The sequence below is a fragment of the Rissa tridactyla genome, chromosome 18 (genome assembly GCF_028500815.1).
Source record: "Rissa tridactyla isolate bRisTri1 chromosome 18, bRisTri1.patW.cur.20221130, whole genome shotgun sequence".
Lineage (NCBI taxonomy): Eukaryota > Metazoa > Chordata > Aves > Charadriiformes > Laridae > Rissa > Rissa tridactyla.
The window spans coordinates 2,928,295-2,997,389 of NC_071483.1; the positions used below are offsets into that span (position 1 = coordinate 2,928,295).

Below are 69,095 nucleotides of genomic sequence, written 5' to 3' on the forward strand. Positions count from 1 at the left end.
TCTCCACGGCGGGGCCCCGGGGCAGGGCTGCTGGCGAGCAGGAGCCCCCAGGGAGCCACGTGCTCCCGTTGGTGTGGCAACTCTCCGGCAGCGCGGAGGAAGGGTGGTTACAGTGACACTTGGACCACGGCAGCAGTTTGCTGATGCTGTTGCAAATGAAGATGTGACTCCCCCGGCAGCAGCACCCGCCGCGGGAGGAGCCAAGGCCATCACTCAGCCCACCAGCCCTCAAAGCAGCGAGAGAGACCCGCCGTAGCCGTTCTTGCTGTGGACGGATAAAGTCCAGTGTGAAAAATTTCCAGACAAACCAATGCAACAGGCCCTCAGGACCCGGCAAAGAGCAAAACAGCCCCGTCAGTTCTGGCACACAAAACTCACGTGGAACGTAACAGCAACACTGACGGCTTTCCCTAGCGAGAGGTGGAAGTGCTCTGGATCGTAAAGAGCCCTTGCGCTGCCAACGCTCAAGGATTTCTGGTTAACTCACAATTAACAGTCACATCCTTCCCACCTGTCCACCTCTGCGTCTTCCCCCCCCAGCCCCCACCGCAGCCCCTGGCCCAGGAGGGTGGCACACACATCCCTCCCGCGCAGGATCTCCCCCTGCCCGGCCACCATGGCCCTGGGCTCGAGCGGCTGCCCCGGCCGAGCCAGACCAGGCAGCACGTCCAGGAGTGCAGTACAGAGGGGGCAGGAGGCAGGTCTGCCGTGACACGAGCCGGCTCCCCAGGGTGGGCACCGGAGCCACCCCTGCTCCACAGCCGGGAGAACAGGGTTCTGCCAAGTGTCCAGGCTTCACGACGGAGCAGGCTCAATAGACAGAAATTTTCTGATGCAGATCTCTCGATTACGTCCTTGCGTGTGGCTCCACGCTGCTGTCGAGTCCCGACTACAGAGAGGTGTCTGCACAGCTTCTCCCCGCCGGGTCCCTTGCCCAGCCGCTCGCCCCCATGGTTTGGGAAATTCTACCTGCTTTGGTGCTTCCCATGACACCCGGCTCTTCACTGCTGGAGTCTCTCTGCATTCATTTAAAATCTTTACCTGTTTAGCTAAGGAAACACTGGAGACGTGACGCCAAACAGGCTCCACAGCCAAGTTCTCCAAGGAGAACCATAACACTCCCCTCCTGTCTTATGATCCAGGCCCAGTTAGCATTCCCCGAGGGCCAGGAATGGCTGAAGCTTGTGTAGAGACCACTGAGCCTGTTCCTTCAGAGTGAAAGAGAAGACAATGCAGGCTGGCGTCTCTGACCTTCCAAACCAGGGCAGCCACCACCTAGGCCAGGTTGGGAGACCCTTAATGAGCAGGGTGCGCCTCCAGCACGGCCCAGCCCAGCCCCGGGGCAGGCTAACGGACGCCCACCAGACATGGCTTCATCCCAGAGAACAGCAAAGAGCCCCCGGCATCGACTCACCTGTCCCTCTGCTCCCCGAGGCCCCAGCGAACGCCTGCAGCCGCTGCTGGTGGTGGAGCGAGCGCCTGCAAGCACCGTGCGAGCACCGACGGCAGCTGTGGTGCCGCCGCGCAGGCTGCGCCCCGGTGCCAGCAACCAGCCCCACCCCAGCAACCACCAGCTGCGCAAACCATCACCCGAGGGAAGCGCTCGCTACCTGCTGCTCCACGGCACCTGGAAATACCAACAGCCCTACGCGGCAACAAGAGAAAGGGGGTTTTGAGGCTGGAGATGCCACACAAGCCAACTCGCTACCAAAGGAAACCCCACCTGAGCGGCTGGAGGGGGGAGGGCTCCCACAGCGCCGGAGAAATTACCACAAACTGCCCACACAGCCCAACCTCAAATCAAGCTCTATTATTAACGCCCTGAAAAAATCCCGGCGGCCAAACCTCCACAGGGAGACAGAGCTGAGGTAAAAGCAGCAACGCAAGCCAAATAAATTTGTTTTGCAAAGGAGCCCAAAGACAACCATATTCTTAGAGCAAGATACAGCACAGGAGCGTTACTCGTTGTCAGCATGCAATGTTCACGCGTGCTTTACAGTCAATCCTCATCACAAAAATTTCCATCAGAATGGGAATAAGAGAGAAGCAATTGTTTCTGACAATTCAAACTACATAAAAAGCATTTTAAAAATATCGTAATTAAAACTCTTCCTTCCAGCATACAAAAGGAGACAAGTTTCTCAGCACTTCCTAAATTAAACCCAGTTTATTTTTCAAGGTTTTTTTTTTTTTTAATATAAAATAACATCACAAGTCTGCTTTTCACAAGGGGCTTACTAGAAAGTGATTCTATAAAGTATTCTTGAAATCTATATTCATGCACATAGAAAATCCAGAAACTGAAGAAGAGTCAGAGCTGCTGACACATCTCCACTTGCTTTTCAGACGTGAAATCCTTCACTTGGGAAAAGCTACAGCAGCCCTTGACGTTTCAAGTCTTCATAGGTTTTTTTATTCACCACGTTCCCACTGGAATCCTCATATTCCTCCTAGAATGGAATGAACAGTTTAGAGGCACCTGGACACAGCCTGACTCAGGCTGTACTACCGCATTTGAATTTGAGCTCCAGCAGCACCTACTGAAGAGGACCAGCCTGCCCAGAACCTCTCCACGTGAAGGTGTGCAGAGGGTCCGCCAGCAGGCTCCACGAGAAGAGCTCAGGCAGAGCCACAGTAATTACAAGCTGTACTACAGGCTCTATTTCCACAGTCGCTCTGCATACTGCTGAAAAACGGTTTGAGATAGAAGTTTAAGAAAGGGTACTAGTATAAGTGAACACATTGCTCACAGCAGTTCCTTTTTCTTCTCACAAGGATGACATTGATACTGTAATTAAAAGATTCTTAGACGAAGGGCTGAGTCTGTCCTACCAGAATTACCCTCCCATACAGCACAAGAAGTGCTTGTCATACATCACCACTAACAGGAGCTGTGCAACCAGCAGCGGAGGTTCCTGCTCATCCCTCCAGCGTGCAGGGCACTCTCTTAGAAATTCTTTTGACAGGACCAGGCAGTTCGTGCACCGTAAACGGGGGTTCCCTGTACACAGGACTAGAGACATCCAAATGTCTCTGCAACATCTCACCTCTGTATCGGGCTGCCATCTCTCTGAAGCCTTCTGCTGTTTCAGCTTTGCCCACACTGTAAATACAAAGTCACACAGGATCTGATGCCATTTCCCTTGAGACACTAGTTTTTAATCTAGCAAAATATAGACATGAGCTTTTTTTTCTCTTCTTTCTTTCTTTTAAAACGCTGTCACTTCAGCAGTCCAGGAATGTATCTAATATCCATTACAAACGCATCATTCCCCCGTATGATTTACTGAAAGGCATGAGAACTAAAGCAAACAAGGCTTTAAAGTGATCATTCAGGATAAAACACAAGAGACAAAGGTCCAGAAACGCTACTGCAGAGATACAGCTCCAAAGGCAATAATAGCTTGTTTGGGAAATCAAGGCTTTACCTATTTGTTTTCTTCTAGGCAAGAATTAATTTGCCTCCAGGAACCATAACCTGTATCTGTTTACTGAAGTGGTGCAGATTCAAGAAACAACCTCTGTGTGAGGCAGCGTCCTCAAAACATCAGCACAGATAAGCCACATTCAATTATCACCGCCGTTAAGTCCTAAGGACTGTAGGCTTTCAAAATTGGCCCGTAGGCCCTACCATTTCGGAAGGTTTTTCTGGCTTCCCCACGAAGATGCTGACAAACATCAATTAAGAGCTACATAGGATGATACGGCCACACTCTGCCTAACGAAATGGTGACCCATTGCACTTTGCTGAGATTTCACACACAAACCACCACTGACAAAACAGCTGGCAACAAATGAACACTTCCCTGGCATCCCAGCAAGCACCTACTCCTGCGGCTATCCAACAAAGGAAAAAAGCCACTCTCCTTTTCAGAGCTGGGAGGGATGGTCCAAGGAAGGATCATCCCACAGGCACCATGTTTTTTACCCTCTTTCCTACAACTAGTCTCTGGTCATTGGGTAAGGCAAATTTTCGGCAAGAGCTAAAATGAGCATTCTTATGGCATGCGTTCCCTGTTCTGCCATCAGGACTTACATGAGACTGCATCCTCAATCTGTGTGACGTTGGCAAAATGCGCCGTGTTGGGAATGCCCAGGCATCTCATCCCGTGAGCGTGTCGCCACTCCTGGGGAGAAGAGGCAAGAGGTCAGTGTCTGAGAGGGAATGCCACTTCATCCGCAATGCCAAAGACTAAAAAAGATACGTTAACATCTGGACAGGGCGAAACAAATGCTATCAACATACAAATCTACCGGTCCTAAAAACCTCTAGAAAAAGATTTTTTTTCTGTATTTTAGACAGTAACGATACACTGGCAGTCAACAGGCACTCTGCACCACTCAGATGTGGATACTGGAATTAGTGTTCAAACAAGAAGGGACTGTACAAAAATCTGCAGAAGAGATCTTAGGATGCCCTACGTAATTTACAGTTCCAATCGCATGGCCCTGCAGCACCAGCCCAGGCCCACGTTTTAGAAGTGGAAGAAGCACCACTCAGGCACTCCAGTGATTTACTAGTCACTTATTATAAAGACTATCGGAACATAGCACTGATGCTTTTGTAGCAAAAAAATACTTACTGCAAAGTGACGCTGAAAAGCTTTGGGCCCTCGGTAGGTGTAGTTCCCACAAATCTCACAATTGTAGTTGATGTTTAAACCATGTAATTTATACAACCAGTATGGGATCGGCTGGCAAGTGAAGAAAACAACGATTAGGCCAAATGGCAAGGCAGGTTCAAACAGAAGAGTAGCGTGGAGTCAGTGACACCTCCCTCTTTTCCAGACCTGACAATCTCATTACCTTGCCATCCCAACCAAGAGGCAGATTTTTAGGATTATAAATGATTTCATTTTCTTCATCTTCACTCTCACTCTCACTGATCTGCTCTTCCTCCTCCTCCTCCCTCTCTTCCCCTGTCCGTGCTTGCTTACGCTGCACATTCTCGTGAGTGAGGTGTCTCTGTTCCTAGAGCGTGAGGAAAGAGAAGGAATTGTCCACACAATGCGACAGCAACAAAATAAGGACAAACTCTGGCAGCGTGAAACACTTCCTCAGTGTACAGAAGGACAGGAATGGAAGACCAGTATGAAACAGAGAACTCATTTTATGTAGCCCAACTTAAGCTTTTAGTATAATATTTTCCTACCCCCAAAGAATGAAAAACTTGTAGTACAAGTAGCACTTCCAAGATGACGAGTTAACAGCAACAGCCACCCTGCTAAAAGCAATAACCTCAAACTAAAGCAAGGACTTAAGGCAAGCATCGAGGCAGACCAAGTAAAGGTCGGCAATCCCCTGTGACTTCGGCGTAACTAATGGAAATATAAATGTAATCCATCCTATTCTACTTATTGACAGAAAAAGCTAACTGCCAACATGCACTTTAAAACGTTACAACTCTGGACACGAAAGTTAACTCTTCTGAGCATGCCGTCTATGAAAGCACTGGGTAAAGATGTGGATAACCTTCCAGTCACTATTTGACAGCTCTGAAATAAAAAGCTCAAAGACAAAATAAAATCCTTACCCCAAGAACTTCTACATACTCATAAATCTGAGCTTCCAGGAATGCAAGATCTTTATTTCTTTCAGTGTCTCTGGAAATAGATAAAGGAACTTTATGAAGTCCATTCCAGAACTGCAAACGTCACACGTACACTGAACTTCTAAAGACACATTTGACTTGAATACAGCAAGAAAACAGAAACAAGTACCAAGCTGCTCGCGTAAACTAAACTGCACACAAACCATTCAGCTCTGGTATCTTCCATTTGGTTAAGGATTATTTGGTCCAACGTGACCAGCTTCTAAGACTCCAAGAATCTCTCTGTCACCACTATACGGGAGTGATGTCTATAGAATATTTCTCGTCCAAGTGAAGAGAACACCACCAACCTGAGAAGGCCCTTTAGGAACTCACCTTTTGCTTCCTTTTGTCTTTGGATTCTTAGCAAACAAGGAAGGATCAAGCGCTTCTAGGGATTTGCCTTTAGTGCTAAAAAGTCTCTGAGCACGCTCTTCCAGAGTCCTGTGGAGATGCAGGGCGTAGACAAGGCCAAACTATAGTTTTACATTTCCCGAAAACTATTTGAATTCACGCAACAAAATTCTAAATTTAGCTTTTAAGAGATTATGAGATTTCCTATTATCTTTGTCTTCGTTCCTTAAGCCAAATTCTTCTATACAAGAGACTTCAGCACAGGACACTTCTCAAAACAGCAGATTGCAGTATCCCCTGGTTGGTTCTAAATGTTTTGTATTTCAAACATCATTCAAGTAATGCTTGTACCACAGAGAGGACAAAACCAGTATCCCATAAGGGAATGAAAGAAGGAAGACCTTAACAACTGAAAAGGAACTATAAAAAGACTGCACCTTACCCGCCACATTTTAGTCCCAAGGCCAGTAAAGCCGATTTTAATCTGTCCAGTCCCAGGGAGGCCAATTCCTGTTCAATTAAAGTAAGTCACAGTGAGAGAGAGGCTATTAAACAAATACAATATGGATGTATGTCCATTAAAAAAAGAAAAAAAAACCCAAACAACGAACAGCATTCAATAAAGGACTGTCGAGGGTGCACCACTCCTCGCTGAAAAATGAGGAACATGACAAATCTAACCAGATCCTTCAAGTTACATCCCCCTAATGGGTGAAATTAAGTCATCAGCATAATCAAAGTTTTATTCAGACAGTACAGAGCCAGAGGTGAAAGCACAGCAAGTAAAATTATGAGAAGAATCAAAATAAGTACGCTTCCACCTGCCCAAAATTTAGCACTAAGTGCAGAGCACTGGAAACATACCTCCCAAGAGGAAAACGCTGAGAGATCCAGGTGGGCTCCAGCATGAGTGAGTGCGCTGCTGGTCTCTTTCTGCCAAGAAAAACCACAAGATCTGCGTGACATCCTACAACACTTCATGCAATATAATAGTCTGACCTCAAGAAAAGCGGTTCCTTTCACGGAGAAAAATTCTCTCACTAAACTGAGCAACAGAAAAGAGACAAAATTCACTTCAAACCTGTTACATTGGTTTTCAAATTCAAATTAATATTAAATTGCACCTTTGTGATACACAGTTACACACCTTGCTATTGGACTTAACCTCAGAGATGGCTTTACACAAATGATTCAGAGAAAACCTATCGCAACTACAGAAACATTCACAGGGGCTTAACGACTGCTCACCGGCCAGCCAGGGAACGTTCCATTTTCCCACTTCTTCTCAAACTCAGTCTGAATTTTCCCAAAAAGTTCATTCTGGTCCAGTAACGGTTTCACTCGATCTGTGTAATCCTGTAGGTACTCCAGAAGCATTTCCAGGTACCTGGCAGAGTAATCAGGAGAACAGGTAATTCAGTATCAACCTTTAACATATTTATCTAACCACATCTTTGGAAAGCAATTACCCTCTAGTACTCCAAAGGGAAGTCATCACGATTATGAGTTTTCAACACACAATTTCTAGATGCGGCAGTCATAAGGATAAAGTAAGGTCCTTCCACAAGAGCACATTTTTGCTGCACTGCATGTTATCCCAGGGCTCAGACACACGGCTGACTTACTATAGCTCCGTGACCCAATTTACATGAGTTGAGTTTGACTGTTAATTATATTCTTAGCAGCTGTACACTTAAGAAGCAAGTCCTTCTCCTCAAGTGTCATAAAAGCAGCAGGTAGGCAAAAAGGCTCACCTCTTATATTCAGCATTTTTCCTCTCCTTGGGAATATCGAAGAGTTGGTCAAATGTTGATAAGTAAGTGATATAATCCAATTTCTAAGAACGAAAAAGTTCGAGTCAGTCTTTAGACACACGCAGCCAACTTAACATCCAGTTTCCAGTTACAAGACCAGAAGAAAAGCACTAGCTCATGCCATTATTCTGGACTGCAGAGGCCTCTGTGAGCTTCCACATTGCCTTAGACACCTGGCAGTACTTGGCAGGAGAAAACAGAGGCTTTTTACAAAGCCAACCTTACACTAACAATAGAGAGATATCAACTGAAGAGAACAGAAGAGTCACAAAACAGCATTCAGAATCCAGATGCTGTCAAGCTGTACGTGCAACAAAGTGACTTAGAAATAGCTATTTGGAAATAAACTTATCTATGTAAGAAAAAAACCAAACAACAAATAACCATGAACGAACCAAAGAAAAAAAACCCTCAGCTTTAAGCACTGAAGTTGCCCAAACACATGCAGCCACTTACCTCTGATGATTTTAGATTAATGTACTTGAGATAACAATCATGCAGATCTAAGTATCGTCCATACCCTTCCTCATCCGTGAACTCCACCAGATCTATAGGAAAGATCATGAAGAGCTTTAGTATGAGCTTAATCTTCCCTACTTACTGTGCATATGCTTTAGAACTTGAAAAGGAGTAACCGTGGACTAATTTATGCTTAAGATGTTTATAATGCAAGTGGTAAACATTCTCCATCCCAGAGGAGGCCACAAAGATGCTGGGAGGGCTGGAGCCCCTCTGCTGGGAGGACAGGCTGAGAGAGCTGGGGGGGTTCAGCCTGGAGAAGAGAAGGCTCCGGGGAGACCTTCCAGCCCCTTCCAGTCCCTAAAGGGGCTCCAGGAAAGCTGGAAACTCTGGATCAGGGAGGGGAGCCATGGGACGAGGGGGAACGGCTTTAAAATGGAAGAGGGGAGATTTAGATTAGGAAGAAATTCTTGACCATAAGGGTGGTGAGCCCCTGGCCCAGGCTGCCCAGAGAAGCTGTGACTGCCCCATCCCTGGAGGGGTTCAAGGCCAGGTTGGACAGGGCCTGGAGCAACCTGGGCTGGTGGGAGGTGTCCCTGCCCAGGGCAGGGGGGGTTGGAACTGGATAATCTTTTAAGGTCCCTTCCAACCCAAACCATTCTGTGATTCTATGAAGTGGGATACCGGTTGATCAGACACCTGGCCGCTGCTCTGTGTAAGCACACAAGAACACTCCTCAAGAGGGGCACCACTACTGTGGAATATTCCAGGGGGCTGCAGTTCAGAAAAATTTAAATGGTAAAAGAAATTTTCAAGTCATTTAGTAAAAGGGAGGTGGAACTCTGAAATGTGCAAAACAGATCAAACATCTCATTAAATAATGACTCTCATGCAAGCACCATATTGTCACTTAAACTGGCCTCAGAAAAACCACAAACTTACTTTGAGCTTCTTCACTCGGGTTGTCTCTGGCCTTCAACAGTTCCTCAAACTCCACTGACATCGGAACACAGATCTTCAAGAACAGGCAGAGAAGTTAGAGGAAAATTTATTACTTCAGCTGATGTTCCAGATCTATAGTTTGCAATCTATTGTGATTTTATATTAATTAAACTGCTAACTGAAAAGGCATCCAAAGCATTTCTTCACCATTATTTTTGCACAAAGGAAAAAGTCTGACTTTAGCCAGCACAAGATGGGCAAGACCAAACACCAGCTCAGCAGCAGAATGTTCCTGAGCTACCACACAGCACGCAGAGAATACAGTTAGAGAACGCATCCTGCATCTTCTGATGTCCACACTGCTCTCACAGGAGCGTACACACTGCCTCTGAAGCACTGCCTAACCTTGAACATTTTCTTTCTTCAAGTGACTTTTTAATGTACTTAATACTTGTATATTAAGGCAATTAAACTGGAAAAAAGAAAGTCTGTTTATTGTAGGGATTAGGTCCAACAGACCAGAAATCACCTATTCTTACGAAGCAGATAACTACTTACCTCATTCGGGTGCTTCCGGTGAAATTCCTTGATTTGTTTCAGTCTGTTGTAGAATTCTGCAAATTCATTTGGCCCTGAAATGGCACTGAGTTCTTCTTTCCGTAAGCTATGAGTTCATGAAAAAGGACAGATTACAAGTGGAAAGGAAAACACATTGACACCGCTACAACCTTTCTCCAAGTCTCGTGCTGCATTTTGATGTCACGAAGCTCCAGCAAGGCTGACTGCAGACCGCGGAACATTACATCAGACCCCACAGTCCGCCGGGCTTACGCTTTGAGGGTCCGGATCACCTCTCCTACTGAATGTGCTGCAGCGTCACCTTATAAACCTTCAAGGCAACTCAGAGCCTCCCCCCATGACTTAAACCAAGAAAATAACAAAATGGGTATATCCAGCACATACACACCCAACGTGCAACCTGGGTCCTGCTCTGGCAGGTTGAGTCTCCAACGCCTGACCCCTGGTCTTACATACCAGCATCTCTCCTCATGGGTTTACAAATGACTTACGGGAGCCCCCGGTTCTTCCCATGCCCACAGGAGCAGCGGGCACTCCGGGGCACACACGGATGGGGTGTCTGCGTTCCGAGGCATATACCAGACGGGTCTCTGTCCACTTACCCGTCCTTGTCGTCGTACAAGTCTCTCAGGTTGCCGCTCACTTCCATGTACCTCTGCAAAACAAGAGCAGGCCCCGGCGCCGTAGCGCCCGTCACCGCGGGGAGGACGGGGCTCGCTCCCTCCCGGGCGCCCCGGCAGCGGCCTAGCCCGTCCCGCGCGGCCCCGGGGCCGCCGTCGGGGCCCACCTCGGGCCCACCGCCCGCCCCCGCGCACTCACGTCCTGCATGGCCCGCGTCCGGTGGTCCGAGTTGATCTGGTCGCGGAGCTGCGGGGAGAGGAGCGGGGAGAGGAGCGGGGAGAGGAGCGGGGAGAGGAGCGGGGAGAGGAGCGGGGTGGAGGTGAGCGCGGGCCCGGCCGCGGCCGCCTTCCCCCTTCCCCCCCCCCCCCCCCGCGGCCCCGCACGCACCGTGGACTTCTTGGTGAGCATCTCCTTCACCATCACGTCCATAAGCCGCTCCCGCTCCTCATGGTACCGCCGCTGCTGCTCCAGGATGGTCTCCATCCCCCCCGCGCCACCCGACGCCGCCGCGCCGTTCTTCCGGCCCCGCCTGCGCCCCGCAGGAAGGCTCCGACCCGGCCCCGCGCCCGGCGCGGAGGTTCCGGCCCCGCGCGGAGGTTCCGGCCCGGGGGCGGAGCGCGGCGGGGCGGGGCCGGGCCCGGAGCCGGGGGCAGAGCGGTCTCCGTCGCCTCGGGGCCGCCGGTGGGAGGCGGGCCCGGCCCGGCCCGGCCGTGCCCCTGCGGCCCGGAGCCGTTCAGGCCGGCGGCTCCCCTCCGGCGAGGCCCGGGGGCGGTTGGGCAGCAGCAGCCCTCCCCGTCGCTGCCTTGGGGTTGGGCTCAGCCCCGACCCCAGCCCTGGGGGCACAGAGACCTTTCTCCAGCAGCGGAGAGGTCAGAGTTAAGCACAGGAGCCCGTTGTGAATCACAGAATCATAGACTGTGTTGGGTTGGAAGGGCCCTCTAAAGGCCATCTCGTCCAACCCCCTGCAGCCAGCAGGGACATCTGTAACTAGATCAGGTTGCTCAGAGCCTCATCCAGCCTGGCCTTGAATGTCTCCAGGGATGGGGCCTCCACCCCCTCTCTGGGCAACCTGGGCCAGTGTCTCACCACCCTCAGTGTACAGAACTTCTTCCTCATGTCTGATCTGAACCTGCCCTGCTCTAGTTTAAACCATTGCCCCTCGTCCTGTCGCTACAGGCCCTTGCAAACAGCCCCTCCCCAGCTTTCTTGGAGCCCCCTTCATGCACTGGAGGGATGCTATAAGGTCTCCCCGGAGTCCTTACAGCGTGAAGCCATCCCCAGCTCTCATGAAGCCACCCCCAGGTCTGCGGCTGAGCGGTCCCGTGGGGCGGGGGGAGGCTGGGCCCTGCCAGAAGGTGGAAGAGGTGGAACGGAGCCGGGGAAAGCTAAAGAGGTACCCAAAAGTCCCGTTCAAACACTGCCAGCGTGGCTGCCTTCCCTAGTATTATGCGTGCAAAAATGCAACTGCACACGCTTTCGCACAGCCTTGGCATCTCCCGCACACTCGGCACAGCACGCGCCTGGTAGCTCACGTGCTGACGTCCTGACCACGGGCAACCGCTCCAAAACCCGCTCATCCCCCGGTGCAGACACAGAGCGTGCAGACAGCACCCCAGCCCGCAGCCCCCTTTGCCGCGCACCCACGCGCTGACCACCCCATTGCTGCCGGACACACAGCGCGGACTGAGAAAACAGGAAGAAGTACTTAGAAAATGTCATGGCTTTAATTAACCTTATCAAAATTATTGCAAGCTTGCTTAAGTAAACATCCATGCCGCACGTTCCAGGACCCATCTGGAAGGGAAGGCAGCCTGCAGGCAGCTCCCCGGCCGGCTGGCCTGCCCTTTCAGGAGCACGGCTCCCTGGGGCTTGCCCGGGACTGGGGGGCAGCTCCGATGTCCAGCCCACACAGCGCTGGGCGCCGAGAGCCAAGGCAGAGGCGTGCGGTGACTCTGTGCTGCTGGCAAGCCTGCCTCCACCTTGTCTTCCTGCGAAAACTCTGGAGGCCCGGGAAACTGGAGAGATGGGGTCTCACGGGCATGATCGCTTAGCCCAGACGCAATTGTCATCCATGTCCCTCGGCTTGTCAAATCTCCTCCTGCGGCTGGGCTCGAGGGGAGGGCTGAGCGCAGGGCAGGCAGGGAATGCCCAGGCAGGGCAGCGCCGGGTGTCCCTGTCACCTCAGCTCATCACAGCCACCCTGGCAGAGCCCCCGGCCCCACAGTCGGCGCTGTGCCCCCACCTGGCTACGAGCCCCCGTGGCCGGGGAGAAAGCCCTCCCCATGCCAGGCAGGTGGGGTGCCAGCGGCCGGCAGCTGACAGGCTGCAGCAGCATCACAGGGCCATGAATCAGAGTCCGAACTGGAACAGACCTGAAAGAAATCAACGCGTAGGATCTGGTGCGCAGCCCTCGCTCTGCTCTCACGGGTCGGAGCTGGTGCCCTTGGTACCTGGGGAGCGCAGACGTTCGCTGCCTGACAGGCTTTCATAACATGACTGCGCTTGAGTGACACCATCCCGGTGGAAGTCCTCCCACAGAAACTGTGGCTGCAACCTTCCACTTTCACTTGGATTTTAATTGCCTTCTTCAGATCCACCCTAAATGCCAAGGAGAGATCATGCCAGTGCTTTGCCCCTACTTTGCCAAATGCAAAGCTATAATTAAATTTTAACTCACAAATAAATTATTCATATTTTTCTACCATGCACGATAAATTACTTTAAGCCAAAAGCAAAAACAACAAAAAAATTTGGCTTAATTATGGCAGACAAACATGATCCTGCCCCAGGAACAGCCGATTCACTGAGGAGAGAGTGATACCAAAGGTAAGAACATTGTCTTTAATTGCTCTCTTGCACTACAGGCTGCCCCAAAGTACGTCATTTCTTCCTCATGAATGCCTGTCTAAAAATAAAAATGGAGATAAGATTCTGAACTTAGTGTTCTTCCATTTCCCGTTGCATGAAACTTCATCCCTGGAATGGGAAGGAGTCGAAATCTAGCAATGTCCACATGGCCTCTTTATTTTGGGCTGTTGGCATTGGGAGGGTTGAGGTGGGACAAGACCAGCCCCTGCGTGGCTTCCCTCCTCCTCGCCCCAGGAACGGCAGTGCACCCGGGGCAGGTTTGCTCCGGGGGAGGAGGTTGTGCCGGAGGGTGCTGGTCCATCCCGGGCAGCAGCGCAGCCCCCGCAGCCCCTCAGTGCCATGTGCCGCAACGGCCGCCTTCGTGCCCAGGGCTGAGGGACAGGCCAGGGAGGGACACGGCACAGTTTTCCTGGAACGAAAGGTGGGATGATGGGAGCAAACCTACCTGAGCTGAGCTACTGCTCCTTCCCCACCTCCCTGGGACCTTCATCAGGCACTACCCTGGCAGGGTGGAGACAAAGGGAAAACAAAAAAGACCTGGGGGAGTATTCACAGGATGCCCACAGGGTTCAGCCTGGCTAAACCCACATCCCTACCTCCCAGCACTAGAGACAAAGGAGAGCTATTCACCCTTTAACACCAGCCCTGGGACCTGCCCCTTACCACCGTGGGGCCAAGCCTGAGCCTCCAGCTTCACCCATCACCGGCGCAGCCTCCTGACCGGTCACCTGGAGGGATGCAAGAGCAGCCAAGGCAGGTCCGTGCTCGGTTTGGGGAGCTCAGACAAGGCATTACCGGCACGGTAACCTGACACGCTGTCTGAACCTGTGTGCAGCCACAACTGGAAAAGCGGCAAACGCCAGCAGGCAGCTGGGAGCTGGAATTAGCCCTTCCCTCCTGCCCAGCCGCAGGCAGGAGCAGGTAGAGCTCACTCCTGGCCGTGCAGCTCCCTCCAGCTCTGGGACACCAGCACATGTCACTGCCACCCGGACTGTCCCTGGTACATCAGCGGCTCAGCTGCCCCCGGGGGAAAACCCAGCTGGAAAGAGAACAAACCCCTGGGAAGCAAAACCGCTGCCGCGGTGAGCCGGAGCCAGGAGCAGCCATGTCCGTCTCCTGGGGAGGGAGCAGATGGCCGGCACATGCCCAGCACGGGCACCACTGCACGGCCCGCAGCGAGCCGCCATCGCCACCACTGGTGCCCTGGGCCGTGACATGAGGCTCTTCCACACACCAGGGAGCATCACGTCCCTGTCCTTGTTCCCATCCCCATCCCAGCTGAGCCCCTGCAGCAGGGCCCTTGCTCTTGCTCCAGCACTCGCCCTGGCCCAGTGCAGGGAGGCCTTTTGGGACACCTCGTCAGGGCCGGCAGCGGCTCAGACCTGGCTCTGCCCATCAGTGCAGCCCCTGGTCCAAGTGAGCTCCCAGCAGGCTGAGACTCCGGCGGGCAGCGCTGGGAAGCGCAGCTCAGGCACGTTTGGTTAACGCCGGGGGCTCTTTCTGCACCCCCAGTGCCGCCCTGGGCTCCCAGCGCGTTTCCCTGCTCCCACCTCACCCCACACCCTCCCCCCCGTCGTGGTTCGCCTGCGCTTAATAATATTTTCATGAGTGTTTTAGATCTGCGCTCTGGGAGTCTCGGGGGATGTTTGTGCATGACATCACCCTCCCCCTCCCGTAAATCAGGCTCTGGGCCATGCACAGCCATGACCCATTCATGACAGGGATAAAATCCAGATGTTCCAGTGCTCCATGCAGCTGGGTCATTTCCTTTTTTGGCTAAAAACGTGAGGCTCTTGAGGCTGAGTGAAAGAGGAGCCCGGGGGCCCTTTGTACAGAAACCTTTTGTGGTTAATCCCTGGAAACAGCGATGCAGAAACAAGGGGTTGTGGTGCTCCAGCTGGAGGACAGGCTCAGCTGGGAACCTCCTGGGCTGGAGCTCCTCGCCTGCCCTTGAGGCCGAGTGGCAGCAAAACCAGAGCCCGGTGCAGGTCACAGGGCAGCAACAGCAACAAAAACCTGACTTTAAAAGCCCCGTTAGCTGCCAGAGCAGGAGCCTTTGAAGGAGCCAGGAGTGCCTCGCACAGAGCCATGGTCCCGCCGGGGCTGTGCTGGTGCCGCTGCCGGAGCAGCGCCCGCAGGGGAAGGCAGCACGGTGCCGGGGCCAGAGGAAGCCGTGGCAGCTGTTAGTAAATGTAAAGGAATCTGTGGAAAACAGTTTCAGATGTTAGGGGAATAAATGGCTCCCCAGCTGATAAAAAGTGAGTAGTGAGCATGCACCGCTTCGGGGAAGGCTGCCAGGAGGAGGGAGACCACTGTCACCCCGGCTGGAGACGACAGCAATTTCCCCACCAAACATCCTCCGGAGAGCCTACGTGTGCGGAGCAGAGAGCACGCGCCGCGGGGGGGGAAAAGGAAGCATCTGCACGGTGGGATACAACGATACGACTCGGTACCGCAGCGATCCAGACCAGCTCCTGCAGCCGTGCAGCATCCCGGCGTCTGGCGAGCCCAACCCCACCGACAGCCAGCCCCGGGGCATCGCGCCTGGCACCGGCCGAGTCATCGTGCCCGACATCATCCAAGTCCTGCTCAGGCCTGTCCTGCGGAGCAGCCTGCCCGGACAGACAGCAGGCACGGACAGGCAGCCCGGGCACCAGGAACCCGCCGCAGCCCCACAGCAGGGAGAAGGAGCTGCTGTTCCTCAGCCATAACCCTCGGGACTGGCACAGCTGATGCCGGGCGTGTGGTTTGGGGAGGCACGAGCACTGGGGGATCGCCCATCCGCAGGACAGGGTGAGGGACGAGGACAGGGCTGAGCACAGGAGCCACAGCACCGCTTCAGACAGCGCTCTGCCCTGCACCTGCTGTTCGAGAAACACATGAGAGCGAGCGTCACTAAAACGGTTTATTATATAAAGCCGTAGGAAATACACAGGAGGTTTAGGACACTTCCTTCTAGAGACTGCTCCAAGCTCCTCAGAATAGCAAACACACAAACTCTGATTTGCCTGCATCAAAGCTTTCAAACGAGGATTCAACAAGGATCTGCATACAGAGTTAATAACACTTCAACATGCATAACATTTTCTGTTCCTAAGTGAAGCCTGGGGGGGGAGGGGGGGGGGGCTAGCCCCTTCATCCTGCAGTTGGTTACAAAATGAGATATTCATGACAAAAGAGTACAAAAGGAAGAAAAAAATAACCCATGAGAAGATGCTTTCAGAAAAGCACATGGCTGTCTAAGCAGGGAAGCAGGGTCAGCATCGGTGCCCCAGCAAGACAGAAGCAGGAGGGATGTAGGGACAAGGCAGCCACCGAGCGTCCCATCGCGCCAGCCCTTGCCTGAGCCTGGGATGGCTCACGATGTCCTATTTGGCACAGTTAGGGCCAACGCAGGGACTTGGGAGATGCAAAGCCCCTCCTCAGGGCAGCCCAGGTGCCACCTTTGCTTCTCGTTTGGGACACAGCGAGGGATGAGTGTGGCTGTGGGAGCTGCCGCCGGGGCAGGGGGATGCTCAGCCCTGGCAGGAGCAGGTTGTGGATGCCCCAAGCCCCGTGCTCCTGTGGACGCCCCCCCCTCCAGTGCTCCCAGCAGCCACAGCCTGCGGGAAGGTCCCCTCCCCGCATTAATGGGTCTGCGGTGTCACCTGCGCTGCTGGCGGCTGGGCTCAGCGAGGCAATCCCCATCCCATGGATCCCCATGAGAGGGATGGAGCAGGAATAAAGCCCTGGGTGCTCTCAGCCGTCAGCACGCCCTTCTCCAGGGCTCAGCCAGGCACGTCTCAGGGGGGACCACCAGCGGGTCAATACCCACCAGCTCCAGCTCAGACACGGCAGAGGCAGCCATGGGAGATCATGGCATGGATGGCAGAGAACAGGGCAGGGAGGTGGTGGGGGCAGAACGCCCCGTACCTGCGAGTGATTTGAGCTCCTCATCCACACCTGAGCGACAGCACCTCCATGCAGATGGGCAGAGCAAAAGACTCTGGCCCACAAACGGTGAGGTGGCTACAGAACTCCGGAGGCTGATCCCATCTGGCAGCACACACGCTCTTCTCCTGGCCACACTCCAGCTTGGTGTCCCCAAAACGTCCCAAGCTGGGCAGAGAGCACCCTCCATGCCCGGGTCGCCAGCCACGCGTACAGAAAGGCTGTGCTGCAAAGCCACCCACAGCGCAGGCCAGCACGGCCAAGCCGCATGGACAGGAGCTGCTGCCTTATGTCACACAGAGCAAGGGAAGCAACAGGGGGGAAAGAGAAAAGTCAGCACTGTGCCAGGGGGAGCGAATACATGCTGCCAGCGCGCAGATCCAGCAGCCCATCGCTGAAGCTGCCGCTGCTGCCCTTTGCCAGGGCCCTGGGCTCAGCTCATGCCTGGTCAGACAGGAAGCAAAAGGAAAGAGTAAATAATGGGGGGGTCTTGAAGCTCCTTTCTCAACTTTATTTAGCTTTGACTCTGCACAGAGCCATAGCACAGCGTACTCTAGCCTTCAGAGAGGGGCACAGGAACCCCCTGAACACACCGTGGTTCGGGGTCAGCCCCCATCTCCTGTGCCTTGTGCCCTGCCCCTGACATGTTGTTGGGGTATCTGGCACAAAGACCCTGAAGAATAGAGAAAGCCCCTGCCCCACGGTGTCCTTGGAGGCTCATAGGTCGCTGCTGCAGTCGCGGCACAGGATCTCATCGTTGTCAGGGATGAAGCCTTTCCCGACCAGCGAGGTGTTGCAGCGGGCGCAGTTAAAGCAATTATGGTGCCAGTGACGGTCCTCAAAGGAGACGTATTTACCACCGCCAAAGCCTACGGGAGGGACAGAGCGCAGTGTTAGAACCCCTGGAGAAACCGGGACGAGCTTCCCGCACAGACCGAGGCTTGGACTGTTCATCTCCGAGTCAGATCCTCATTCGCTGCACTGGGGCACCCAAACACCTCCCCATATTGAATACATCTGAAACGTGGATCTCGACTCCTGGGGGATGAGAGAACCAAAATGATTTCACACCAGATTTTGCAGGGTTGAGATCCTCAGGCCAGAATCACCATTTTCTCCCCCCAGAGGAGCGGACAGCAGAGCTGTCACAGCAAGGGAGGGGGCTGCGGGGAGATCCTGGCAGCACTGCCTGGAGCAGATCCTTCCAAGGACAGTGCGAGGGAAGTCCTGGGAAGAGCCCTCCTGCCACCAGCCCTGTCCCAGGCTCCTGCAGAGGCTCCGCAGGCAGCTTCCTTCCTCTGCCCGCAGCGCTCGGACTTGTGGGCTGTGACCCCCTTCTCCCCAGGACTGCGACAAACTGATAAGGACCAGACGGGAAGCGGGGTGCCCAGGAGCTGCCCTGTCCTCAGCTGGAGTCATCCTCTGAGTCACCAGCTGATTCACGGCTTTGCAAGAGACGGGAGTTGCAAAGGGAAAGGTCAAGAGGGGGAGGACAGGAAGGAGGCCAGACCCTCTCAGGGGTTTCTGCAGAAGAGGACCCTCTGTTTCCCCTGTCTTAGGAGGGTACTGCAGGTCCAGACTCCCTGCAGCAGTTGCTGCTCCAGCTACGGCTGGAAGTCTCTGGCTTTCTCTGTCTGAGAGCAATCTTTACACAGGACGTGGCAACTAGCCTCCAACAAGGCAAGCTTGAGACACAAGACCACACTGTGAGGGGTCACGTTGGGAGCCTTTACCCCTGGGCAGAGGGAAATCCTCCCACAGGGCACAGTTCGCCACTTTGAAAGACGCAGATGAAGGGACACGAGTGGCCCTAGGGCCACTGCAGCAGAGAGATCCCCTCTCCTGGGGGGCTCCTTGGAAAGCAGCTGCAGTTTTGGGGGGATGTGCCTGAGGGCACCTTGTACTCCCCAGCATTTGTCCCGGGGAGGCCTGAAGTGCCTGGAGACACCTGAGCAAGGCTGCGTGGTGGCCATGTGTATGAGCATCCTACGGGCCTGGGTCACACGTGCACCCGAGAGCGCAGCTTCACCCAGAGCAGTCACCGCGTGCGTGCCAACAGGGCAGGCAGGTCATGGCCTGCTCTGCGGAAGCGCCCCGTAACCGGGGCCGTTCTGCTCACCTGTGATGGGCTTCGTGCAGGCGCTGCACTTCTTGGCATAGAGGTTCCCAAAGCACTTGATGCAGTAGGGGTTGTCGTCCTGGGAGGTGAACTGCTGCCCAGCCAGGGGGGTCTTGCAGCCCGTGCAGACGAAACACTCCTTGTGCCACGGCTCATCCCGGTAAGTCACTCCTCCCTTGGTGAGGGTCTGCGGGAAGAGAGCGCACACTGGTGACACAGGGACACGGGCGAACGGGCCGCAGCGCAGGACCAGCAGCCAGCCGGGGTGCTGGCGCCTGAACCCATCTCTGGCGGGGCTCAGGCAGGAGTGGGGAACGTGGCCCTGGATCAGAGAACGCGGGGGCTGCGGGCTGTGGGGCCAGACATACCTTTTTGCAACGAGTGCAGCGAGGAGCAAACTTGCTCTCGTAACAGGGGACACAGTAATAATCCTTATTGTCTGGGATGAAGGATCGTGACCCGATGGGCTGCTGGCAGCTGCTGCATATGAAGCAATGCTCGTGCCAGGTTTGTCCGTTGTACTCCAGCTTACGGGATCCTGCAGAGAGAGCCGTTCAGTGAAGGAGGGAGCTGCGGGAGGCTGTGCGGGATGAACCGCGGTCCTGCACACCCCGCTCTCTGCCTGCCCTCCCCATGGCAGCAGCTGGAGCGGGGAGGCTCCGGGCCCACCCCACCACCAAGGGGGGGCTGTGGGAACATGCCCTCAGACCCGCACACAGCCCACAGCAGAGACGCCTGTTGTAACCCATTTGTAACCTGCACCTGAAGATGGTGCCAGAATGGCCAAGCAAAGACACTCCTTTGCCTCAGGCCATCTCCAGGGATGATCACACATCTTGAGTCATTCCTTCTCTTCTCGTCAGCACACACCAGAAAATGCCCAGGAAACCCTTTGTTATCTCCTCCCTGGCTCACTTCCCCATGAAAAAGGGGAACAGATGGACGGGGCTGCTGCGGTGACCACAGCACAGGATCCCGCTGTCTTGTCAGACAAACAAAGTGCCCGCCCCACTCCGTGCCGTGAGAGTGCGGCAGGAGAGCAGAAATTCCGCTCTCTTCCTTGCTGCCCTGGTGTTGGACCCTGCAGCCCTGGCTGATGCCGCCGGGACCAGGAAAAAACCGCAGCGCTCGAGTCTGCCTGCTCCTACCTGGCATGACCGTCTTCTCGCAGGCAACGCACTTGGAGGAGAACTCGCTGCAGTAACAGTCATTGCACAGCAGCTCCTCGCCTTGGCAGGTGAACGGCTCGTCGGCCAGGGAGCGGTCACAGCGGAAGCAACGGAAGCAGTGCTCGTGGTAATGGCGGTCCTCGTAGTACAGCTCCTGGGGAGGACAGCCGAGGTGAGGAGGGACCGATGGCCCCAGGGAAGCGCCCTGCCCCGCCGCAGGGCCCCATACTCACTCTGCAGTCGTGGCCGATCAGCTCTTTGCACTCATCGCAGGTGTTGGCAAAGTGGGCGTCGTAGCAGGGGATGCAGTACGGGCCATTGTCCATCTGGATGTACTTGCGCCCGTACAAGGACTCCTTGCAGTTGTCGCAGTCAAAGCACTCCGTCATGGTGCCAGTCTGAGGGGCTCCTTCACCTGCTAAGAGACCAGTGGAGATGCTGGGTCAGCATCGGCTTATGCTGCCTGAGATGTCCCCGCACAGCCCTGCCACCTCCAGAGGGCAAGGACCCGAATCCCTGAGCCAGCAAACGGCTGCTGTCAGGAGAGGACACAGACCCGAGCTGCGGCAACTGCCCCGTGGCCGTACGCACTTCCAAAAAAGCCTGCACACAGTCGGGGCCTGGCACGAACCTCGCTGCGGGTTTGTGCTCCAGTTCAACAGCTCGGGCACCGCTCAGAGAATGTACGCGTGCAGTCGAACTTCTCGCTGCCTGCCTCCTTGCTGGGAAGCAAAGTGTAAACAATGACCAAAAGAGAGAATTTGCCTTCCTGGGAAGCTTTGATTTGGCACTGAGAACAGGAGCAGGCACCCGCTGGGTGCACATCCACTGCCACGTCAGAGAGCCAGCCGCCTCGAGGGAGATCTGCCTACCAAGCAGAGACCCGCGCTCAGCCACCAGCACCACCAGCAAGATCCCCGCTGACGGCCTGTGAGCCGATGCTCTGCCCGATGGGGCCGTCAGCCTTTCAAACTCCGCAACTTCTCCAGAACTTTAAAGCAGCCGCTCCCCAGGGAAGCGGAAATGGGGTACCCCACACCGTGCCCAGCTACAGAACCACATCCCAGCAAACCGTTTTACACATATTGCTCCAACTACAAACACTCTTCAGGGAGAAAGTGTTGGGGAGGGCGGGAGTTTTACAAGCAACAGAGGTGTTGGGTTTTGCACGCAGGAGATCAGACATCTCTCGTTGCCTCTTGTCTCCCTCTCAGACAAGAGGTTTGTGGAACTATTTCGCTTTCTTTGGAGCACTGACTCCAGAACAAAAGCATCTTCCTTCTGTTTGGTTTAACCTGGTTATTCCTAAATATGGAGTTTTCCACTTGCAAAATCACACCCTTCTCTATTACAGGTTGCTATCAAGTGTAGACAAGCCCAGGGAATTACATCTGAGCAGTCAGCTGCAGAGCGCCGCACGCTGCACTTTTCTTTGGGAACCCACCCACTTCAGAAAGAGCTATTCTGGCTCAATCTGCAGTTTGGCATTTCGTGGTGCCGGGAGCTCACCGCCAGCCCCCGCGCCTCCTCCCCACGGGCTCCCCGGCAGCAGCGGCTCCCTCCGGGGCAGGAGCCGATCCAGACAGCTCTGACTCATGGCAGCGAGCTCCCCAGGGCTATTCTTGGTCGAACCGCACAGCTCCCAGCTGTTGTCAAGCCTGGTATGTGCCGATAGGGCTGCCGGTGAATAAATCTAGTGTTCCCACATGGCTACGTGACCAACAGAGGGGGAACAAAGTCCCTTTTCAGACGCTCTCGTTACCCAGCTGCTGCCCCGGCCATGTTCTGCTCCGCTGACCGCTCCGTGCCCTGCAGCATGGCAGGCTGCTGCGGGGGACTGCGGTGGCGGCAGCAGCTCCACAGCGTGTGCCTGCCACCCGTGGGGGCTTTGGGCCACTGCCACGCCGAGCCCGTCCCCCAGAGCCCCAGCAGCAGCTGCCCATGGAACAAGGCAGCCCGCGCCGGGCAACTCCCAGTCTGTTACTGGAGATGGGGCACTCGGAGAGTTCGCATGGCGGAGCCGGAGGGGTGCTGGCGTGCCGAACCGGACTGCTGCCGGTTCAGTCTGCCCCTGCTCTGCCACAGCCTGGGCTGACCCCCAGCACCCCACCTCCGGGGCACCCCCCGAGTGCTCACCCGGCCACGCAGCGGCTCCCACAACCCCGACGGCTCCTGGCGCTTCTCAGCCACCGCCACCTCCTCGGCCCCACTCGCCTTCGCTCCCTGAAGCCACCCGGGACCTTTTCCTCTGGCAAAGAATGAAAATCAAATTACTAACCCTCCTCCTCCTCCCAGCCCTGTCGAAGGGAACTTTCCAAGGTGTGTCTGTAATAAAAGGGCCTCTAATGAGCACTCCTACCCTGGGAGCCGCCGGAGCCAGGAGCTGCCATGTTTGCTCAATGGGCTGCGCTTTATCTCTGTGGTCTGTAATATGGGGTCAGAGGACATCAGAAAACGCAAGGGAAGGAAAAACAACTTGAATGGAGAAGCCTTGGGTTTTACCAGTGACAGGGACTCGTCCTCCCAAGCACTGCTATGCCTGACCTTGACACTGTCCCTCTGTGAGCCCTGGTTCCCAAAGCCAAAAGCAGGGACAGCCCGGTCTTGTCGTGCTGGCAGACGCCCGACGCCAGCAGAGCAACTCCTGGGAGCCTCACGTGGCCGAGACTGCGACGGGAGCCCACGGGATCAGACTCTGCGCTGCCTCTTCCACAGAAAAAAAGAACAGGCCCAGGAAGTTTGCTCAGGGTTATTTGTATTAGATAAGCCCTTTGCTCTCTTTGTTCCGGTCTCAGAGGCAGCGCAGGGCAGGGATGCCAAAGCCCTACGCAACGCCAAAGCAAACCCTGCGTCTTCGCCCCCGAGGAGACGGCACTGCCGGAGACCGAGTCACGGAGAAGAGGAAGGTGAGACAACAGAAAGAGAGTGAAAGGAACAGCACAAAAGCCCACAATTCTTATTGTGACTGTAATGAGGAACCTGGAAATTGTCTCCATTCGTGAAGAAAAGAGGTGGAGTTCTAAAATGCATTAAAAAAACCGCACTTTAATTGAGGCTCAGATGTAGAAGGCACAATATAGGCAATCACTATGCGTGCTAATTAGCATGTGCTCATACCTTGCAGTCTGCACCACCCTGTAAACATTAGCTGCGTGCTAGGCTGATGTAAGTATCGCTTTCAAATACTAACCAAGGCGTTGCCCTAAAATGATGGGATTCCAGTTGCAAAGAGGGGGTTGGTTTGCCCATTGCCCGATGGCCGCGGTCCCTGTGGGACAAGGTCGGCTGGAGCAGGGCCCCGTACGCGGGGACGGTGGAGCTGGATGTGGGGTGTTCTCTCAGCTGTCTCGCTGGCTGTCTGAGGGCAAAAATAAACAACAGATATATGCCTGCCAGCTGCCTACCCTTCCCCTTTGACAGATATAGTTGTACTCATGGAGGAAAGGAAGTTCAGTTCCTCTCCTGTGCCCATGAACAAACAGCTTTGGGAACAAGAGCTCCCCTCACAAACAACATTTAAAGTGCTCCAGGATGCAAATCTGATCAGTCTGGAACAGAGCTCAGAATAGCTTCACGTATGAGAAAGGTCAGCGATTTGTCAAGGACGCACCACAGAGCCCACTTTCTAATTAGAGAGTAACATGCACCTAACACCACCCCGGTGTCATTGTCCGCAGCAACACAGCAGATGGCTTAGCAACAGCCCCAGGAGATTATTGCATTAATTTTAGTGTCGATAAACTGGGGACCTGTTATGCAAAGGAGCCAGTACAGACTGTCCAGGGCCAGGCGTTCTCCTGCATGCAATCGCTTCAGAGTTTAACCAGCCTTTTGAAACGATTCCTGCTACAATGAACTCCTTCAGCAGAGGCCTCACGTATATGGTGAGCCTATAACCCTGCGTAACTTCACACCAGTTTGTTGCTCGTTGTCAGGTCACAACCAGCTGCTCCGCAGTGATCCCAGAGCAACCCATAAGGCTATTCCTAGGGAAACATTTAATCTGCCCAGGACACAGGAACAGACCTGCCTTTGGCTGTCAGGTTCCTGCCTACTCGCATCTCCCCTGGGCTGCTCTGAGCAGGGAACTGCTCGTGCAGGCGCAGCTCACACCTAGAGATGCCAAAGGGAAAGCACAACCTCGCTGGGACAGGCCAGCGCTCCCCATGTAAGGATGAAACCGTCCAGGGACACGGCTTTGGAAGACGGTCCTCAACACGCTCCAAGGTCAGGAGAGGAGAAGAACGCTTTCTGTTCCTCTTGGCTTTCCAGAACCATTATGGGTCCTGGAATCTGCGTGAAATTGTTTCTGCCTGCCACCGGCCCTAAAAGGGAAACCATCTGCTTGCTCCGAGGAGCAGCTCCAGCCCCTCCATTAGGCTGGGAACGTTTTCAGTCCACGTTTCCCGACACGGCTCCTGCGGATCCGCCCAGGGCCACTGCGCACCCCGGGCAGGGGTGGCACGGCCAGCCCCGGCTCTCTGGGGATGGAGGGGACCAGCTCTCCGGGGGGCCGCCGGGGTTCCCCGCACCCCCTCACGCTGCTGCCAGACCCACGCGCGGGGCTGTAGACCAGGGGCGCTGGGAACAGCATCCCCCATCTGCTGTTGGAGGAGACCCCGCTTTCGGCTGGAGGCAGCTCCCAGAGAGGTGCCAAGCGTTTCATCAGGGTGCCCCCGCCAGACCGCGCACCCCCAGGAGCGGTGCCGCACCACAGAGTCGCTTCCTGCCCTCGGATCTCCGAGCTGCCTCCAGCCGCAGCCTCCCCACCTCGGGGCAGCTCACAAACCATAGTACGAGGGGCTGCTCCGGGGGGGGGGGCGCTCCGGCACAGAGGAGCTGAGTCCTGGCAGGGACCCTCAGCACGGCCACGGACCTCACCTGGCACCTCCCCATCGCCAGCACAACGGGAGGACGCCGCAGGTCATTTCTCCAACACGTAGGGAAGATTTGGCTCCTGCAGTCGGCCTCGAGGGAGGAGGCGGCAGGAGGCAGATGAATCAGCGGGGGGGTACGGCCACACAGCCCCACCGGCACCCCTGCGATGCTGTGCTTACGCACCGCAGGTCCCGAGCTCTGCTGAGGAGGCTGCACCGCAGTCATTTCCCCAGGCACGGGCAGAGCAACCTCCTGCCCAGAGCTGTCACGGGCTGCTCCGGGATCCGCAACACGCTCAGCAAAACGGCTGGCACAGCTGTGAGGAAACACCCTGCCTTTCCAGTGAAATCAGTGCTGTTAGACTCATCCTTGCTCAGCAAGATAGGCAGCTTCCCAGGACTTTGAGAGGAAGAAGTGGCAGAAACTGTTAAAGCATTTGACAAATCACAAGGCATACCTAGGTTGTTGCGCAATTTTTACAGTCTTAGAATGGCAAATTGAGGATTTCCTAATGTTCAGACAGGATCTCTGAGGTGCCCTCCATTCAAAGTGCAAAACCACATCGCACGGACTCCCTCCTGACAGCTCTGCATATAGATCAAGATAATTGCTAAAAGCACGACTGTCCCACAAATGTCTGATCTTGCCCTAAGATCGAGAAAAATCTCACCCGATGTCGGCCCACAGCCCGCCCAGCGGTGCCCGGCGGGAAACACCGCGCTGTTTGCGCAGCCCTGACTGAGACACCACGCCTGGTCCAGATACGCTCAGAAGATCGGGAAAGCAGCAACAATTTTTTTTGGTTTTAAAGTTTAAATTAAACTTTCGAATTACCATAAATGATTGGCCAGGTCTCCCAGGAAGGCCGACAAACCTTAGAGAGACCATATGCAGAGTCAGTTATCCGCACATGGAAACAGCTTTGGCCTTGACGTGCTTACACACGCTCTCCAGTCGACGTCTGGAGGGGTCCGTAAGAAACCTCAACACCCCCGGTGCCTGCGGACCAGGGCTGCAGGAAGTTCAGAGTCCTAAGGAACTCCAAACTGCTGCCGCTCTGGTTTCAAAACACCCATGAGTTCATAGACCTTTTTCCTCTAGCACTAAATTCCTCCTTCTTTCTCCTAAGATAAGGAAACATAGAACAAAACTTTTCCTATGCGAAAGGAAAACCTGCTGCTAGTAAGTCAGGCTCTCACAAGGCAGCATCCCCATACAAGGTAATGGGACAAAGCTCTGAGCCAGTATTTGTGCACACTGGGACTTTTGTCCCTTCTCTACCCTTTAAAGAAAGAATCTCTTTTTAATGAGGCCGCAGTTGCAGGGGAATCCAATTTTCCATGCTACAGTGGAAAACCAGGCGGGTTTGCCCATCTGAGACTCAAACTGTAATTTCTTGTGGCCGAGACCTTGCTTTGCACTTAGTTTTCAGCTACTTCTGTCCCTTTCCTCCCCACATCCTTCCTATCCGAGCAGGTCCCCTGAGTCCAGCTGGGAGCTGAAGCATCCACACGGTGAGCATGAAGATACGTGGTTTGCGGGAAGAGAAACGGAAGATTCTATTCAAACGCCACCAGTGAGAAATGCCAGGCTTCCCGTGGGTGCCCAGCTTCACTGCGTCCACCCACTTTCCACAGGCCCAGCAGAGGGGCAGCAGAGCGCAGGCGGACACGGAGAAAGGCAACATGCAGTTCAGCTCTCGCTCTAGACTTATTTTCTTCGGGGAAAGTTAATTCTACCAGGGTCAGAAAAAGAAGCTTAGGAGTCCCTACCACGCAACCGTAAAAAGAAAAACTCTGCCCAGGAAGAAAGGAAGGGGTGATTTCAGAGTTAAAAATTTATTACTAATCAGCTGTAAGGGTTAATTAACTATTTCAGTTTCTGAACAAAATCCTCCCCCTTCGGGGGGCAGCCTGGACCGAGGGCAGAGATAACGGCAGCAGAGCTGCCAGGACACATTCAGAACAAGCAGCCTGTGTCATTCTGCTAACATTAAAACTGAATGTTTGCTCAAGAGATCAGCTGTTAATCTTACTCAAAATGTATACAAAGAAAGCGAATTCCGTGCACTCAACAGGAAGTCTGGAATTGAAACCATTTGGGCAGTTTGGACCTGTCATGATTCAAGCAGACGACTTAACAGAAGGAGGAAGTCCGAGAGCAGAGGAGTAAGATACGAACACATCGGAAACTTCTTCCCAGCTGAACAAAGTCCCCTTTAGCAGATGGTCATGAAACCTGCAGCTTAGGAAGGTGCCAGGAGAGATTCTGGCCGACCTCTGGAGAGGCTTGGGAGAAGGGAGAGATGTCCTGGCCCAAGCTCCACATGGCGGGTTCCTTCTCCTGCCCAGTGTGGGCTGAGCGGGAGCCCGCTGGCAGCGGCCGCCTGCACCGAGCCAGTCGGTCACCAGAGCTCGCAGGGGGCTGCGGGGCAGCAGCTGCCGACGTGGCCAGGGTGACCATAATAGGAAGAAAGACGCTGGCGCCAAGTTTCAGGGAGCGTGACCGATCACAGGAGCTTCGGTGCGACCAGAGGAGCGGGAGTCACAGGCCAGGGAAGCGGCTGCTCGTATCAATTCTTAAAAAGGAGCAAGGAACAGGCGTGCGATGCTTTCTGAAGTCCTGCTCCCTTCTCCTCTCGAGCACGTTGGTCATCCCGTCTCAGAGAGAAGGATATGCTCCCCTTCCAATATGGTTACGGCGATATCAAAAGCATCAGAGTCATACTGAAAGGGAGGGCACAAAATCCTCAGGCTTTCCTCGCTTGTGACAGCCAGCGGGCACCACACCAGCCCCGCGGCAGCACGACATCACACCAGCATGACCCCACGCCGGCCCCGCGGCGTCCCAACCCCACGCTGGTGCTGCCATCGCAGAGGCTGCCAGCGCTGGACCATACCATCAGCTCACGCCACGTCCCCAACGTGGCAACACACACAATTCCCACCCACTTGTGGTCTCTCAGCCTCAACAGCCCTGGCAAAAACGCCGTCAGCTAGCGGGGGCTTGAGAAATCACATCACGAGAACCTGCCAAGGTCAAATCCACAAATTCCCTTAGTTTTCTTCTTTTAACTGGAAAATTGGGCAAGAACGAGGAACTTGCTGTCCGTGCAGGGCTGAACGGCCTTTTAGATGTATTGAGCAGAGCATACACTAACCATCACCCTACTGGCAACAAACAGGAACACAAGAACATAAAACAAACCCTGAAGATAGTCATCAACCATATAAAACAAATTAACGGGCAGTGGCCGGCTGCCAGGCCCCAGGTTTCACACCAGGCCCAGGCAGGAGCTGGTCTGGACAGTGAAATGCCCGTCCCTTGTACGATTTACCTGTGAACCTTCTTTGCCCACGTCATTATGAAGTGATGGACAAGAAAAGCTGGTGGGGAGGGACTGCAACCAGATAAGGTCTCATCAAGAAAGTCATGAAGAGAGCACGTATAAATGTACGTGAAAACTACAAACTGGTCCATACGGGGCTTCGTGCCACCTGCCTGTTGGAGCACAGGTTTTCTTGTCCTGTGTGCTACAGCCTCGTAACGCCACCATTTGCAGTTACAACCTCGCGCGAGGTACAGGGCACCAGCATGAAGTGAGCATTCTCCAGAAACCAACAAAATGGGAAAACGCATCCACGCCCCAAACTCAGAAGACAGAACTCTGTCGCACAGAGCCTGGGATGTCCTAAACCTTCCCAAGGCAGAAAACCAGCGAGATCTTTATAGTGCCCTGGCTACTACAGAAAGAAAAAAAAAGGGAGCCCGGAAGAATAAGCATATCGTGAGGATTATAATCTAGCAATGAAAGTTTAATTTTAGAGTGGATTGATCTATGCCCGTCTAACCCAGCACAGTTGGCCCACAGCCATGGAAAAGCCCAACGGCTGATCCAACTGCTCAAACCCAGGGCTCCGGCAATAGCGTTTCAAAATCTTCGCCCTGTGAAATAAAGGTCACATCCAGTACACGAGATTTCAAACGTAAAAGCATGAGAGGAAATGACTAACTGCACACGGAGGCCAATTTACCTTCATCTTAGATCTGCTCAGCACACAAGAATCTTGCAATGCAAACAGACATCACAGCCTACACGCAGAAAAAATAATCTGACGGCTCTAGTTGCTAGTTCTTGGGGTCTGTGCATCTCAGTACAGATATCACTGCAAAATAATGGAATTCCACTCTATTTCCCTAAAGTTCTCTTACAATTCCAGCTTATACTGTAGTTTTCACTTTTCTTTCCCTTAGAGGCAGCTGTTTTTTAAATTGAGGATGAAGCCATTCTTAATGCCGAGGTGATCCGGAATTTAAGTTAGTGCTTACTCAGCTTTTTGTTGTCCCTGAATAAAAGGTGCTTAGCCGATTATACCTCTATTTTCGCATATAAAGGCAATCAAAGGGCTGCTTCTGGACAAGAACACGCGTGAGCTGGTGGACGGGCTGCGGGGGACGGGCGCAGCCGCAGTGCGCGTGTTCCATGCTCACATGATGAAAAGCAAACCTGCGCGGCCCGAGCCCAATCCCTTATTAACTGTTTTCTGCAGAAAGCCCAGCAGCTCTTTTGCTGATCAAGACTCTGCTCAATTTCAGTTGGGTTTGTTTTTTTTTTTTTTTTTTAATAAACAAAGCAACTTTGACTTACAGTAGCAGGAAAAGACATATAAACCAGACATGTTTTATTTAATGCATGCCTATTACTTAAAGGGCAAAGCAAATTTCTTCACCAAATTTGGTCAAAATATTCCCTTTTTCAAGTTGATTCTTTGCCTCTCAAAAATGAGCATTTGTAGTTGGTTTCTTGTTGTTGTTGTTTCTTTGTTAGCGGATCTGCTGGCTGAGGAAGGTGACCTGCACTGTAACCCTGGCAGGTTTGTGCCTTTCGGGGCTCTCCAACCTGCATGCAAAGTCAACGGAGCGGAGAGAAAGCCGGGGAGGTGACAGGGGGGACACTGCAGTGACACCCCTGTGCCCCACAGGCTCTTGCCCAATGGCCCCTCTCCCAGCACCGACCCCAGGGCTCTCCACCGTGCTGCTGCTCCCACCAGCACTGAGGATGGTCTCCCGCTACGGCGCTTTTCCCGGCTGCTGGGGTCCCCTGCAAGCGAAGGCAACCTCAGCGCTGCAGCTCGCAGCCATGTGAGCAGCTTCTAAATCTGGGGAAGGACCGAATCCTGGCAAAGATGAACTGTCTCAGGTTTCCGTCCCGAGAACTGCTGGCCTGTGGTCCGAAACAAAACGAAGCTCATTTGTTGCCTGGGAGATGCTGTGGGTGCCAGCTGCTGCCCGCCTGGAAAAGGGACCGCTCTGACAGGGCAGCGGCGAGCCCCGCCGAGCACGGGGAGCTGCACAACGGGGACTGGCATCGCTGGGAGAAGACGGCGACCTCTCCTTTTAGCCACTCTAGTAGAAGCAAAACAAGTTTCCTGCTTCTGTGGCGGAGGATTTCCTTGCTAAGTGATCGGGTCACCAGCTATCATTTACTTTTACTATACAGAGCTGGTTAGCTTCAAATCAGTCTCTTTGTTCAAGCATTTCTCACGGGCACCTTTAAAAACCACTTAAATACTGCACGTTTTAAACAACAGAAGCCATTGGTTGCAATTGTCACATATTTTACATAAAAAAAATCTCTAAGAAACAACTCCTTGCAAGCACTAAAAAGAAAGTTGCAAGATGCGACATGCTTTCCAATCTCTGCCACGCTGTGCTGCCATGCCTGCAGATAAAGAGTCTTTAGCAGCATCTGCCAAAGGGAAAACTCCTGCCACATCCAAAAGCCTAAGTGGAAACAGCTATTTTATGGGCATCCATGCTCACAAAATTTCTGAACGCCTTTATATCACGCAGCCACACACACAGTTTCCAACACCGATGCCCCCGCGCGCTGATGTGCCCGCTCAGAACTCGCGCTGCTGCTCTCGCTCCAACCACGGGGCACCGCGGCTGGCAGGCGGTGCAGCAAGGCACTCGTGCCTGGAAACTCATACAGGGAGGAAAACCGCTTCTTCACAGAAAAAAAAAAAAAAAAAAACCAAACCACCAAACACGCAAATAGAAAAGAAGTAACAATATTAGAGCCCCCTGATCCAGGTCTGTGGCTCATTTACAGAGCCTCATTCTCTCATTCAAAGCTGAGATTTACAAGGGAAACCTACATGAAACAGATTTGCCACAGATTAAAAAGGAACTGAAAGGTCAGAATATTAACTAACGGAGGCTCCTCTCATGGTGGCTTTCGGGTAAAGTCCAAGAAGAGTTGATGTTTCAGCCCCTGAAGCAGCAGATATGAAGCAAAGCCCCATTTCTCCGCTGCAGAGATGCTCCACAGCCGCTCGCCGAGGGGAGCGACAGCGACCAGCTCTCTGCCCAGGCTGAGAGACTCTCCAAAGCCATTTGTCTGCTCAGGCAGTTCAGGGATCGTGTGCTTCACTGCACCAAGACACCACCAAAACGCCCTAAAAACCCTCTCTCTGTTCTCCTCAGTGAGCAGAAGTGCTCTATTTGCAAGATATTTGTCCCACATTGGGGAACCCCCGGAAACAAATGCTCAGACCAGGTCTCTGTTACCTTGCATTGCGGGATGCGATGGAGCAGCGCAGAACGCGGCGGCCGCAGGGTAGGACGCAGCTCTCCCGGTGACTCAGGGCGCAGACGGCCGGAGCAGGTGCGACCAGCGAGAGACTCACCAGTAAATCATCACTTGGCCAGCAAAACACCCAAGTGCTTGCCCAGGAACAAAAGCAGCCCCATCATAAACCAGGGGGTGACATCAGCACAGGGATTGCATTTCCTACAGAGGTTTAAATGTCACTACTTGTGACTGGAAATCGGACACTTCAAATTCAAGTTACTCTAAGTTTTCATAAGAGACATAAGAATTCCGACTCCAATTTTGTGTAGACGCATTTCATTTCCAAACCCTTTCTATTTCTCAATGTCACGATGGCAGAGAAGAAAGAGAACGAGCAAAACTCCTAACAGAAAGTGAAAAAGTTAATGAACATTGTTATTAGCCTGACCTACCAAGTCAGGCACTAATGAGGTGAACCACAGAACTCACTGATTTCCAGAGGAAAGGGTCAGTGACTCAAACAGCACGATCTACGCGGAGCCCAGTCATGCAAAACCTCTGGGTTTCCCTCTTCAACTCTTATTCAACGTTCTGCTCTGCGTCTTCGTCTCAAGTCAAGACTCCAAGCTACCATGATCTGGAAGCACCAACTTCATCGCTCCTGAGCTGAGTCCCCGCGTCACAGCGCATGAAGCGTGACAGGGGCTGTGCAGATGGTCTGACACCTTCACCGGCCCCAACTGCATTTGGGATTCTCCACACACAGCTCTTCAGGGTCCCCAAAAGCAATACACCCAAGGCTCCTCCGCAAGCGCAATGGGGCAGATTTAATCTTCCTGTGAGTTACATGGTTTGCGTAGGGTTGAGAAATACTAGAAATAAAACTTCTCTTGGCTGAGTTACATGCAACACACCGTCTACCTGTTGCTATTAACGACCCCTCAGTAAGTACCACCATTATTCTACATATTCCAGAATCCTCTGAGTTAGGCATCGCAGCAATTGTCTTGATATGAAGTTTTCACTGAGTTAAAGGTAGCCACTGAAACACCTTAAAGTTTAAACGCTGACTTTTCTATTTGAAGATTTCCATGTGCTGAGAAAAGAGGCAGATGAGAATAACTAATCCTTATTCGAGGACACGAACTAAAGATTAGTTTCTTTACTTGGAAAGTAGTTTAGCTCCCCAGCTCCCTACTGCAAATAACAAATATATGCGGGAGCGCTCAGTTTCCACAGAGCTGACATCCCAAACCTCTCATCGGATTGTTGCTTCCTCAATTCCCAAACAGCTGTCACCAGAAAAAACATTATTTACCCTTATAATACCTGCAGGGCAGGGAGTCATTTTATCTCCCTCCTGGGATTTGCACCTCGGAGGGTTTTGGCACAAGGCAAGCCTGGTAGAACTAAAAATGGAACCAAGATCCAAGTCCCTGTCCATCTTTCTTCTCCTTCTGAGACGTAGCACATATCCCCGTCAGCTGGAAACTGTGACACCCACGAATGCACGTTGTAGACCTACGGCCAAACAGATTCCATAAACTGAACTTTTCGTGAGAAGCAGGGGAAAAAGGAAGAGGAGGACATGATCTTTAAGATCCTTTCCAACCCAAACCCTTCTGTGACAGGCAGACACAGTACTGCGCAGTTAAAGTACAGTTAATCCAGACTCCAGATCTTTTGACCCAGTAACACCATGCCTTTGCGAGTCGCTCCTACTATTTAAACTTTGGGCTTTAAGAGCGAGCGCGTTGCGCTGGAAGGCGGCACCGGAATAGCGCAGCGCGGGGAGTTCCGTACCAGTTCAAACTGCGTTAGTTCTGGGGAACAGAAAAAGCCACATTTTCCTTAAATGAGGGTAGTGGAATTCCAAGGTGAGATCAAAGCCCAGCAGAAGTCAGCGGTTTAGGCCATACGTGGGATCACGATGCTGACAAAAGCAGTCCTTGCACTCAGAGACAGCTCAGGATCCACTTCTTCTGTTGCTATTATTTCTTCACCATCTTCCCATCCTGAGCAATATCTAGGAATATTGCCATGGGATGTGGATCTTAAAGAGGAATTTTTGTCTTTACGGCTGGACTCGATGACCTTAGAGATCCTTCCAACCTAAATAATTCTGTGATTCTGTCTTCAACCATGCTGAGGTTAGGCCTTTCAGATAGACGTTTCATATTATTATCCAGTTCCTTTTGTTTCATTAGAAGAGCCTTAAAAAAGCAAAGGTTTTTTCCCCAGCAATGCCAAGTTAGTACGCACGCTGTTTTAGTGGAAAATGGCATGATCTGCAGCCACACAGACCCGAACTACAGCAGAAATTACCCCATGTCTGATACGCTCACGAGGGAAATCCTGGGGGCTCGCACCATTCAAGAAACCGTTGCTTTACAGTTACAGGAAAATCGTGTGTCCAGAATAGGCTCTAAACGGGTAAAATGCAGCTTGAAAAAAATCAACTGCTAAGTGTTTTCACAATTTGCATTTTACATTAAAAAAAACCCCTCCCAAAGACCTCAGGAGGCAGAGCTCAGCCTGGAAAGGATTTTTATGGTTACACTGTAAACCCACAGAAAGCAGGGATCTAGAACGGAAACAGCTCGTTACAGCTAAAATACTGATCCTGGGTTCTGCCTGAAACAGCTGGGATTATTTCTCCAGTTGAGCAAATTCCTGTTACTGAAACTTGCTCTGATATTTAAAGAGGAAATTTGGAGGAGATGCTGAGTAGCTACTCTTCTTCCCAGATATCAATTAATACAGTCCCAATCTTGTTAAGTTTCTAAGTGAACACTTGAAATTTGACTAAACAAATTCAAAATATCAGGGCCATATTTACATTCTGGGGTAATAATTAAATATTTAATATCTTGTTGTTCCAGTATTCTCGGTTTTTCTATGCACCAAAGCAGTTAGTCATGTGAAAACCATCTGTAGCCACTGGAAGGCTTTCATTTGGCCCGCTAAGATTCATTAGTTTAAAAATACATAAATAAAGAGTTCATTTTATTTCCAAAAAGCTAACGCTGCTGCTCTCAGCTCTGTCAGGATGCTTGGTGAATAATGCTTATGCGATGTTCTCAGCAGGAGGTATCAGATGCCACAGTTTCACAAATGCATACAAAGATCTGTTAACTAAAACAAGTCTTGGATTTAGGTTAATGCTCTTCCGTACTAACTCATTATTCGGAGCAATACAAAAACCAGCTTGCAAATGGTTCAATCTCGACTTTCATTCCTTCTCCTATGCTCCCAAATTCCCATCGCTGAAATCTACTTTTAAAAATTACCGATGAAAAGAAATTTCTCTTCAGAACTGGGATTGAGAGACCTGTGTTAAAAGAATTACAAAGCATCAGCCTCCGTGCGTGCCTTTTCTCTCCAAGAAGTTCCTGCATAATCTCAATTCAGCTTTTTAAAAAAAATGAAGTAAACACGAAGCACAGCTGAGATTGTAAAAAGAGAGTTGAATTTGGCTTAGTATCCACAGGGATTGCTTTTCTGGCCACAGTTTGCAAAGGGTTATTTATTGGCTAGCCATTCCTCTTCTGCTGGAAGATGCTGAGGTTTTAGCAAAGTTTCTGCAGAGTATGCAACAGTCTTCAGCATTTGCTCAGCTAATGAGTTAAATCATTGCAGCTCTCCGATGACTTGAAGATTATGGGTGTAGGAAAAGGGAATGCTCGGAGAAGGGAACTTTCAGCAGTCACCACCAAACTGCGGTTAAAACAGACACCAATGACTCTATTCAGCTCCCAAACCTCAGACAGTTTCCATTTTCTCAATAACAAAGCATTTTTGTGGAATGAGGTAACAGCCTCCATCTGCCAGGTCGAACTCTCCACTAAGATTTCTCAAGAGCTGCGCCGGGAGCCTGCGGAAGGCAGGAGCCCCCGCGCCTGGGAGACAGTGGGACAGAGGTGGAGAGGAGCCTCTTGGGCACCGCCGCACCAGTTCTCCTGGGATTTTGCGTCAAAAGGAGCCCCAAGTGAGCTCCAGCCGGCACACAGCCAGAGAGGGCAAGAGGCAGAGGAAAGAGGGAGACTTTTCCTGAGGATGGACCGGGACAGGAGGGAGCAGGAGACAAACGGGTGCTGTAGGGTCGGTGTTCAGCAAACCATCACAAAGGTGTCACCAGCGCAGAGCAGCGCCATTGAGGAGCCGGCACGGGAGATGATCTCCATGGTGTATGCGAGTCTTCTGATCTATTTTTTGTCCCTGCTTATATAAATCTTTAAAAAGCAATGCAGGAAATTCTCCGGGACACTGCAGCAACTGGTGCAGCGACAGACTCCGACCTGCGGCTCGGAACGTACAGGATCCAAAACTTAGCTACTACTGTGGTAAACAGTGCTGCCAAGAGCAGTTACTCACACCATTGGGAGCCCTCATTCTGCCTGCGTGACAGGAGACATCTGAATACAAATCTTAAGAATCGCAATTCAGAGGGATTAGAAAAAGATTTCTAGAAAAACCATTCTGATTGCATTAATTTAGTCTGGTGCATCGGGTTTTATACTTACAAGGGCAACAACAAAGATGCCCAAGCAGAAACTGCCCCAAAGCCATTTTGCGCAAATTTAATTGAAATCTTCAACCTCCAGATCTATGAAACTACAGCAGTACAAAGGAAGAATCAATGAGGCTAGAAATGTAAGTGTAGATAGTCCCATTTAACATTCACCAGAGCATCAGCTTCACACGCTTCTGCTATTCTGCCACAAAACTCTGTAGCCAAAGCCTTAACAAAAGCAAAAACATTTAACCCTCGTGGTATTTAGTCCTAGGGAGATGCTGAAATCTCTGCATTTAGACATTAGTCATTTGCACTAACAAGCAGCAAACTCATAAACATGCATGGAGCAACTGGAACTCAACTCACCTGCAACCCAAATTGAGCCATGTGCTAATTAGGAGAGACATTTCACTTCCAGAGATGCCAATTCTCTACCCATCAACCTTTATTTCTGCAGATCAGACAACACTGCCTCCCAGACACGCACTGATGCAAACCAAGGAGGAGCTTTTTAATATCAGAAGATCTGGGGTATGGTCCCACCACTGCTGCGGATTTCCTGAATGGCATCACGCAACTTCCTTCCCACCTACACATCCAGTTCTCTCATCGAAAGCAAAGGCGATTTTTCAGCTGATTTTCTGAAGGCCTTTGCGTTCCTGTAGCACTTTCTCCTGAAGTTTTCAAAACATCAATATTGACCTCCTCACGCCCTAGCTGAATACCCCGTACCCAGCTGCATACCCGGGGCACGCCGCTGGCACGTGGCATACCTTCCTCCCCAGCCAGGACAAAACCTCTCCCAGGCCAGTTTTCTTCCCCTGAAAAACGCTGCTGTCAAAATCTCCAAAATCCAGGCTGCTAACGCTAGTCTGAGTGCAAGGTCAGCCAGAGAGGACTTCCATCAGAGATGAGCTCTGCGAGAGAAGGCTCCCTGGAGATTATAAGAATAGTACAGTCAAGCCCAGATGGCAACAATGTGCAGAGCACATTTCCAGCAAACACGGCGACCAAGCAGAGGACTGCGCAAACTCAAGTCCACCCTGATTCCTGCCATCTGCTAGTGAAACGCTGAGGTCTAGGCTGAGGCCTTTGGGAAAGGTCAGGATAGTCTTACAGGCTCTCAAGATATTGCCTTTGTTCTCACTATTTGCTTCTCTTTGTTAAAAGATACTAATCTCTCTGTAAGGCAGTTATTTGGAGCCAAGAGTTTAGATATTATTGCAAAACATATGCTTAAAAGAGACTGGAAATGATGTTGGCAGTGTTACAGAGGAGAGCGAAGCGCAGCTTTGGGTCAAAACAAAAAAAAATAAATCTAAGCTAGTAAGCAATTCCCATGTGATAGTTTAGGAGAGCCAGCAAAAGCTTCTTCTAGAAAGAAAACAATACTGTGAGAACGAAGCTAACAAGAGCTGGCTGTTGTAAAAATAAAACGGCCAGTAATGAGCCAGAGTATTGCCAACAGCACATATCCAAGAGAATCTTTCTGGGAAACAGACCCAAGTCATTACGCTGGAAAGCCCTGAGGGACTCGGGACCTTGAGGCTAAAGGCTGGCAAATTGCTTCATCAGTTAAGGTTGGTCCCAATGTTTTCTACTGCGTAAGAATAATTTGTTTTAGCCTACAGGTCTCTACAGAGCAATGGGTAAATTCAGGCTGCTTCCTCTGGGAAGGGAAGCGGAGCGCTCGGCAAAGCCCTGCCCAGCGGGACACGTTTAGAAGGTTTCCCACCGTGGCTGATGTCCCCCCAGCCCAGCGCCGGCTGGTGGCTTTGCTTCACCCCCGCCCCGGCACCGCCTGCCATTACCTGGTGGGAAAACCATCCCAGCGATTTCGGCCAGCACCCCACCAGCGAGCAGTCGCCACAAAAACGATGACTGTGCCTCCACAAACGCATCTTCCGGAGACTCATTCCCCCAAAATGGATGCAATTGGAGCAATTATTCTGATGTATCTTATTTTCTGGGCGGATAAGGAGACCTTGCTCTGTCTCTCTGTTTCGGAGAGATTAGTTAATACACCAGGAAATAGTACACTGATGCAGAGTGATAAAGGCAAGGCAAGTTTGCAGTCTTCTCTTTCATTTCCAGTCCAGCTGCTCGTAGTTACAGGAGCGAACGGAGAGCACAGAAGACAATGAATGTGATCTCTAACTGTGCTTCTGTGCTGGCAGAGGAAAATCCTGCATTGGCAGGGGATGTCAAGGTGCTGTCTAATGCCTTTCCTCCTCTTCCAACTCCTTTTCTGATTCATGTTGCCATCTTCCTTGCAATTGACCTAAATAACATGTTCAGGCAGCGCTGGAAGTATTTCCGCCTCATACTTCAATGGCAGCAAGATCTCTGCATCTGGAAAGGGCATTTCTCAGGAAAGTCACACCACGGGTGGCTCGGGACCATCCTTCCCAAGAAAGGGAGAAGCGCCCTGTCCTGTCTCATGTCATCAGCGAGGCTTTCCGGCTGCAGGAGAACAAAGGTTGCCCAGGAGCAGAGAAAACACACGCTCCATCTGTGCCCAAGCCCCAGCTAATCCGAACAATGTGGGCAGAGTATTCGGTTACCTCATTTCCAGGTGTGCCGTCAGCGTGAGCCACCGCTGGCTTGGGATGAAAGAGGAAAAAACCGTTCCTAGACCTGGACTCATCTGTACCGTTGATGGTAATTATTGCCCAGCAGCTTTTAATGTCATATCACACTCTCGGCCCTCGGTTTCTCTGTAACCTGCTGATCACCGCTTGCCGTGCCACGACAGCGGAGGACAGAGCGCAAGCCCGCACCACCCCACCAGAGCCAAAGGCACAGCCTGCGCCTCAGGAAGGAGAAAGCAAAGAAAACCACTGCAAAAGGGCTTTGGCGGGTCAGGGATCTTCAGGCACGCTGCAATTGAGCATACGAGCAACACAGGAGCACTGAAAACAGCTGTATATCCCAACAGTTATGGTACCTCTCCAGCCAGTCGCTTCAGCACCTTTTATAACATATCACAGTATTCCGTAGCACCACATCACAGGAATACAGGGACAATCCAACTCCAACCCCTGTCGCTCCACAGTGGCTCACACGCGGAAAGATTTTTGATCCTCTCGCAATCTCATTCCTTCCTTTACCATAAGTTTAGGCACTCCTGATAGCCACGTAGATATCTTACCTCCTTACTCACTGATCTCAATGTTATCTCAGAGCAACGGCCTTCACAGGCTGTGTACTGAGTAAATGAAACAGTAAAATGTCAGCTGAAAATGCATTTATTGCCAACAAGGAAACGCATTGTGGGGAAATACAGGAAAGTACTCCAAAGCTGCATGAGCTGCCACGGCACCTCCAGCGAGAGAAGTGTGGCCCGGGGTTTGCGCGCTATAGCTTGCAAGGCAGGCACTAGATCCTCGGCAACAGACCCCCTTCTTATTCAAAGGATACACATAAATACAGTTCCCCTGTCGCAACAGAAAGGAAGTTATACATGATCTGTACCGCCTCTTTCAGGTAATTGAGCTTTACAACTAAAGCAGAAAAAGATGCAAGCAAAAGTCACACATCTCTGTGCTGCAGCATGCCCATTGACTCCGCAAGAGCTAGTCCGTATCTGTTATCTCTACATTTTTTATTAGCTCATGTTTACTTTGGCTTCACATCCAAGCAGTCATTTAAACAGGGCGAGAGAGGAAAATCTTGGACTCCCCACAATGGCCAAGCAGTTTAATCTGCCACTGGGGACAATGACTTGACTCCCATTGGTGTTCAGGACTGGCAGGGTCGAGTGTGACATGTGCTGAAGGAAGCACTAGGGAAGCAGATCCACGGCCGTTCCAACAACACCGAGCGTTTCCCTGAGCTATTCAGAGGTCCCTTTTCCCCTCGAAAAAAAGCGTCGAGAGAACGGCTCCAGCTGTCCAGTCACCTGCACTGGCTCCTCCACGCACTGGATTTACGACTTCGGAGGCTGCTAACAGCTCCAGGTTAGATACAGCACATTCCTCTGGCTTATGGCTCAGACATTCAAAACTAAGTTAGGAAGCAGTAAAGATTATGTCCTTGGCATCAGCCACCGAGTTGGTGCTGGAACATAATTTATATTCCTGAACAGAACTGGCACCGGGCAGGTTGGGCATAAACATCAACAAACTTCCATCCAGCGACGACACCGATCAGAAGGGTCGCATGGTAATATTTATCCATGGTGCTGATTTAAGAATAATTTTTTTTGTATTTGAGAAGTTTGAAATACTCTGTAGAAGAACTCTGCAACTAGCAAGCCTAGGCCAAACTTCAGTAATATATTCAGAGCCAAATAAAAAAATGATATGAGTTAATGCTAACAGTCAGATGACCACAGGGCAAACAACGCCAAAGTGAGACTGCGCTAAGAACAAGAACATAAATTTCAGGAGTTTTATTCTATTGCTATTTGGATTCTGGGTTTACACATTTCTAAATAACTCTTCATTAACTATTAACTTATCACACTTATAACAATATAACTTATTAACATTAGCCCCAATGGACATGTCTTTCTGATTCCTCCCAGGGTAACACTATCCTCTCGGTGGGCTCCTGTTGAGTAGGGGCAGAATTGTTTGTTAGAACTGTTCTCCATTTAGCAAATATCCACAGAGACAAAGCGAGTCACTCGCAGAGGCATTCTGCTAGGATGAAATACAGGAAGGTGGAAGCCATGTGGCATTCTTCAGTTTCCCCTTTCCTTTCACAATCAGACCCTTGATATTTTCTTCCACCGGAAAACTGACACTCCCCCTCCCTGTAAACTGCTGACAATTGTATTTTACACCTGGCAAAACCAGTGCAAAACGGAAGGAAGAGAAGAAACAAAGCCCACGGGCTTTTCCCAGCAATTACATCTCTGCAGAATGGAGCCTTTTACTTCCCAACTGTACTGAAGACCCACCACTTCTTAATGGACAAAGTCTAGCAGCTGCCCATCAGCCTTCATGGGAAACGCCACCCCCTCGCTGAGGAGTGAGGGCAGAACGGGAGCTCCGCGGCGGCAGAACGGGAGCTCCGCGGCAGCTGCCCCTCCGAGAGCAGCCAGGGCTGTCCAGCCTGGCTGCGGGACACTGGTCCCTCCGAAACTCCTCTGCTCCCAAACTCAGCCCTCATACTTGAATGTCCTGTCCTCTGGAAGCGATCCTAAACTCTTGGTAGATTAAAGAATACTGGTGAAAGTTTTTCTGCCTCAACAACAGGTCTTTTCCTACATGCAGTCTCTTGTTATAACTGTCCTTTCTTCTTTCTTTTTAACACAGTAAAACATTTATATTTGTTTTCATGACATCGCCAGGCAAAACATTGTCAAATTCTCCCTGAATTTTACAGTTTAGCCATTGAAATTACACCTATTTCAGCAGAAACAGCCCAAGTCCCCTGTGGGATGAGGGGCAGCAGCTTGCACTCTGGAGCCGAATGCTGAGCAAAACTGCGAGCGTCATTCACCACCTTCTCGCCAGACCAAGCCGGGTGCTCCACGGCCAGCGTGGACAATCCAAGAAAAGGGGATGTTGACGAAGGATACTGAATAATGAACGCCGGAGGAGAAATGGTTTCCTTACTTGAGCAATTACAAGAAATTATGAAGCTGTTTGTCTAGTTAAGAAGTTTGGCTTTTATTCAGACCAGTCAGCCAGCCCCCAGTTCTACGTAAAGACTTTCTTTGTCTATGGAAACTCTCTCACACGAAAGGTGAAGCAGAGGCAGAAGGTTTACACTTGTGTCTCTCTCCTGAGGCTACCGCTGCAATTAGGGCTCTCCAAGCATGACCTCATGCAAGCTAAGGACAGTGAAAACCTCACAGACATGAACGAGGACCCAAGCGGGCCACCATAAAAATCCTGTGTATCAGTGCTGTGATCAGCATAAAAGTCCTTTCCCAGGGAGAGGGGGTGGGAATCACTTGGGCACTAAGAGTAATACATTTATTCCATTTTACTGCTGGCATTTGAAAAAACAGCAGGCCATGTAACAGCATCAGCTCAGCCACAATTAGGAACACAGCAGAAAGCATCGTACCTCATAGAGCAAGCAATAGAGCAAGCGAGTCCTGGCTGTGAACAGAACCAAGTGCTTCCAAAGTTGGTGCAGCACTGGGAATTTCAGTAACCTGCCCACAGAGAAGTTTTTCCTGGCTCCGTCGGTTAAGGGTCTACCTCCATCTTAAAGCTGCCAGGTCCAAAACCTGAGAGAACATCAACAAGCCCACACCCCTCAGAAATCTATCGCCCAGTGAACAGTGCCTATAGCCACACAAGGCTGGTACTCTACAGAAAAAAGAAACACGCTTGATCAGCGCAACCACGACATGGGCCAGGAAAGATACTCCTGTCCTTCTTCCCCATGACGATCTCAGAGAGCTGAGGCAGCCGGCTGTGTCCCCGGACAGCACAGCTGCTCCAGAGCCCGGTCTGAAGGATCCGCGGTGTAAAGAGGAAGCAGAGCTGGCAGCAGACGCGCTGCAGACGGCTGCAAACCCTGCAGAGGGAACGGCAGCAACCTACACCCTCCCAGAGAGCACGGAACCAGCCTGATCTCCGCACACAAGTCACCACTCGGCTTCTCGGATGCTTCTCGGCAGGCTGGGGAGAGGCACAGATTTTCCCCCAAGAGGCACCTCAGAAACATCCAACATGGAGAAACAGTGGTGCTCCAGAAGCTGAGACCATGGAACTGTTGACAGGGCTCCCTGCTAGGGAATTATGGACATTTCCAACGACCGCGCTGCCTTTGGTGTCCCCACCACTCACTATGTGCAGGTATAAGGAGCTCCTGCTACAAGTTCCTTTTGCTGTATAGCATCCACTATAATTAGTGCCCACAACTACCTCTATTTTTGTCTCCTGTGCTATGCCACCAGTCTTAGAAGTATACAAAATTACAGACCTAGCTGGGTAAGAATTAAACTAATGCTCGCAACTCTGTGCCTTCTAAGGAAGGAGCCAGCAAGAGAAGCAAGCAGTCTCTGTCCTAGGAAAGGGAAAGAAAATGGCACAAAAGTAAGACAAGAGAAATGTCAGACTTCCCCTTTCCTGCTGATGGCCTGCCTATCAGTCAGTTAAACGACATTCTGACAAAGCAAACTGGGGAAATGAGGTAGCTTCAACACCTCTACAAACACCAGAAAAATACTACCCATGCCAAAGACAGATATTTAAATATGACAGACTCCTAAGGAAATATCCAAGAAAACACCTCTCAAAAATTAACAGCAAAGGAATATTTGACAATCACACATTCATAGCAGCTAGAAGAGCCACAGATTTCTAATGCCAAGTAGAGGAGTCAGAAAACTAGAAGAAATCTCCCCACACTCTTCCCTGGCTGTTCACCAGGATACCGCATTCATCGGACTTTCAGCCTGGTCCAAGGCGATCTTCACTGCGCTCCTACAATAGGATTTCCACTCCGGAAAGATTTCTTTATGATTTTCAAAACTGGGAAAATAGCAAACGAATTAAATTCAAATCTAAATATAGAGACCTCAGTATCAAAGCCTGCACTGTGCAGGTAAGTAACCATCATTGCAGGCCATCCCTTTGAGCTTTGAGCCAGCGGAGTGTAATTCCTGCTCACAGGCTTCACCCAGGCTAACTGTAAAGTACATCCATGAATTCTTGTGAAAGAGTCAAAGTGATTCATGTAACCGCAAGTACAAAATACCAACAAAACTGGAAACCAAAAAATAAAACATTACCTGTTAAGAAAACATAACAATCTGAAACAAAACTGTGCTCAGTCAAAAAAAAAAAAAATTAAAAGATGCTAAGCTATTTTTTTAATAGCAAGATTCAAATTGTGCCTTTGGAGTCTTTGTTTAACACACACAAAAAAGCAAGGCTTCGAGTAGTCTTTCCCCATACCTACCCTGGGATTCTCTGGAAACATAGCAACCATTTAGGATGTGTTGAAAATCTCCCTATGCTACGTTTGAGCATTTGGTTTACGTTTACTCCTAAATTTATTGGTTGGGTAAAGTTTCAGAGCTTTTTTAATAAGGTACAGCTTGAGCATTGGAACTTTACAGTCTGAGAAAGAGACACGGCCGAAAGGATTTGATTTTTTTTTCTTTTTTTTCTTTTAGACAACGGTGCGAGCTGCCCTTCCCAGAACGAACCGGCGCGGAGCTCCCCGAGCCAACCGCATCCCGGGGAACGACAAAGTGATCCCAGCCGGGGGCCCGCGGGGATGCCCCGTCCCGGGCAGCGCCGCGGAGGCACCTTCCTCCCACCGCCCCCGGGGCGACCCTCGCCGCCGCCCCGACCCGCCCGGGGCTGCGGGGCCCAAAGCGGGCGGCAGCCGCCGTCCCGGGCTCCCCCCGCCGCCGCCCGTCCCGTCCTGACCCACCTGGTCGCCGTCCCGGGGCCGCCCCGCTCGCTGCTCGCCCCGGCGATGGCCAGGCGCGGCTCCCCAGCCCCGCGGCGCGGAGCCCGGCCCCGCCCGGCCCGGGGCGGGGCTGAGGGACGGCGGGACGGGACGGGACGGGACGGGACGGGACGGGACGGGGGCGGCGGGCTCTGCCGCCCGGTGCCCGCCCCGAGAGCCGGGCGGGGGGGGTACGAGCTACGAGCGGGAGGCTCCCGCCGGCACCGGGGCCGCCTGGCCCCGGCCCCGTCCCGGCGCTAACCCCTTCGCCTCCCCGGTCGCTTCCGAGCGGCCGCCCCGGAGCCCGCCCGCTCCCCCACCGCGTGGCTCGGCTCGGCGCGGGCCGCCCGCACGGCGGGGGTAGCGGCGGGCTCCGGGGGTCCGGTCGGCTGCGGGGTCCCCCGGCTCCAAGCGGGCGGCGGAGGAACCGGCCGCCTCCCGCCCCACACAATAGTCCCGTTACGGCGCCGGGAGCCCTGCCCGCCGGGAGGCGCCGGCTCCTCCCCGCGCCGCCGGTGCTCGCTGCACGCCCCGCGGCTGAATCCGGGGGACCCGGCCCTGTGCCCGCACCGGGACTGCGGCTCAGAGCCGCCCCAGGCAGGCGCAGACAAGCCCCGCACAGGGCGAGCGGGAGCCCAGCGCTCCCGGCATCGTTCCACTCAATCCACCCGCGGGGCCGTGCCCTCCCAGGCGCCGCCCGCCGCCCCGAGCGGGTCCAGCCGCCGAGCAGCGTCCGGGCAGGGCCGCGGATCCCCCCGGGGCCGGGCCCGTCCCCGCCGTCGCCATGGAGACGGGGCTACCGACCGACGAGCCTCGCGCGCAACCCTTGACCCCGAGGCCCCGCCCCTTCCGGCCCATGCGCGACGGCTGAGCGTTCCACGGGGCGGCGGCGGCACCGGGCCGGGCCGGGACAGAGCGGGGGCACCGCGGCGAGGCCCGAGTCAGGCGAGGGGAGGCCGCCGCCATGTCGGCCGCCTTCAAGAAAGCCGCCAAGTCGGGGCAGCGCCCGCACCGGGAGCGAGCACAGGTCAGTGCGCGGGACGGGACGGGACGGGTCGGGTCGGGTCTCCTGGGCCGCGCCGCTCATGCCGTTCCCTCTCCCCTAGCCCGCCGCCCGGAGGAGGCTGGGGCTGCTGGAGAAGAAGAAGGACTACAGGCTCCGCGCCGAGTGAGTCGGGCCGCCGCGACGGGGGGCGGGTTCGGGCGGAGGGCCGGTACCGGGGGTCGGTACCGAGGGTCGCAGCAGGCCGGAACGGGCTCCGCCGGGCCAGTGTCCGCGATCACTCACAGAGCCATGGGCCTGGTCCCGTCTGGTGCAGAGGGTGACATCCCTATGGCCAAGTCAGGGGATGTGGATGGCCAAGGCCTCCCAAAATCATTGTTACTGTGGTTAATTAAAAAATTACAAGCATTATCTTTCGTCGTTAATGGCTGATTCTGTAGATCCAAGAGTCTTAAGCAGCTCAGTCAGCTTTGCAGAATAGATGAATGTGTTTCCATTATAACACCATTGGACACTGTTAATTTCCAGCTTTGTTAAGGAATAAAGAGTAAAGCTAAAGTCGTCTGTTGGTGGCCAGCTCTATACAAGGAGCCTTGTCTGCTGGCTCGAAGCTCTGAGCATCACTTTGAAGGACTCAGCATCTCATCAGGGAGTGTGAACGTGGAGAAACTGCTGAACAGCTTCTGTTTGGTTGGTTTTTTTTCCCCCAGTGACTACCACAAGAAACAGAATGCCCTCAGAGCACTTCAGAAGAAAGCTCTGGACAAGAATCCTGATGAATTCTACTTTAAAATGATACGTGCAGAGCTCCAGGTGAGAATCTAAATTGCCTTCAAGCAGGGTTACACTCTGCTACTCTAAGTAGCATTTTTTTTCCTATGTTCTTTTGTTTTTAATTTATGAGTTAGGAAATAAATTAGCAGACTTGGTTTGATAACTGTGGAAGGCTTGGAAGAAAATGAAGGGCAGAGGACAAAAAGGGTTTTGTGCTTTTATTATTAGGACCCGTAGTACACTATAGCTAGAATGTTACCTGTCTGCAAGTGCTGTGTTCCGTCTGGTTTTAGGATGGAGTTCATATAATAAAGCAGCCAAAGGATGAGGTGACCCCCGAACAGGCGAAACTGATGAGGACACAGGATATTAAATATGTGGAAATGAAAAGAGTGGCAGAAGCCAAGGTAATACCTCTTTTTTTTTTTTTTGAGTTTTCCAGTTCGCTCAGAATTGTTCTTTTTGTGGTTTTTTGTTGTTGTAGGCTATTGTGTTTATGTTTAGTGAAATCTGATTTATGTAATACTGGAAGTGATGGAAATGTCAGTGGAGCGCTGTATATAGAACCTAAAGGTATACTGAATAATAAAAATTACGCTATGCATTATTATAAAACACCACAATTTCTTATGTAAATTTCAGACACTAAACATGTACTCTCGCTTCCCATTCTTATAAAGAATTGAGGATTATTGTTACTGAAGTGGGTCGTTTGAATATGGTAGGCAGGAAATCAACAGAAATATGACCCCGTTCTGAAAATGTTTTATGCTCTGATGTTGATCCCCACACCATCACTGCAGATAAAAAAATTAGAGAAAATCAGCTTTGAATTTCCCTTCGTACTTTTGCTAGTGATTTCATGGTAATCGTTCCTACTTCGTCTGCCATACAGGTAACTTACTGTTTTGAAAATTGATTTGTACCTATTTGGCTGGGTAATACTGGAAATTACTGTTAACCTCTACTCAAAAAAGTTATGAAGACGACATAAATACAGACTAGATATGTTTTCAAAGGTTAAAAAGGAAGAAAGAGTCCAGATGCTTGAGAAACAAAGGGGAATTTACTTCAGGGAGACGTTATTTACCTTGTTAGGGATGTTTGGCCACATTGATGAGCTTCTCTTTCCTGCAGAAAATCGAGAGGCTGAAGTCGGAGCTCCATCTGCTGGATGCTGAGGGGAAGAATCCCAACAAGCACGTGTTCTTTTTGGATACCAAAAAGGAAGGTAAGGTTTAAATAGGTTTTGCCAGACAAAGCGTTGTGTGGTGTTTTATTGTAGGCTGTTTAAAATAGTGTGGTGTTATCATAGATGCTGGGGCTTCCATCGCTGGCTGTACTTAAGCTACACGTATGGAAGGTTTGCTGAGCACTAGTCCAAGAAATCCACGTGAGTTTGTTCCTAAATTTCTGTGTGTTTATAGTTCAGGAGTTCGATATTGCAACTCATCTGGATACGCTTCCAGAGCTCGTAGGTAGGGTGTACAACCGACCAACCATTGCAACGTTGCAGAAAGAGACGCTGAAAGGAGCCACCGAGCCTGCCCACTTAAAGGTACTGCCACTGTTTGTACTCTAGTTTTCTTAATGCTTTACATCTTTTATATAAAAAGCACTAAAGAGGACTCGCTGGACTGTTGTGGAGGAGAACAAAGTTGTTCTGTTGTCTTAGAATTTTTACTGGCGATGCAAGGCTGTAGTGGACCGCCATGGAGAACTTGTTCAGCTGTGTCCCAGTCCACTGTGGATTATAAATCGAGAGTTGTGATGCATGGGCCAGAAAGGAATGGTACAGATCTGACTAGGCAGTTTCCTTGGCAAAGTTGATGTATTTCTCCTCCATTACACAACATACAACTATGGAACTATCTTTTCCTTAGATTGCTGCGGTTTTGTGATTTTTGCAGCATCCACTGTGAAGTCTCCCCTCACACCTTACCAAAAACTCTTGCACCGCTGAATAGGAACGTGCAGCAGCTTATTCCAACACAGACCTATCTGTTGTTGGATTTCTGATCTTACGGTATTTTTCAGTTAGGTTCCGAGCCTGAAGTGGCTTGAGATTCAGGATTTGTCTCCTCCCTTTTCTTCTTAAGGACATTTAAGCTATAGTCTCACTTCTTGGCTTTCCTAAAGCGTTTCGTGATCCTTCGGGGTGAATTGCTTACGCAATCAACTCCGATTCTGATGTTTTAATATCACAGCACTTCTCTCCTAGAAATAGTTACGCTCAGCTTTAACACTGTAAATACTGCTTAATTAGTTCAGATGTACTGGGCGGACCTATAAGCTTGAGTTGGTCTGCGTAAGGTAAAAACAAAGTTGTCTAAAATTGCCGATTGGTGGATTTGTAACCTGTTGTTTTCTGAATCAGATGGCAGATAACAAACACCCTGTGGTCCCTTTCTTCTTGCCAGCTTTCTCAGTTTGGCTTGTCAGTAAAGCAGTCGGACAAGTTGTAGACTGACAAGTTTTCTCCTTTAAATGTCTGAGTCATATTTTAAGCATGTTTGGATCTGTTCTCCTTAATTTAATTACTTCAATCACACCTGCAGTAATACCACTTTTGTGCTGGGAAAGCCATCCGCTCTTATTCGGTAAACGTGACCAAACAAGTTGCATTTTGGGAGGCCTCTCTGCAATTTCTAAGCACTTCAGGAATTGGTCTGTTTCCCATGCCCCCCCCCCCCAGTAAACTGGGTTTTCTTTAGAGAGTTAAATGTTATCTTGCATTCAAGACTGAAATCCAGAGGATTTAGAAAAATTACATTGGATTTCAGAGATTAAAACAAGCACAAAGAATTAAGTCCTAACTAGAAAACCTCTACTATGAGAATTAAGATGTTAAAACAGTTCTCTGGAATCCAAGCACAGCATTCTTTAGTGTGATTGTGATTTAAAAATGTAAAAAAATGTTTGTGAGGCCCAAGTGCCTCAGAATAGGTCAGTGATAGACCATAGTGCCTTGTTCCTCTCTCTGTCTTAAAAACGCTTCTTTTTTCCCCTCCAGAAATTAGCCCAGCAAAGGAAGAATCAGTACGACCTCCTGAAGCAGCGCATTGAACGAGAAAAGGCCATGTTTGTTGTTGCACAGAAAATCCAGACACGTAAAGATCTCTTGGTGAGAGATTTACTTCTGGTTCTTTGAATCTGTTCTGTGAAGGTCATTAGGTCTAGTTTTGTATGTACGTGGTTCTTCACTCTGATTTTATACTGATGCTTCCAGATAACTCCTAAAAATAAGCAATCCTCTTTTAGTATGGAAAAAGCGAGGAGATGAAGCATTCCAGTTGTGCCATGGCTAGTAAATCGTATCTGCTAGTCTGACTCTTACCAGGTCAGCAAGGACAAAGACTCAGCTTCGAAATGGTGCTCACAAGTCTCCTCTAAAATACTGTTGCCACCTCTCAAGGACCAAAATAATACTTTCAAGTAGCAGAGGCAAGGAACCATTTCTGTAGGTTACAAGAAGAGCTTAAAAATCCCAATGACCAAAAAGTTATTTGTCTCAATGGGATTTACAGTTTGCTGGTGCTTTTGAACAAAACAGATTGTGCCTGACAACTTAAAGGAGGAAAGAGCAGGCGGAAATATAATTTCCACCTGAACAGTGGAAAGTGACCATTTTTCCCTAACACCTTGTCAGCCCCAGACAGGGGCTTTCTTAGTTACATGAGGGTGGGTTGGTTGTTTTGGGTTTTTTCCTTCTTACATGCCAGCAAATATTTTTTTCTTGGTTTTTTTTTTTTTCCAGGACAAAACTCATAAAGTAAAGGTGAAGAAAGAGACTACAAATAGTCCAGCTATTTACAAATTCAAATTTCAGCGGAAACGTTAGCCATTCCATTAAATAACTGTTACCGTCTTTGCTCAGAAAGAAAGAGGGTTCTACTCATGAAGAAGGACTGATAGACCGTCTCAGTTTGGTTTTCACTGCAGCCTAGCAGTGAATTTGTTAAAACAAATTGCTGTGGGCCTGCGGTAGCCATAAATATATTGTATCTAATTAATTGATTAATAAATCAGAGAGTTTGTTGTCTTGGTATTTACAGTGGGAAGCCACAAGAGGTGCCTGAATGTCCTAGTAATATGCACCATAAACAATCCTTGAAAAGTCAAGGTCAAAATTAAGAGCCGGGGAGCCGCGTTGCGCACAGCACAGGGGCAGAAAAGGTGCTCTGGGATGGTTGGGTTCAGCTCAGGCCAGCGGAGCACAACACGTCCAAAACCAGAAGAGATTTCAGGTCAGCTTTTTTAGCTATCTTTTCAAGCAGGTTAAAGTTGAATTACTGTCTTCCTCATCACTCCCCACCACCCCCCCCAAAGCCCTCTATAATTTTCCCATTTTGCTTTATCTGCACAAAGTATTTCACTTTAAAATGTAAGAGTGGAAAGGCACTGCTAAGGGCGCATTGCTGAATTCAGGCACCACATTAGCCAGACTCTTCTGGAATGGTGTTAGCAGCGGGGAATTGTTTTTTCCACTGTACAAAAAGGAAGAAAAACTACCTTTTTGAATAGTTTCCATAGCTGAGCAGCTGTTTGTGCTTATTCTTTCTTCTCCTGTACAATGGGGTAGCACGGGTGCCAGACTGAATTTCCAGTGTCGCCCACCAAGTTTGCAGAAAGGCGATACTGGAGTTCACACACGGGGAGAGACAATACAGAAGCCGACTGCGGGACAAAAGTGTGTCCCTGACATTATGCTCGCTGCAGCGTGGGTAGCTGGAAGGGGGTTTCAGCCAAGAGCAGTGAAGACGCATCCTTGAGGGTCCTGGAGCAGTTTGGGCAAGTTGCAGGAGCCTGGGCGTAAACATTCCTTTTCTTATCTTGCTTGTACCAGGTCTGCCAATAAGGAGCACATGCCCGTGCAAGATGGTAGGGGAACAAAAAAAAAAAAAAAAAAAAAAAACAAAAAACAAAACAAAACAAAAAATCCAACACAACAACAAAAAAAGAAAAGATGCACTTCTCAATCTCTTCCCAAACACTTTAGGAGTTTTCCTAGCTTCTCTTGGATGAAATGCCACTTTTTCCACTCGCTAAAATGCAGCTTCAGCCACTGTTTCTGCCATTGCAAAGATCCCCAAGTTCGCACCAGCGGTGGGGTGAGTTTTGCTGCGGGACGCGTGAAGGGCCGTGCTACGCTTCGCTCGTAAAAGCGGTGAAGATTCTCCGGTGCGGGAGGTGAAGTTTTGCGATGTCACCGTTGAAGGGACGCGATGACCCATCCGACACCCGCCGGGGGAGCGCGGCTCCCGCTCCTTCGGGGAAAGCCCCCGCACCTCCGCGACACGCTTTTCCCCGCCGCCGTCGCTTCCCACCGGGGGCAGAAGCGGCGCCGACAGCCCCGGTCCCCGGGAGGGGGCAGCAGCGCGCCGCGGCGGGGACGGGACCGGGGGGGAACCGGGAGGGCCGGGTCCGCCCTCCCGCGGCCGAGGGCTGCCCCGGGAGCGTCCCGTTCTCGGTGCTCCCAGGTCTCCCGGCTCCGAGGGTACGGAGCCGGCGCAGGAGAGCGGGCTCGGCCCTTCGGTGGCTGTTCGGAAGAGAACCCGCGGAGTTCATACGCGCAACTCGCTGATTTTGAAAGCTGAAGTTGGCAATACGGGGAGAAATGCAAAAAGCCAGAGGAATGAAAATCAAGCTAGATTTTAAGGCAACTGTCAAGTTCCCCCACGTTTTAGTTGTTTTTAAAACATACATCAAGGTCCCCGCGACTCTGCCTGGGTGTCTTTGGAGTGAAATCTCTTCTAGGTTGAGATTTAAATGGATAAACACTCGATCCTTATCCCTGACTCATTTTACCTGCATTGAGAGAGTTACTGAAAAGGACGGGAAAAGAAAACAGCAATTCCATTGGAAGACCCTAAAGGAATTGCTGTCTGGCAGGAGCTGAAAAGTAACAACCTGAAGAACAGCTAATTAGCCCGATGCTCGAAATGCCTGGTGCCTCCGATCCCACTGGCAGCTCAAGTGTAGCAATGGGCACAAATGACCTAATCCCTGGAAGAGAGCCATCTCTTCCCAGTAAAGGAGCCAGACATTATGGGATGCCGTTGGTGGCTGCGCGGCTTCCAGCGGTCAGTGCTCTCACCAGAGAAAATGACAGGTCGAGTGCGGTAGCGCTGCTCCTCCTGTGGTGGTTCTCCTCCGCCCGCTGGCACGCAGGAGCCACGAGCTTTGAGTGAGGACACGAGTTTCGTGTTCGCCGCACGGGATACGAGGAGCAGAAGCGGTGCTTGGTCTGAGTTACTTTTCCCTGGGAAACCTTGAAGGTCTTAAAGCAAAACCAGGGCGTTGTTCATCATCCGGTTGAGAATAGAGCAGACTTCTTGCCCTGACCACAAAAGCCTAGGTACAAATCCAGTCAGGGCAGAGTGGGTTATCATCTTGTGTCCACAACAGACCGAAAGAAGGTGCCAGCTCTCATGCACAAAGACATTTCGCTTACTCCTACCTGCAACGTGAAGGATTTGGGGGGTGCCAATCGCTGAACTTCCACCTTAGCAGACAGGGCTGAGACACCTACGGCCCTGCAGAGCTCCCAGCGTCCGCCAGCAAAACACCTGCGCCATCTTAAAGAGCAAAACCAAAGCACCTTTATCTGACCAACATCCATCACTGCATTTCACGGTATCACTGTGGCTCAGTGTCCAGAGAAACGTTCAGGCAGGTATTGCTGAAAATGCCATCACAGCTTAAACACTATCTTTTTGTGCCAAGACCTGCTCCCCACGGCACAGATCAATGGGAAAGGAGCTGCCTGTTGGAAGAGAGAATCCATTTTTATTTTCCTTGGCAGACAAGCCTGTGGATATTTGAAAGTGCGGGGAGCAAAAGTGGTGCCCAAAATGGTCCTGTTTGGCCATTTCTCAGGAAGATCCCCAGTCCCTTTCACCTCTCGAAAGAAACTGGACAGGAGCTATCTGAAAACACCTTCCCACATCCAACATCACACTCCAAAACAATTAAAGATTTGAGGCAATAAACAAGGAGAGTTTTATGGAGAGCACTGGACTCTGCCCTCAGCTTCACAATTCACCTTTCATAGGAAAGTCGGGTGCTTGCTCATATAGCACCTATCTTGTGCATTTGCACAAATCCTTGAGAATGCTAATTCCACGTTAAAAAAAAAAAGGCAAAATTTGTGGGTGCAATCACAGAATGAGTGCAGGCTGCCAGAGGAAAAAAGCCAATATACCAGGTAGGCAATATTGGAAGTATCTTACAGGACTGTCATGAAACTTCATCTGGAACACCGTATGCAGGCCATCGAGAGTTAAGAAAGATTAGCTCACAATGGGACAGAGGAAAGAGCCTCTAAGATGCAGAAGGGAACCTAGAGTGCCCTACAAACAGGACTAGGTCTCGTCCCCTTCAGATGAAGGCTGTACAAGTGCCTTCAAAAGCTTACAGACAAATATCACAAAAACACTTACGGCCAAGAAAAGTGCTGGCACAGTGTATGAACTGCCCAGGAACAAACGTGGGCTGGAAATCATGTTTTCCGGGAGGTTCTGGAAAAGCCTCTATATCTAAGAGATACTTAGGAAAGAACATGGCTTGTGACAAGGGTTACGGGACGTGGTGGCCACCACCCGTCCCTGCGGGTCAGTCACCAACCCAACAGCTCCCTCCCGGGCACATCACAAACGGCCAAACCTTGCACTTTTTCTGCCAAGACCGCGCTCCTGGTTTGACTCCCAGAGTCCTTGTCCGGGTCTCCTCATCCTACAGCACCGAAGTGTTTCCGCACAGGGCTGGGAAGAGTCAGCACCTTCCAGCTGAGCAGAACACCCAGCCCACTCAACCGCAGCGCGAGGTTGGAAGCGAGACCTTGGTGGGATCTGCCATCCCCTAGCTGGGCCCCGGTGGGGAAGGACACAGAGAAACAGCCCACGGCTATTTTCTGCTTGTGATAATTATAGTATCAAAGGCTGAACCAACAGGTTCTTTAGCAAGGAGATTCCCTGCAGCTTGCAAGATACAGATATCAAAATACCCCACAGATTCACAGCTCAGATTTCAGGTGACTCAGAATAATATTGTGCCGTATGATAATTTCATGTAATTCCTTGTTCAAGCTGAAGAACTCAATTGATAATGACTGTCTATAAAAGTTAATAGCAGGCTACATTAAAAGCTTGCAGGATTATCTCTAGGCAACTGCAGCAACATACTACTACCAGGAGAACCATTGCCAGCCCTTAGGCTTCGCGGGTGGTTTCCTGTAGGCCCCGTTTTCCGAGCCTGAACCCAACTGGAGACCAGCACGGTGGGGTCTCGCGCCCCGTCCCGGGGGCACGGCACAAAGCCAGAAGCCGCCATGCTGGGGGAACCCCCATGGGCAGCCATCAGGACGCTCAGAAACCCCAGAGCCCTCCCCGCTGTTTTCATTGCGCAGAGCGGGGAGGTTTGACCCCCCCCACCCGCAGGTGCCACACCATGTGTTAGAGCCCGCTCACCGTGCGGTGGGGCAGCCCCAGCAGCACCCGCTCGCCCCACAGTGCTGCCGTCCTGGGGTCACCGGCGGGACGGTGGTCCGGGCATGGGGCCACGAGCGTCCCCAGCACGGGCTGCCCTGGCTCTGTCACCGGGACCATGCCGTCCTTACGGCGGGGTTCAGCTGAGGTGAGTTGCCCAAGGGCACCAAGGAGAAAAGGGTGGTGGAGCTCCTCCACTCAAGCCCGAGCAGCTTCACAGCAGGGAGTTGAAAGAGCAGGATGTAAATCAGGAGTGACTAATTGCTGCTCAGCATGGTGGCCCGAAACCTCTCTCTCTTCCAGGGCTCCTTGGCCAGCGGGACGGGGGCTGCTGACAGCCAGGGGCAGCCTGGGCACGGGGCATCGGCCCCACTGCCCCACACCTAGACACAGCCCCCCACTTCCCTCCAAACAGGATATTCCTGCCCAAAAATCAATTACAGGGGGGTTTAAACAAATAAATACCTGCTGCTGCCTCCGTCGGGAGAAGCCAGGCATCGGAGCAGAGCAAGCGCGAGGTAAAAGCAGCAAATGTTTGCTTTGCCATCTCTACAGTTACATCCCCAGAGCTTTTAGTGCCTTGAGAGAACCCAGGTGAGCAGCATTGCTCTGAGCAGGTAGGAACCCATTATTTAGTGAGAACATATTCCCAGGATGTGCCTGGCTTGGCAGACCTAAAGACTGAAATAGTAAGTTAGTGCATATAGATCATCATTTACTGGAGCACAAGCCCTGATGCACCTTTCTAGGGAAGCTCTAATTTATTATGCATTGTCATTAGCTGCAGCAGGCAGCAGGGCCTTCATTAGAGCTAGAGTTAAGGTCTGTTTTGGCTGCCTCATCAGCATCAGTGAACTGCGTCCCTGCGAGGTTTGATACAATTTAATTAACCTAATTAAAAGCTCTGATTGCAGAGATGATTGGGGTAGAGCCAGCAGCAACTGCATATTTATAACGAGCTGGAAGGTGTGGGACTGGAGCCAAATGATATGCATCTCTAATGAGCTGGTGCTATTGAAGTGTGGATTTGGAACACTAACATTTATTTTTGGCAACAATGGCCAGTTTATCTTCATGATAGAAACGATCACGGCTTGATCGCATGTAGCAGGGAGCTTGGCACTGAGCTCCCTGGGCTCCCCCAGCCCAGCGGCAGCCCCACGCCAGCACCCCACAGCCCGACTGCTCCCCCCAGGGCAACGCCGGCCCCTCCACACACGGGCAGACACAGCACACACCAACCCACGCCCCGGCATCTCACACACCTACCTGCGAGACATGGCACACACAGCGTGCAAAAGCCCTCACCACGTGCTGGTAGCCCAGATAAGCCAGGTAGAAGATGCCAACAGGCTTCCCTTCCCCGGCCACCCCCTCCTCCAGCCCTCCCACGCCGATGCCGACACCGCTACCACCACCCTCTCCAGACCCTCCGGCCAGGCTGGGCTCCCAGGACAAGGAACCCACCTCCGTTCCTCCTCCAGGCATCGAGTATCCCACACCCTAATCTTCTGCGGAGCACCCCTGCACCAGCCCCAGATGACAAAAGGCAGCCTGGAGTGGAGAACCTCTGCCTGTACCCCGGTGGGGGCTTTAAGGCTTCTGCTGCCTCAGCTGATTGGGGCAGCCAGAGGCTGGGTGACCACCAACACCTGCCGCTGGTCCACCCACCACCACCTGAGCCTTTTCTCCTCCTGCTTAAAGAGAGAGGGGCTGTCAGCCCCCTGCAGCTCTGTTGGGGTGCTGTGTCAGAATGTGGGGGCTCCTGGCAGCCCTGGTCAGATCACCCTTGTTTCTGGGCTGCAGCAGCCGCAGCTCTGCTTGGCAGAGGAGGTGGCAGTGACCCTTCTCTTTCCACTTTTAAAGGCTACAAACCCTACTCAGACCCGAGGCAAGGCGTGCCGCCATCTCTTGTGCCCCAGGATCCGCAGGGATGCGCTGGCGCAGGGCCCAGAGCTGTGCCCACGCCAGCTCTGCCGTTGGCAGCTCCGCTGGGGGCTCAGCCAGAGCCGCGGCTCCCAGGGGGCTGCAGGCAGGGAGGGCAGAGCCCCCCGGGACTGTGGGTGCGGGGTGTAGGCAGTCCTGGAGCCATCGCCACCAGGCTGCTTGTCATCACTGGGCAGGGCAGAGGGGACCGCTTGCAGTTAACCACCCCGACCTGCCCTGTTGCCCCTCCGATGTGTGTCCTGGGGCAGCAGCACGGTTGGGTGCCCCCAGACCTGCCTCTCCCCCCAGCACGGGGTCAGGGCAGTGTGGGGAGCCTGGGTCCGGTGTGACCAGCGGCAGCAGCGGGATGTCCCCAGGGTCCTGGGTAGCCAAGGTACAGCAGCGAGTCTGCCGAGCCACTTGGAAAATTTGATCCATGCTAATTATGCTGAAAAAAAAGCCTTTCTGATAACGAGTATGAAATGGAAGCATAGATAATACTCATCTCTCAGTGCCATCAATCTTTAAAACTGGAACAATAAGTGAAAACACTGCAGGGCATATGAAGCAAGGTGTGATTCACATCTGCTCCTCCGTGGCCGCCGCCTGATTTATTGGCAAAAGGCAACTTCCCTGCACTGTTTCAACAGAGCTGCGTTACTTAACACCACGGACTGTTTTGCTTGCCTTTATCAATCAAAGTATCTCCTCCTTTTTTTTTTAATAATCTCCTGTCCTTCTTCCCCGGTGCAGCTCTGGAGCACAGAAGACAAGTCCCCCAAACCCGCGACTCCCTCACAGAGCAGGGCTCAGTTCTCAGCCTCCCCAGAGACGCCTCTCTCAGCCCGGCCGTGGAACCGGCCCCTGACGGCGGGGACAAGGTTCTCCAGCCCCAGGACACTGGTGGGGCAGGGCAGGAGGGTCTCCCAGGACCCTGCTCTGTGCCCCGCGGATGGCGGGATGCAGGCTCCCTTTCCATCCCTGCCAGGCGGGAGCACCCTGTCCTCTCCTGGCACCCCACACACACTCGCTCTCCAAGCCAGAGCTCTCCAGGTCCTCCGCCAGCCAGACGTATCGCATCTATCTTCACATTTGATGCCTTTCATTTTCAAATGGCTCTCTCTGGGATTCACTTTCTTTTATTTAAATTGTGGATTTGCTGAAGTGACCTTTCAGCTGACTCCAAGGAGAGGTGGGCAGCTGCTTCCCGTTGCAGCCCCCAAAAGGCTGCTGACCTGTGGCTTTGAACAATTTCAAAGCATCGCTTGCCTTTTGGCCATACCCCTCAGTAGAGCCTTTGGATGGATTTTTCTCCCACACTTCTGAAAAGACATCATCAGAGACATTTCCCCTCGCAGGCTTTTTAATATTTACACTGACTTTCTGAACAGGTAATATATTCCACCTTTTTTTTTTTTTTTTTTAGCCTTTTAAAAGCACATGCTCCTTCTCGTAGTGCAGTTGGAGGCAGCGGTGGCTGCTGCGTGCAGGCTGCTGTGAAAGGCTGGGAGGACAAACAGATCAGGGGGATGCAGATTGCTCTGAACCGTGCTCGCTGGCCGGCCCGCAGCTCACGGCAGCATCCGCAGCATCCCGGGGCAGCCGCAGGCTTGGGGTGGCCCCGCTGATTCCCACGACTCCTGCTTCAAAAGAGAGACAGTCCTTAAAACCCTCCTCCCGGTACTGACTAAGCCCAAAGCTGATCATCTTGTTAGTTGGAAGACAATCCAAATGCAAAACAAAATGCTCCTAAAATCTGTCCCATAGATTGCCAAGCATCTTATAAAGCCTGGCCATGGGCTTAACTGTATCAAAATCACACAGATGCTTTTTGTCAAAGTCGTTCTAAACCAGGAAGGCAGCAAGCAGCTACAGCCCAGAAGTGTCACAGATGTACTTGCAAATGTTTGTCCATAATTTTGTTGATTCCAGACTGCGAGTCCAGGAGGGACTGTCAGATCCTGTGTGCTGATCGCCTGCATGCTGCCACGCACTGCCTTTCACTCAGAGAGCCAAAACCGAGTCCAGCGGCTCAAGCTGGGTTTTGGCATCTCAGTCCCGAGGAGGCTGAGCCTCAGCAGCCTCAAGCAGGAGGTTCGCCCCCGCCCGGGGCTTCGGTGACGGCAGAGAAGTGCTGAGGGGAAAGATGCCTTGGTGATCCACAGAGCAAAACCCTGACCCCTGGGGCAGAGGAAGGCAAGACCTCTATATCCTCGGCATTTTCACTTGGATGTAAACTTCTTCCTCGCCTCAAACCTGGTGAACATATAAACCGCAGACGTATGTGAGCAGAGCATAGCCAGAAACGCCAACGGAGGCTTCAGGGTAGTGCTCCGCAGTCCTGTGCCTCACTCCACAGAGTGAAAGGCCTCTGGGTAAGGTGCAACCTCCTGCCCCAACAAAATATGTCAGGACAACTGTTCATGGGGGAAAAAAATCCTTCTTCACTTTTGGAGGTGCCAGGACACGGCCTCAAAGCAGGGAATTTGATTACAAGCCTGTATAAACTGCTGGCGTTACATGCCTGCTGAGGGCAACACAAACCTCCCCGGCCCCTTCTAACGCTGCAAAGGTGGTGGATGACCGGGGGTCCCCGGCCGGTGGGACCCTCGGCTCCGGACAGCCTTCCCATGGCTTCTCCCCAGGAAGCAGGTGTCAGACCTGTCTCAGGAGGAGTCCGAGGAAGGAGGAGCTCAGTCTCTCCTGCCAGCTGCTCCGATGGCTAGTGTCCCTCTGCTCCGGGGAGCTACACCTCGCTGGCCGTCACCCTGACTCCCCACAGCGCAGGACACCAGCGGGACGGCCTCTCGGGGCTCTCCACGGAGCTGAGCTGGAGCAGTCCCACCACCCAGACGGGACGGTGAAGAGGAGCCCAGGATGGGAAGGCCAGGAGCTGGGTGACCGACGGGGACGCTCCGGGATGCAGGAGGTGGCTGAGGGCTGGGGCGCGGGGACAGCAGGGGCGCGGGGACAGCGGGGGCTGGCTGCAGGGTGACGCCAGGCTTGGGAGGCTGGCCTGAGGTGGCCCCTTAGGTGGGCCAGCGGTGACAAGAGCGGTGAGGCCCACAGCTGCGCAGAGGGTCACATTTTTTCAGTCCGTGTTGCCCTAACAAACAAATGTCCCAGGATGCAGACAATAATGTTTTTATGAGACTCTAAATTCTGAACTCAAACGCTCTTTGTAGTGGACTAATAGCCAACACGTGGCCCTTCGTCTCATGCTGAACTTTTGTGGTCCTACAGGGGGGAAAAAAGGCCCTGGTGAGCATTTACACTGAGCACTTTGTTCTCACAGATTTGTAGAGCAAAGAGAATAATGTATTGAGACTCTCAGCCTGTGCCAGTTTGGCTTCATTTGTCCTTCTGAACTTGCCCTGAGAGATAATGTTTCCTTCTAATCTGCTGCCGTCCACCTACAGCAGGGACCCAGTGAATAATTCTCCCAAACAAGCCTTTATTCTTAAGACTCTATCTGGCCCGAACCCTTTCTCCCCCTTACAGAGTAATTGTTGTGTTCATTACATGATAATAGCCCGAGCTGTATTCCAGCCCACACTTGCCATGGCCACACAAACGGGGTTCAGGCTGCGCTGCTCTCAGGATAATGCTGCTCATTTGGCATTATCTGAAAGAATGTGCCAGGCATCCGAGCACCAGGCGCTGGCTCTGCCAGCCTGCCTGCGTCAGATCGCGACACTGACACAGTGGCTTCACTCGCCCGCAAGAAGCCAGCACATCCTCCAAAGAGCTAAGGATTTTTTTTCCCCGCGTGATAATAAATGACCGTTATACTCCTATGGGAAGAAGACACGAGGAAGAGGAAATAAGACTTATAAGTCTCCGGTTAATGTGACAAATCTTTCCTCCTCTTTTCTCTTCAGGTACTTATGTCACCCTTTCACAATGATATTTTAATAAGCCTGTGTAAGCTGCACAAATTGCCCTTTATATCTGCAGGAGATGGGAAGCTCCAGGGGATGAGCAATGTACACACTGAATGCACAAGAAGCCCATTAGCTAGTCTGCTCCTGGAAGTCCCTTTTTAGGGATATCTGAAACGGGTGCCCCTCCAAAAATACCCAAGGGAGCTCCTTCTGCTGTGGAGAGCTACTCGTAATATCAGTGCTGGCTTCACGGTGCCTTTCAATGGGATAAAGCTAAGCTGAGGTCAGACACTGTGGACAGGCACTGACAGGGGACTTTGTGCCTAGCGCCGCTCCCGAGCTTAAGAAATGGCTAATGGCCACTCTGATACCTCCCGGGAAGGCTGGGCAAACGGAGGCCTAAAGCTTGTCCTAAACCTTGGAGTTGGCTGACAAAGCGTTCCTTTGCTGAGGGGAGGCTGGTCTGACTCGGGTAATGACTGTTATTTAGTGCTAAGTAGTGGGTTAGCTCAGACTGACATTTGCGTTGCGTGCAAGTGTCGGCCGGCACAGGCGGCCGGTCTGCAGGGACGCGGCGGTGCAGGCGAACGCCCGCGCGTGTACGTGAGCACGCGCGTGTGTGCATGCGAGTGTGCGCAGGAGCACGCATGCAGAGGTATGTCTGTGCGGGCTGTTCCCAAACTAGTCTATGCATGGCGGGGGCAGGGGGGGGGGGGGCGTCTCTCCGTCTCTCCAGGAAACGTAAGAAGAAAAAAAAAAACCTCTCACGTGCAGGTTCACACACGAGCACGTATATGCAAAAACATGCAAGCATCCACCCTACGCCTTCACGCTCGGTATGGGTACAGGACCGCTTGCGGCTCAAAGCGGTGGTGAAAAAACCGAGAAAGGCACTGAGAGAGGCTCGGCTTCCCCGGCCCCTGCTCGGTGCGGCAGCCCCCGCCAGCCCCCGCCTGCCCAAAACGTTTGCTCATGCATCGATATTCCCCCACCATGCCCAGGCTCCCAGCACTGTTCCCGAGCTTGCAGAGCTACCCAGCGAGCATGAAATATCCCCGCGCAGGACAGCTTGTTCCAAGAGCGCAGGAGCTCAGAAAACCTGAGCGGGAACGGCAGTGTCCTTTGTGTATCATGAGGATGGACTCCTGCCAAATTCCTCTGCACCCACTGCCTCCATTAAACGCGTCAATCATTTCTTGGCAATCCAAGCCCCAGAGAGGAGTTGAGAGTCAACTTCAGACAGTTCAGTCGCTTTCATTAAAAGGTGAAAAATACATGCTGAGCAGGAGCTGAGAGCAGGGCTGATCTCCGTCTGCGCGGAGAGCCGGCTGCTGAGCCCTCCCTGCAGGGGGAGGGAATGGGGCAGCAAAAGACAGACCCTGGTGCGGTGACGGACTCTGTCAGCCCATGAAATACCCGCGATGCCTCTGTTCACGGACAGCCCGCAGACCCTCACGTGTGGGTCTCCGTCTTGGGTGACTGGGAAAGCCGAGGGGTGACGGTGAAGGGGATGCAGGTGTGCCCACGCATGGCAATCCAGGGGCTGTCACGGGCAGGGGCATGGCTGTGACCTGCCTGGGACGGGACCACTCAGGCAGCCTCTGCCAGCCCGGCTATTGCCAGCCAGCATACAGGGGCTGGCAGGGAACCGGCTCCCATTCCTGGAGCCGAACCCAAGGGGAAAGGCTGGGGAGTTTGGCTCTCCTCCCTCGGCACCAGCTGCAGCAGCTGGGTGGGAAGGTGCCCTCGCTGCAGGGTGGCACCTGGGCTGCAGCGGCAGGGCCAGCAGCGCTGGCACCCGGGAGCAGCAGGGCTCTTGGGAACAGAACTGGAAAGTCCGGGTGACTCAAAGATTCCTGGCACGGGGCGCATGCCGGCCGAGCACAGCGTGAGAGAGGAGGACAAGCGGGCAGGGACCCGCTGGAGGAGCCCGGGCAGAGCGCGGTGGGGCTCAGGAACGGGACGAGGGGCCTGGGAACGCCCGTCAGAAGTGGTCTGGGGGGTCACTGGGGGAAGGCCAGGAGGGGGCCAGGTTGCCAAGTGATGGCGGGTCCAGGGGCAGCGGGATGAGGAGATGCAGGTACCCCTGTTTCACAAGGCAAGACGAGAAGGGCGTTGCATGGGAACAGACTTTAACTGCTGTGTTGCGCCCACAGCTCCCCGCAGCCCAGCATGGCCAGCGGCCCCAGCTCCGGCCCGCTGCCGACAGGCTCCACAAGTGAATGGCAGCGGGGTGCCGTGCTCTGCCCCAGGGCCAGGGACCCTCCTGCGGGCAGATGCCCCCACTGCCCTGGCCAATGCCGGGGCCCAGCTGGGCACTGATGACCAGCTCCAGCCCTGATTCCTCCCAGCTTCCAGCCAGTGCTTCCTCCACCAACAGGGATGTCGACGCATGTGCAACTACCGCGCTCAGACGAGCCCAGCAAACACTTCCCTGCGTGCGGACACCACCGTCCCGAGAGCCCCCCCCAGCCGGAGCCGCTCTGTGCGGGGGCCGGTCCCTGCTCAGCCCCGCTCCAGGGTTCCCGAGAGCTGCCGCACGCCCGCACTGCTCCCACCCAGCCGGCTCTCCCCTCCTCTCCCCTCCTCGCCTCCCACTCCGCTTCTTCCCTTTGCCTCCTCACGTAATTGCTTTGATCTTCACTCCAGGGGCTCACTGTTAAAAATTAATGTTTCATGGATGTTGCTACCCATGGCTTGAAAAATGGCTTTTCTCCCCCAGGTAGTGGCTCGCACCAACTCCTGAAGGACTGTTTGGCTCTGAGTTAAACAGTTGGGGACAAAACCTCTTGGGCTCCTCGCACCTTGGCTCAGGGCAGGAGTCCCGCTCCTGCCCCAGAGACGTGTGGAATGGGGGGCTGTGGCTGTGCCGCAGTGCCCAGGCATCCTGGCAGGCTCTGCCGGGGCTGCAGCTCTCGGTGGCTGCCGCCAGCCGTGCCCGCTCCCCTGGGGCTCACCCTCACTGCCTCCTCCGCATCTGCGAGAACGCGGACGTGGCCGGGCTGCTGGGGCTCATTCCCCTGTCATCAGCAGAAGGGCCGGTGCAGGGGGGGATGTGCCGTGCCCTCCGTGCCCTCTCGATGGGGCTTTCTCCCCAGGTTCCTCCGCACCCAGGCGCCAGGAGCCAGCCGAGGGCACAGCTTCTCCGAGCTGATAACAGAGAGGTGAACAGCGGCGATTTCCCCGGCAGCCCCAGCACCCTTCTCTCCCATCGCGGGCCGCCTGGTCCAGGCTTCGCTCGCAGCGCCAGGGGCTGCAGGGGGTCCTGCCCCATCTCTCGGGCTCCTCTCTGCCAGGGGAGGCTGCTCCTCGCACGGCCTCGGCCGGGAGCCGGGGCGAAGGCAGCCCCGCAGCCCGGGGCGAGCTCAGCCTGGGAACGGTCCTCACTCCTGTCCTGCCGGGTGTTTTGGGAGGGAAGGGATGCAGCGCCCGGGGCGGCGGGTGGGTGCAGCAGGAAGTCGGGCTTGCCGAGCTGGGTGTGTAGCATGTGGGGATGCTTGTCTGGGCTCCCAAAGCATTTTCCAAACACTTTAATTATAGTGATTTATATGGCAAAAGTGTGGGGGCGAGAGCTTGGGAAAGGCATTAGCAGGTTTGTTCTGAGGGCTCTAATCAGAGGTAGGTGATGGGGGGAGGGAGGGTACAGCACCGGGGCTGCACCTTGAACCGCGGCGTCAGGACAGGTCTGAAGGATGCAGAACCTCCCAGCCATGCCAGGGATGTGCTGGCGGCATCCCCGAGGCCTTGGTGCGTTCTGTGCTCCTGCAGGAACAGCCCCGGCACCAGGAGCACCACCAGGAGTCGTGCGCCCATCCCCTGCGCCGCTCTGAGCCGAGGTCTGTGGCGTGGTGTCCGCTCGGCATCCTCCCCACCGCCAGCGCGGCCGTGGTCAGCCCCACACACAGCAGCGGCACAGCCCACACGTCCCCGCGGCGGCAGAGGAGAAACACGAGCCCACATGGCACACGAGAGTCTTCACCAGCTAGTCACCAGAAAATGACCCACAATTCAACAGCAGCTCAGCGTTCGCCTCTTGTCGGTGTTATCTTGAAAATTCATAACCTCTGCTGTTCTTGTTTTGTACAACATTGTTGTCTTAAATCTCCCCCATGGTGCTTACACACGCGCGCACCCGCGGTTTCTGCAGCTCCCTGCTGGCCCAGGAGCCTCCGGTCCTCGCTCAAAACAACGCCCCCCCCCAGCCTGGGGAGCCCCAGCCAGGAGAGCACTGCGGGGCGGCAGAGCTCACTCTGAAACCTCAGCCCTCACCAAGCCTGACTTGCTCTGAGGAGACTGTCACTCCTGCCGAGTCCCAATTACACCGGAGGAAGCGAGAGAAATATTGGGCTGCTGTCATGGCCGGTGGCAACAGCCCGGCCCTGGGCACCGCGTGGGGCTGCGGGGTTATCACGGTTATCAGCTGGTGCGGGACCGAGCAGTGCCGGAGCGGTGGCTGTGACCCCTCTGAGCTGCCAGAGGATGCCACCCTGGCAGCGTGGCCGGAGCACATGTCACCCCTGCTGCAATCCTGCTTCTTGGCCTGTTTTCTGATAAATAACCTTTTCCTGTCCTTTTTGACACTGATGTTTATTGATGTCTGAAATCCCTTACAGCCAGGTCTGGCCTCAGAGAGCCGAGGTGCCCCGCGCACCCCATGGCCATGGAGCAGGAGCAGGGAGAGGGGCAGAGCCAGCTCCGCTTCACCGAGATGCCCAGAGCCTCCCTCGCGCGCTCGCTCCCACATGTGTCAGGGTGGATGCTGGCAGCGTCTCCCTGCAGAAACATGGCATTGAGCACAGGGTGAAAAAAGACAGGGCTTTAAATAAATGTACCTCTGCTTCCCGAGGCGGCTGCTCCTGTCTGCGCCGGCAGTGCTGAGCACCCCCAGCCTTGGCTCTGTGCTGCTGGCCCTCTCTCCTGGGGAGCATGGGTCAGCGACCCCCACGGCAAAGGGTGCACCCTGAGCCCCGGGGCGCAGCAATAGCGTCCTCGGAGAGCAAAGGCAGCCGAGTCCGTGGCTGCAGGATGCCCCCCGTTCCCACCGCCGGCTCGGCAGCATGGGCAGGAGGCACCAGCTGGAGGTCGGGGCTCCAGGGGGCTGAGCCAGGAGCTCTCCCCCCCAGCTCCCATCCGGAGGACATCAGCAGTAAAACCACAGGGACACTGGGTGGCAAACCGCTCTGCCCTACCTGGGGAGAATTTGCTGATTAAGGGATAAGCAATCACTTCTCTACCCACAGGCTCACGTTATCACTTAATTGAATCCAATTGATTGCGAAGCTAAAAGCAGCCCTGGCTTAGAGCATTGCAGATGGTGCCTGGGAGCAGGGCAGCGTGCTGAACCCTTAAAAGCATTGGCATCAAGGGCAGACACAGTCTTGCTCTCCTAAAGCATCTCACACATCATTATTATGAACGGGAACCGGCAGCGGCAGGGCAGTTCCAGGGGAATATTATTTATCATACTTCAAGTCTGCACAAACAGCCTCTTATTCTTGCCCTCTCTGCCCTCAGTGGGCAGACTCTGCTCCCGCAGAGATTTCAAGGGAAGGAAGTGTGCATCTGCAGGGCGATGTGGGGGCAGCCCAGCTCTTAAGTGGTCTAACCACTAGCCCACACTGCTGGGAACAGAGCCCAGAAGACCTGCTGCCCCAACACACGCTTGTGCGTACGAGCAGCTGCATCCAGGGCTGCTCGTGAACCTGCATCCTCCGAGCAGCGCTGGATGGGGGAGATCCAGGAGCAGCTCTACTGCAGCTGGGGAAGGGGTGAACGCTGAGGTCCCTCCAGGCAGGGGGAAAAGATGGGGAGGGAAGCGATGGGCACCCGCACAGCCCCAGCAGCAGCCCATCGTGCCCTGGAGGGGAGCCAGGCAGGGGAGCCAGCGCTTTCTCAGTGGCCGGTTGAAAAGTTCCTGGGTGCAGCTGACACGCAGCAATCTGACCGCGGCATCTCCACACTGAGCGACAGCATGTGCTCCGCGAACTGTTCCTTTGCAGTGAGCCTGACTGCGGGACCTCACAGGGGACGGGGAACCTCTCCCGGCGCTCTGCTTACAACGCCACTGCCCAGCACGGCCAGCCTTTGCTCACCTTGCACTTGTCTTTCTGAGTTGGTTGCATTTTTCAGGCATTCGGCACTGACATCCCTGCAAAAGGCGGCGCATGCTTTAACTCTGCTACTTTCTTGTCCGTTAATTAAAACCAAATTATATCTGATGCACACTGCATACTTCACAGCGAAAGCAACCTGCTTTCCCGCTCTGCTCTCTGGAGCCTTTGTCGCTGAAGCAATTTATTTATCCTGCTGAGCTGAAAAGAGTGCAGCCCTGCAGAGACCGCGGGGCTGCCTGAGGACCCAGCTGGCCGCAGCCTCCCCTGGGCTCAACATTTTGGGTTCGTGGCAGGCTGGGGCCAGGGTCCCCCAGGGGAGAGCATCAGTGCAGCACCCCAACAGCCTCGCTCCACGCTGGCGGGGAGGAGAGGATGCCCAGCAGCTGGGGAAGGTGATGAGTGGTGTTAGCGGGAGGCTGTGGAGGACCAGGAGTGCCCATGCCGGTCTCCAGCCATGCCTCGCCACCCCCGGAGTGCCAGTGCCCACCTACCAGCCCCGGGAGGTGCCTGCCCCAAGGCACCTGGGGGCACAGAGAGGAGCAGAGTGGATACTCGCAGGCCTCAGTCTGCTGCGTCAGGGGCCTCCCTGCACCACCCTCCAGCGCCCAGCACTTCGTTAAGTCTTCTCCGCTCTGTCCTTCGAATGGGACACGGCCTTGTGAGTGCAGAGTGCTGCTTGCCGGGCACGGTGGTGCGTGTTGCTGCGGTGTCACAGCGCTCACAGCCTTGCCATCAGCTCCTTCCTCCAGCAAGTGACAAACCCGTGCCCAGGGAGGGCTGCGAATGGCTCACATCTCCCTCACCTTGGTCCAGCAAACAGTAGCATGTGCCCATGTCCTGTCCCCAGGGAGAGACCCAGCACAGTGCCGTTTGCCCAGCGGCATGTGCGTGGGACGAGAGATCCCAAGGGAACGGAGCCCAGCAAGGAACGCGGCTCATGGGGAGGCGAGCAACTGCAGTGACCCACGCCCTGGGCTCCAGTTCAGTCCGTCTGTCTCCTCTGCCATGGGGCTGGGCACCAGCACATGCCACCGGCGTGTTTGGCCACCAGGAGACCTGGAGAAGAGGAGCTTCCTTGGAGCGTGCTCCAGCCCATGTAGACCCGGTCCCTGCATGAGGGACGTGAGGAGCTCAGGACCCGGCGTGGCAGGCGTTGTGTCCGACGGGACTCTACACCGCACCGGCAGAGGCACCCGCTGATGCTTCAGCTCCTGTAGCTCAGCGCGGGGCCTGGCAGATCTCATCCCTCTGTCTGCAAGGCACAGGCAGATCCTTCTGCCCAAATGTGCTAAAATGCAGGTACCAGGTCCCCAGGAAACACAGCGAGTGGCTCAGCACAGAGCCAGCCTCACTTGTAAAGGGCCCTAGGAGAGAGGAAGAGGTGCCCCAGGCCAGCCCCTGCTCCATATCCCCTTAATGAAGCCATTACAGTTGGATTTTTTTCCTTAGGGAAAGAGTAGAGTTTCTGCAAAAAGACAAGTCTTCCCTCGTGGCCCTTGTGCTGGTGCTGGCAGGAGCCATATTTGGAGTAATACATCATCAATGGAAGGTATCTAATGATATATTGCCCTAATACATCACCATAGCAACAGTGCTCTAATAATGTATTATTCTAATGTGTTACCCAAGCGCACATTCTTCCCGATGATGTATGGCTCACATCGCTGTGCTCTGCCAAGCCCAGATGCAACAAAGCTCTCCCGGCCGCCAAGCGCCTCCTCGGAGCGGTGCCTGCCACCACACGGCATGCACCGGCCGGCTGCAGGTGGGCTCACCCTCCTCCTGCCACGAAGGACACCTCTTGTCGCCGTGGGGACTTCTCATCACTGACTGAAAACTGTGTTTGGGACTGTGCAGTGCATTTGAGAACAATGATTGTGGTCAATGGGCTGTTTCTGCGGTGTCTGCGGGGAAACAGGCTCCATCACGGCGGCTGTGAAGGTGGGTCTCAGCTCCCCACACAGGGTGCTCCTGCCAGCACACCTTCTCCCTCTTCTCCTTCCCCACCAGCCCTGGTGTCCCCGCTGCCCCGCACCTTTACTCCAGCAACGGTCAGCAGGGGACACGCAGGGAGGCGCGTGAGTCCGGGCAAAGGGTGACAGTACCGCGGGGTTTGCTTCCAC

The 69,095-nt window shown here is 53.0% G+C and overlaps 3 protein-coding genes across 8 annotated transcripts; 1 reads left to right on the forward strand and 2 right to left on the reverse strand.

Annotated features, from left to right (window-relative positions):
- Positions 1 to 2,137: 2,137 nt before the first annotated feature.
- SF3A3 (splicing factor 3a subunit 3) lies at positions 2,138 to 10,906 on the reverse strand. The gene is made up of 17 exons (XM_054223828.1): positions 10,747 to 10,906; positions 10,558 to 10,605; positions 10,341 to 10,393; positions 9,718 to 9,823; positions 9,160 to 9,232; positions 8,215 to 8,306; positions 7,699 to 7,781; positions 7,193 to 7,331; positions 6,809 to 6,877; positions 6,387 to 6,454; positions 5,927 to 6,034; positions 5,534 to 5,603; positions 4,807 to 4,971; positions 4,584 to 4,694; positions 4,037 to 4,127; positions 3,048 to 3,103; positions 2,138 to 2,450 (listed from the first exon to the last, which is right to left on the reverse strand). Exons 1-17 carry the CDS (start codon positions 10,840 to 10,842, stop codon positions 2,373 to 2,375), a joined length of 1,506 nt encoding a protein of 501 aa, XP_054079803.1. The 5' UTR covers positions 10,843 to 10,906; the 3' UTR covers positions 2,138 to 2,372.
- Positions 10,907 to 16,118: 5,212 nt separating this feature from the next.
- Positions 16,119 to 44,895, reverse strand: FHL3 (four and a half LIM domains 3). 6 transcript variants are annotated; one of them, XM_054223738.1, is made up of 6 exons: positions 44,769 to 44,895; positions 20,679 to 20,863; positions 20,425 to 20,599; positions 19,645 to 19,814; positions 19,277 to 19,463; positions 16,119 to 18,026 (listed from the first exon to the last, which is right to left on the reverse strand). In XM_054223738.1, exons 2-6 carry the CDS (start codon positions 20,832 to 20,834, stop codon positions 17,875 to 17,877), a joined length of 840 nt encoding a protein of 279 aa, XP_054079713.1. In that variant the 5' UTR covers positions 20,835 to 20,863; positions 44,769 to 44,895; the 3' UTR covers positions 16,119 to 17,874. The 6 variants fall into 6 exon arrangements, with proteins under 6 accessions (XP_054079713.1, XP_054079715.1, XP_054079712.1 ...); XM_054223740.1 differs by having other exon boundaries at positions 20,679 to 20,860; positions 44,769 to 44,876; XM_054223737.1 differs by lacking the exon at positions 44,769 to 44,895 and adding an exon at positions 31,897 to 32,057 and having other exon boundaries at positions 20,679 to 20,860.
- Positions 44,896 to 45,618: 723 nt separating this feature from the next.
- UTP11 (UTP11 small subunit processome component) lies at positions 45,619 to 50,611 on the forward strand. Its single transcript, XM_054223741.1, has 8 exons — positions 45,619 to 45,813; positions 45,893 to 45,954; positions 46,500 to 46,602; positions 46,857 to 46,970; positions 47,701 to 47,794; positions 47,991 to 48,121; positions 49,577 to 49,687; positions 50,321 to 50,611. The coding sequence occupies exons 1-8, from the start codon at positions 45,751 to 45,753 to the stop codon at positions 50,402 to 50,404; spliced, it is 762 nt and encodes a 253-aa protein (XP_054079716.1). The 5' UTR covers positions 45,619 to 45,750; the 3' UTR covers positions 50,405 to 50,611.
- Positions 50,612 to 69,095: the final 18,484 nt, after the last annotated feature.

Excerpts from the sequence above, each read along its gene's own strand:
- SF3A3 (XM_054223828.1), bottom strand. The coding sequence starts at position 10,842 with ATGGAGACCATCCTGGAGCAGCAGCGGCGGTACCATGAGGAGCGGGAG. Across the intron at positions 10,394-10,557 it reads GGACGCGGGCCATGCAGGAC|AGGTACATGGAAGTGAGCGG; the intron begins GTGAGTGCGCGG and ends CTTGTTTTGCAG. Across the intron at positions 7,332-7,698 it reads AAAAATGCTGAATATAAGAG|GTACCTGGAAATGCTTCTGG; the intron begins GTGAGCCTTTTT and ends TTACTCTGCCAG.
- FHL3 (XM_054223736.1), bottom strand. Across the intron at positions 20,600-20,678 it reads TGATCGGCCACGACTGCAGA|GAGCTGTACTACGAGGACCG; the intron begins GTGAGTATGGGG and ends TGTCCTCCCCAG. Across the intron at positions 19,464-19,644 it reads GCTGCACTCGTTGCAAAAAG|ACCCTCACCAAGGGAGGAGT; the intron begins GTATGTCTGGCC and ends CTCTTCCCGCAG.
- UTP11 (XM_054223741.1), top strand. The coding sequence starts at position 45,751 with ATGTCGGCCGCCTTCAAGAAAGCCGCCAAGTCGGGGCAGCGCCCGCAC. Across the intron at positions 48,122-49,576 it reads CCGAGCCTGCCCACTTAAAG|AAATTAGCCCAGCAAAGGAA; the intron begins GTACTGCCACTG and ends TTTCCCCTCCAG. Across the intron at positions 49,688-50,320 it reads AGACACGTAAAGATCTCTTG|GACAAAACTCATAAAGTAAA; the intron begins GTGAGAGATTTA and ends TTTTTTTTCCAG.